Here is a 60,948-nt window from a genome sequence, read left to right as displayed (position 1 = left end):
AACCTCAGTATTTTAAGTTCACTCACTCCCACAGGTTTTCTTTAAAATAGAAAAGAGAGACGCCTGGGTGGCTCAGTCAGTTGAGCATCCCACTCTTGATTTTAGCTCAGGTCATTTTCTCAGAGATCAGCCCCACCTAGGGCTGCACACTGGCCATGGAACCTGCTTAGGATTCTCTTGCTCTGCCCCTCACCTCCTCAAAAAAATGAAACAGAAAAGACCTTTAAAGATATCTTTTAAAAATACATAAAACGTTTTATGAAAGCTCCAAGCAGGGGTACCTGGGTGGCTCAGTCAGTTAAGTCTGCCTTCAGCTCGGGTCATGATCCCAGGGTCCTGGATTCGAGCCCCACATCAGGCTCAGTGGAGAGCCTACTTCTCCCTCTCCCTCTGCCCGCCACCCCATACACTTGCAAGCTCTCTCTCAAATAAATAAATAAATAAATCTTAAAAAAAAAAAGGCAGCTCCAAGCATTATACCGCATCTGATTTTACACTCAGTCTAACTGATGGAACTAAACAGACTCATTCCTGTCTCCCTACCTTATTTTCTAAGTAATTTAGAAAATAACAAAAACAGGATCTAAATGGTAGACTTCATCTTTAAAATTGCAATTTATCACATTTTTTTAACTAAGAGGAAAAAAGCTACCATGTATCTTTTTTTTTTTTTTTTTAAGATTTATGGGGCACCTGGGTGGCGCAGTCGTTAAGCATCCAACTCTTGGGTTTTGGCTCAGGTCGTGATCTCAGGGTCCTGAGATGGAGTCCTGCAAAAGGTTATGCGTTCAGGGCAGAGTCGGCTTGGTACTCTAAAATAAATAGGTTTAGAGAGAGAGCACAAGTGGGAGGGACAGAAGGGCAGAGGGCAGGGAGAGAGAATCTCAAGCTGACTCAGCACTGAGCTCAGAGCCTGATGGGGGGCTGGATCTAAGGACCCTGAGATCACAACCTGAGCCAAAACCAAGAGTTCGACGCTTAATAGACTGCGCCACCCAGGCTCCTTTACCATGTATTTTATCTTAAGCAACAGCTGATTTACTGAGGCTTCTATGTAGTAACTAAAACAGAATGGAAAATCACTTGTCCGCATCATATTTTTTTTGAGACTAAAATACTACATATCAAAGCTGGGTTTGCATTTAAGTTGCCAGCTTAACTGCGGCAAATCGTTTACAATTATGGCATAAGGCTGTTTAAAGGTTAGTACTCTTTTTGCTAAAAATACTAGCCCGCAAAAACATTTACATAATACATACATAAAGAGAATGTATGAATTAAAGTCAATCCTTGAATTTAGCACATTTTAATCAGAGATTAAACTAATGCCCCATTTTAAATTTCAGGTCAAAGAAAAAGATTCACACATGTTATACACACGGACAATTTTAATCCTCCATTATCCTGCAGTAACATCCACTGCTGGCTTTATATGGATTAAAACTGCATTTGCCAAGAACTGTGAACACTGAGAGTCTTTACATGAAGTCACATAGTTGATAGAGGCACAGACATCTTCCAGCACCAACAGGATACATACACAACACATACCAAATGATCTTGATGGGTAAATTTGCTTCATCAGATACTCCTATTCAGTAAAATCCAGTTAATGCAGAATTCTGTTTTCTTAATTTGCATCTTTATTACACATTTTTTCTAAGATTTTAATTATTTAAAAAACCACACATTCATCAAGGTTGTAATTTGCATGGCAATAAACAATGGGTTCTAAATTTCTTAAAGGTGTCTATAGCAATTTAAAATACCCGGAGTCTTCTTTTCAATTTGTAGAGCCTGACTTAAGACCTTTATAAAAACAAAGTTTAAATTCGTTCAGTGCATTCGTTAAAATTCATTGTCACTGTTTCTGAGAAAGACTCATTTCAATTGCTATTTCCCAGACCATATTTATATTGAGTATCGGTATATATTCTTTTCAATTGGCTAGCAGAATGCTAGAACAAGAACTCAGCAGCATCTCTGAATGGCCTTCCACTCAAAACAACGGTGGTGATAACGTATAAAATGAATTTGGGGTCTGCTCCCCACTTAAAATCACCAAACAGGTTTCCAAAGTACTTTTGGAAAATATTTAAAAATATATGCATAATATTCTACCATATGGTGCACCATCATTCTTTAACCATTTCCCAATTGTTCATTTGTATCAGTTGTAATTTTTTTTGCATTTATGAGTAACATTGTGATGAACACCCTCACCCACAGTTTTAAGCAAGAATGATTCTATCTTTAGGATAATGTCAACTAAGTGGCTTACTGGGTCAGACTGCAGATGGTTTTAAGGCTTTAATATACTTTACCAAATAATCTCCAGAACAGTGTGAACAACTCCTACCAACATTAAGTTAATGTGACCTCGAAGTGGACTTGGTTGGTAACAGTGAAGCAAATTCAACCACAAATCTATTAGATGCCCAAGCATCTCAAAAGTATCACACCAAAGAAGCAAGGAGACAGTTATTAATGGTGATGAAGCCAAAATTCAAATTCTTTAAAATATTACTCAGCTTTAAATCATGATTTCATTAAATCATGATTTTAAGATAATAAACAAAAAAGCTCTGCACAAAAAATCTAATGTTTTCCCAAAAATAAAAAGTTAATAAGAGAAAGAGAAAAGTCAGTACCAAATGACCAAAAATTTTTATTTGACTAAATTCTATTTCATGCATAAGCATGACAGTCTCCCCTGTTTATTAGACTTTGGCAATAAAAAAAACAAGCAGCCTTATATAGAACAGTGAAAATGCCAAGGGTGAGGGTAATCTACAGTTTTACTGTAGGATAAATATATATATTTTTAAAAGGCCTCTCTCCCTTTGGCCATATCAACTCTCAGTTCAGATCATTAAATAGAGACAAGTTTTCAAAATCACTTCTTCACTTCTCCAAGATCTTCGATGCTATCATCATCCACCTATAAAACACAAATAATTACATCTCATGAATTGTGGTATCAGGTAACATGGAAGCAACTTGCTTTAAAAACTTATATCCACAGGTACACATGTTCTACCTACTCACCTCTGGCCATTTTTCCTGAATGACATCAATTATGTCATCTGTAAAGTCTCCCTGAATGATGATTTCATCCTCTCCTGTTACTGAGGCACCACAGGAGAATTTTTGAGCAAAAAATCTTTGTGCTTCTTTAAGATCAATTTCTGTTATTTAAAAAAGAGAAAGAGCAAGACTATAATTGGAACTGTTTATCAAAGATATTTTTCCATTTTGAAATTTAATCTGTATCTTAATTTCATAAAACAGATTACCTTAATGGGTTTTATATTTCTTTCGTGATAATTACAAACTACCACAGGCAGTGGTCTTAACCATTCAACTTATATTTTCAAGGTCAAATAAAGCTTCAGTACATAAAAATGGCATTATTCGGGGGGATGGGGTACCAGTAATGGGCATTAAGGAGGGTACATTATGTAATGAGCACTGGGTGTTATATGCAACTGACTAATCACTGAACTCTACCTCTGAAACTAACAATACACTATATGTTGATTAATTGAATTTAAGTAAAAATTTAAATAAATTTTTAAAAGATGCATCCTATCACACACACACACAAAGCATTATTCATACTATTCCTAACTCATATGGTAAGACCAAAATAAATCCAGGAACACATTAATTCCAAGCATGACATATACATTTCCAAGTACAATGAAGTTCTTTCATTTATCCTTTTTTACAAGAGAAATAGTTACAGCAGGGAAACAAACCTACTAATGATTATTTTTCAACTATCTTGTCACAGGAAGAGACCTTGGTTTACAATTTCACTGTTCATTCAAGGCCTCCAGAAGGAGCTCTGAAGCAGGACATTCTGCTGATACCCACATTCCCTCACCCTCTACTACTGTTCCCAGAGGGCAGAAGCCATTTTGCAGCCTTTTGCCATCTAGCCTGCAGGGACAGAGGAGCAGTACTGATAGGCTTCAAAGGGAATCCTACCTAGCCCTCCTCATTCCACATAAAATGTGCCCACGCAGGTATTGTGTAAAGGAAAAAGTTAAACTAGTTCCCTATGCAAAAGATTTTTAAATTTCTTCAAAATCTGATTTTGAAGCTATAGTTAGACACGCAAAATCTCATTTTGTATCTTCTTAGCAAAAAATAGACCTGTGAAATTTTCATGATGCCAGATTAAAAAAGAGACAGAAAGAGCAAGACACAGACAGAAAGAGGGAGGTAGAGGGGCAGAGAGCAACAGAGAGAATACAGTTCACACATTTTAAACATACTTAAACTTGAACTCACCGAAAGTTGCAAGGCCACATACTCTTGTTACGTATTTCTTCTTTGCTCTAGGAATTTTGGCTATTGTAACTTTTTGTGGTACAGTCTTCTTTTTTTGCTTTATCTGACCCCTTCCACCTTTATTTATTAAAAAAAAAAAAAAAAAGCTCCACATCAACTGTTTTGTGTTTAACATAAATACCGTCTTTAAGCTTAATTTTCAAAAGGTACCAAATATTAATTTCTAAAGTTCCCTCTTCTAACACGAAACTAATAAACACATGCATGAGTATTCATTCAATAAATATTTATTAAGTACTATGTCCCAAGCACTGCACTAAGGGCTGAGGACACAAAGATGAACAGAAAAAACATAGTCCCTGCCCTCCAGGGACTCTCAGTCAAGTGAAGGAGACAAAAAAAAAAAAGTTTAATAATTACTGCAACTGATATATACTGTAACAGGAACCATGAATACTGCACTACCATAGCTCTGCAGAGGAATGGCTTACTCAGCTTCTGGAGGACAGAAAATGTTTCCCAGAAGAAACAGCATCTAAGTTCTTTTAGAAGGAACTGTCCAGATGAAAGCAGAAGAGCTGGAGAGATATGGTAAGAAAAGATATCCCAGAAAAAGGGAACAAGTACAAAGATAAGAGAAGGCATTATATTTGAGAACTACAATTGTCTCGATGAAGGATGCTTATGGATATGTAGGAGATAAAGCCAGAAAAGCAAACGATTACCTACCAGTCATTAAAGGACCAGCACATCAAGCTCTGTTATTTGATTTTATATTGAGGCCGAAGAAAAGCCACCGAATGAATACAGGAGTGAAAAAAACAGATTTAGGTTTTAGGAGATCACTCTATAGCATGGAGGGTGAGCCTTTGAGGAATAAGGCCGACAGAGAGCTACTGGAGGCTCCTACATTAGTTCAGGTGGAAATTAATCAAAATCTAACAAAGCAGTGGTAACAGTAATGGCAATTAGGCACAGGGTAGAGTAAGGAGGAGAAATAAAAGAATTTAGAACTGATTAAATAGAATTAAAAATAATTAGTACTAAATAAATTAAGGAAGATGACTATTTAAAAAAACTGATTAAAACGAGCAAAGAAGGGACGCCTAGGTGGCTCAATCACTTAAGCAGCTACCTTCCACTCAGGTCATGATCCCAGGGTCTGGGATCGAGCCCTGCCATCAGGCTCCTTGCTCAGCAGGGAGCCTGCTTCTCCCTCTGCCTGCCACTTCCTCTGCTTGTGATCTCTCTCTCCTCTTTCTCTGACAAATAAATAAATAAAATCTTAAAAAAAAAGGGGGGGGGGAGCAAAGAAAGAGAACCCAAGATGAGTGTCAGGTTCTGGCTCAGATGAATGGATACAGTATGCTGTCATTAACAAAAGATATAGATTTGGGACTTAGTAAGTTTGGTTTTCTTGGAAATACTGCATTTGAGGTGCCTGTGGGACCATGCACATTGCCAGTCTAGAGACACAGGCCAGGACCAGAGGTACAGATTCAGGAATTTCAAGTGTAGAGTGGTGTTAGAAGTTAGGGATGTGAAAGAATCATTCAGGGAGAAAACTGCAGAATGAGGAGGTAAGAGGGCCAAGCATAGGATCCTGGGAAATAAAACTTTTTAGGGACAGAAGGGAGAAGAGAAGTCTGCACAGAAGACCGAAGAGGATCGACAGGGAGGATGAAGAAAGAAGTCTGTCGCAAAAACCAAGGAAGTATGGCATTTCAAAGAAGGGTGTGCTCAAATGCTCTTATTGCTTAGCAATTACTGAGCCACTGATGACCCCTATTAGAGGAATTTCAGTGGTGTGAGTCAGCTTAGGATGGAATGAAGCATGAGCAATGAAGGACAGAAGAGCAAGAACAGTGAGTTTAATCTTACTACAAAAGTCTGGCTAAGAAGGGCAGGGCAAGGGATAAGGCAAAGACATGGGCTCTTGGGGGAATTTTTCTTGAAAGATGCAGAGTCCTTATTTATAAGCTAATTTTAGTCATAGGGGAGAATAATTAAGGCAGAAGAAACAGGCAGGGACAGGATCCAGAGTACAGGAATCCATAGAAGGAGGTAGACAGTTATACACAACAGCTATTTAAAAAAAAAAAAAAAAAATTCAACTGAGCTGACAACATAATGAGAATAAAATCTTTTATCAATGTCCTCAACTCTATAACTATTTTAATAAGGTAAAGTTTTCAAGTCATAAACAAGTTGGTTGGTTGCTTTTTGCATATGCATACAGCAAATAAAGCATGTTTTCTTAGGTCCAATTTACTGTAAAAGCCCAAATCGTATGACATCCAGTCATCCTGAGAATATGATTCTGTATTGCTCTGTAGGATATACATAGGGAACTGCAGCAGCAGGGAGGTATACTGGCTTTGGGACTGTGCTCATTATGTATTTCCTCTGACAGAGGGAAGGTGTCTTTATATAAATCAAGCCATGGATTTAGGCCTTACCTCTCTTCTGCTTTTTCTTCTCTTCCTCTTCCCCTGCTGTGCCTTGACCCTCACTAATTCCAGCTTCTTGTTTTGGTGAATTTTCTAGATGTTAACAATGAAATCCAAAGTATTAACATTACTTCAAAATAACCTTTAAAAAATCACCTTTGAGCAACTTCATACACAAAGAAGCATCTTGCCAACAACAGCATGCCATTTATAATGCAAATGATGATACTGCTAAAGTCCCATCCAGTCTAGTTCTGGTCATTAAGTCCATGGTGACAGAAGACAAAACAAAGCCTTTGATATGTGAAGATTAGGATCTTTTCAGCACATGAAAGGAGCACAAAACACTCAGGCTCTGCAGGCATGTTTACATCTAAACACACTAATCTAGGGAACAGGAAGTCTGGGCCTAAGAAGACTCTTTCCTCAGGTCTTATCACGTCCTAGGCAGGTCATGTCCCATGTTACCATGACCACGCAGACTGTAACACCCGACTTTAGGGTTCTTAACCAACCACGGATGACGACTGTGGTTACTACCCAGAAACGCCTTCTGTAAAGTTTCAGGGGTTGTGCCTCTTGGAAACAATCTGACAAAGCAGCAAATAGTGGAACAGCATCAGGTACATCTGACATGACTGTTTCCAGCTCAGGCTTTCCCTTCTTCCTGCTACTACCTTCATTTCCACCAATCTCGTAAGAGAAGCAAACAGTTTTAACGAAATGAAGAAATCTGTTCCCTTCAGTCTTCCCTTCCACTGGCAACAGCAATTCCATTCTTCTAGTTGCCAAAACCCTAGATGCCTCCTTTTCTCACATCCCACATGCAGCACATCAGAAAGCCCTGTCAGCTCTACCTTCAAAACACATCGAGAACCTGCCTACTTTCCCCGCCTCCACTGCTACCATTCTGCTCAGGTCACCATGGTCTCCTGACGTGATTACAGCCACAGCCTCTCATCTGGTCTCCCTTTACTGCCTGCGCTCCTCTTCAGTCTGTTCTTTAGCACAGTAGCCAAAGAGATGTTGAAACAAAAGTTAGACCTTATTGCTCTTCTGCTCAAATCTCTCCAATAGCGCCACATCTCATTCTGAGTAAAAGCCAAGACTAGGGGCGCCTGGGTGGCTCAGTCGGTTGGGCATCTGCCTTTGGCTCAGGTCATGATCCCAGGATCCTGGGATGGAGTCCAACATCGGGGACATCGGACTCCATCCCTGCTCAGCGGGGAGTCTGCTTCTCCCTCTGACCCCCCCACCCTAGGATCGCTCTCTCTGCAATAAATAAAAATCTTTAAAAAAAAAAAAAAGGGGGGGGGAACGCCTGAGTGGCTCATTCGTTGAGCGTCTGCCTTCAGCTCAGGTCATGATCCTGGAGTCCCTGGATCGAGTCCCGCATCGGGCTCCCTGCTCGGCGGGGAGTCTGCTTCTCCCTCTGACCCTCCCCGCTCTCGTGTGCTCTCTCTCTCAAATAAATAAAATCTTTAAAAAAAAAAAAAAAAAGCCAAGACTAGGCCTTTAAGGTATGGTCCTCCATTACTTCTCTGACTTCATCTCTGACCCTTCTCTCCCCCTTCTTCAATAAGCTCCAGACACAAAGGCTTCCTTGATGTTTCCTGAATATGACAGGTAAGCTTTTACCTCAGGGCCTTTGCACTTGCCCCACACCTGGAATATTCTCCCAGATATCCAAATGACTCACTCCCTCACTTCCTTTAGGTCTTGTTCAAATGCAGTTTTTTCAGCAAAATCTTTCCTGCCACTACCTAAAACTTCAAATTCTCTCCCCAACAATTCTTATCTCCTTATTCCCTGCTCACCACTATTTAACATACTTATTTCTTATTTTCCTTAGTCTCCCATTCTAGAATTTTCAAATAGATCTTTTGTTCACTGCCTTATCCTCAACATCTAAAACAAAGTGAAGCATATAGTATACTCACAAGAAATAATTGTTAAATGAATGAGTGAAAATACATTTGCTCCTAAACCATTACTCTTCTTATAAGAAGTTACCCTAAACTATCTCAGAGAGATAAGACACATGAAGCAGTGTGTGATTCTATATAAGGAATTTTAACCCAAGAATGTAAAATAGTTTTGAAACTAATAGATATAAATACAATTCTGTAATATCCTACTAAAGGAGCACTTTCTTATCTTTAAAATAATGCCTTATGGGCATTTGTTTCAGATATACGAGCTTTCAGATGAAAGAAAAAAATGTTCATACCTACAGTAAGTTTTGCAAACTCATTTGGAAAATTCTTCTCTAACCACTGTCGACATTTAGCAACATCAGGCATATATTCACAGTACTGGGGGAGTGGGGGGGGGGGGGAGGAGAACAAATTGCGTCACAACAGAACATTTTCAGTCAACCAATACATTTTAATTAAGTCCTTCCCTATATTTGCTATATTAAGAATGATGAAACCAACTACTCCCACCCAATATCTTATTCACAGGAATTCTGTGTTCGACCAGGAAATGCCCCATAAGAAATTAGAATTTAAAAAGGATTAAGCACCTCCTCACTGTAGTAACGTATTTTTTTTCCATCAAAGAGAAGGGCCATTAGAAAAAGGAGCAAACAAAAAAAAAACGAGCATGTTCATTTCTTGCTTTGGGCACACAGGTGTCTATTTTTGTGACTTGCCCACAGATTCTGACTCAGAAGCTTATTAACAGAAAATCTTATACATAATTTTAATTTATGCTTTCCTCTGCTTATACATTAGATTTTTTACTTTAAGGCTACTCGTTTTATTAGGTAACTATTCATAAGTTCCAAGCAGAAGTCCAAACTGGATAGCCAAGTACAAAAGATGTACACATATGATACAAAGTCTAAAGAAAACAATTTGTAAGACCATAAAATTATTCCAATCCAAAGTTTCTATAAAAGTTGAAACTCTACTATCAAATGACAGAACATGAAAAATAAAAAAGTTCTCAGGCTAGCTCTAAAGTCAATGACCTCAAATGCAGAAGTTAAAAAAAGAATTTTAAAAGGACTTACCTCTGTTGGTAATGAACAGACTGGGGAAATGGAGAGAAAAAAGATTAGAAAATTTAAATATATAAACACACATGGTTCATCCTTTTATTTTAAATTGGACAAAATGCTTCATTTCTACTTTTTCCTATAATTCTGTATCACTTTTCAAATACCACCCATCATGCTTTTTTTTTTTTTTTTTTGAGGTAAAAGGCACATGGTTCATAGAGATATTCTCTTTAATTTTTTTGTTTTTAATCTAAAGAACACCATAACCTCAGTGGATTGAACATCAAACTATACTATCCCGCATATCTTAAAGTTTTACCGTAACTATCTCAATGGGTCTGAAGTTAAGCTGAGAACAATTCCCAATACAACAAAGCTTGAAAAGAACTGGTTATTTCCTTTGATAGTTTTATCAAAACAGCCACCAGTTTTTATTCATACTAACATACTTATAGACTTCAGTAGCACTTTTGCTACCATTTCTTTGCAATATACGTTTCCTTTTCTTTTTCATAGTGTGCTTTCAGATTATGCCAACTGTAAAGCTAGAGGGAACGCAGGTTCAATTTTGTCCTCGTGTAGGCTCCATGGGCTAAAGAACCAAAAGAACTCAGGTTTCCAGATTGTAAACAGAATTCTGTTACTGGGTCAACTATTTTGTTTTTACTTTTAAGGGAAAGAATTGAGTAGTTCAGTGTGCCCAATATCTTGAGATTTGTGAGGGAGAAGGGGGTGGTGCACCATTACTCATCACAGCAATTATCGTTACATGATTATGTGTCATCATCACCACCCTGTAAGTAAGAATCACCATGTCTGCATTACCGATAGCTAAATAACCTGCTGCATCTGGTTAGTAGAACAGGATGGTCAGTTTCTGAAGCTCTTAACCACGAAATCAGATCACATGACACGCAGATAGCGTAGCTCTGTGCCAGCCACATGACAGTGGTTGGCCTCTTCCTCATCCCACCATCACTTTTTTATAGATGAAGCTCTAAAAAAGGTTCAATAGCTCAGCCAAGGACAAAGGTGATAGGTATGTGGCAGAAGAAAACTGGAATTTAGCCTCTTTATTTCAAGTGTGGAGATCTTTCCACCAAAGTTCTCCCTGGTTAACCAGAGCTCTACAATCCTCGGTAGCTCAAGTTCAAATACCAGTAGGTACAGATATTCAGCCACACTTTCAGGATAGAATTATAGGTTAAATACCATTACAGCAAATACTAAAGCTATAAAAACTTTGTACACCATTTCAAAGAATATTCAGTTCAACAAAATTCTAATGCAATGGAAACATTTGGACAGTTCACTGTTACTTGCTAGTAAAGTCAATTTCCTGGGGCGCCTGGGTGGCTGGCTCAGTCGGTTAAGCGTCTGCCTTCGGCTCAGGTCACGATCCCAGGGTCCTGGGATGGAGCCCCACGTCGGGCTCCCTGCTCAGCGGGGAGCCTGCTTCTCCCTCTGCCTCCACCTGCTGTTCCCCCCTGCTTATGCTTGCTCTCTCTCTCAAATAAATAAAATCTTAAATAAATAAATAAATAATAAAATAAAATAGTCAATTTCCCTTTCTGCAAACTATAGCTTTTCGACACACAGATCTAACTACCATCAAACTTCACATCACTAATAGTGCAATAACCTGACATTATGTACTTGCTGATGTGATGCTGTAACATGAAGAAGGCATCATCAGCCATGAAACCTTCTGCTACGGTCTGAATGTTTGTGTCCCCTCAAAATTACTATGTTGAAATCCTATTATCCAATGTGATGATGTTAGGAGGTGGAGCCTTTGGGAGTATTATTCATTCTTCTCGACAGCCTTCTGAAGTAGGCTCTTTAATAAATGAGGGAACTAGCCGAGGTCACACAAGTAAGTAAATGGCTGAGCCAGGATTCAAACTCAGATTGAGTCTGAAGTCACAATCATGAAGATAAAATCTCTTCAGAAAGGACCCCATTCTACCTACCCATTTCTCACTCTACTCCAACCAGCACTCTGTTCCAATCAGCCCTTTCTTTTCCCTCTCTCCTTAAGACACCATATTAAATCTTACCACCATACTGTTCTTACGAATTCCTTCACCTTTCCTTACAAATTCTACCCTTTATCTAAGGCTTCTCATTTCCTTGGAAATTTCCCTACTTCCTCTGAGCAAAGATCCCTCCTTTTCCTCAACTCCTAATTCATAGTTATAATCAGTACTATTTAATTTAGCATTTAATATTCCCTAAGTGCTTCTCCTACAACTAGACCATAAACTCCTTGAGGAAGTAACCCTGTCCCCAGCTTAGTGCCTGGAATATCAATACAAACTAAGAAGGGAAATGAAAATAAACCTTTCTCAAAAAGGTTAGGGACTGCTGGTCAACACAAATTATCACCGGGGTGGTTTGCATATTTAGCGCAGTTGTTCAAAAGTCACCTTAGCAGTCACATAAGCAATTTAATAAGATGGTTTTCATATACCGTATTTCATCAATCCTAAATTTTCTACATTTTAATAGGGATACATCTTATAATTATGGCACGTCAATGTGACAGTTTTTTTTTCTTAGTGGAAAATAATGGCGAATCTTATAAAATAGGAGTCTTAGATTAGATAAAATAGGGCACAAAGAACAGCAGCTCTTAACTGCATCTGACAAAGATAAATAAACCATACTAAACTAGTATACTTCTCTAATAATAAAACTTACTGTATTATGTTCTTAGTGTTAGTTCCTATACCAGAAGCTTCATACAAATCACCTAACTTAGGATATAATCATTATTTTCATTGAACAGACCTTAAGAAACAGACCTTTAATCCTTAATTGAATTAGGTAACTTGCCCAAGGTCACATAACTGGTAATGCTGGAATCAGGATGCAGACCCTGGTCTGCGACTCCAAAGGCAAACAAGATGACCAAATAAGACCAATATCGTAACAAAAATCAATCAACCCTACAAAAAGTTCCCCTGCCTTATTCTTACTGAGGTATTTTATAATTTTTACTCTCAAAGATATCCGATAAATGGCAACTTGACAAAATTTAACTCAGTGACATCCCACTCCTTCTGTAGTACTTGAACTGCAGATGATGTCTCTATTACACTCACAAAATGTACAATCTCCAAACACAAGGACCTTTCCTGACTTATTCACTCACTACTCAGTCCCTAGCACCTAAAACACTGCGAGGCAGAGTAAGTGGTCAAAAATATTTCCTGAAAAAAATCAGTACTTACTTGCCCCTTTGCTATCCTGTACCTTCAAATTTTTCTAGAACTTTCCAAAATGCTAATAAATTAAAGCATTTCCAACTCACAAATATTTCTGCATTGAAAATGAGGAAAAACACTCCAAGAAAAAAAAAGAATCCAGATTCAATCTGTGTATTATTAATCAAACCAAGAAGACTTCCCCAAGACTGTCCTACGACCCATCGCTCCAACCTCATCATCTTCCACTCCTTACTGACACCCTCCCTATGCTATATCCACACTCTACTAATCCAAAGCTGCTCATTTCTCCACAGACGTGCATCAAGTCTTTTCTTGCATAGCCATTCACTTCATCTGGGATGCCCTTCCCCACTTCCTCATCCAGTCCTTGTCATCTCTTCAGACTCAGTATCTTCCAAGAAGTGCTCCTTTATTTATTTTTTTAAAGATTTTGTTTATTTGACAGAGAGAGACACAGCGAGAGAGGGAACACAAGCAGGGAGGGTGGGAGGGGGAGAGGCAGGCCTCCCGCGGACCCCGATGTGGGGCTCAATCCCAGGACCCTGGGATCATGACCTGAGCTGAAGGCAGACGCTTAACGTCTGAGCTACCCAGGCGCCCCAGAAGTCCTCCTTTAGTAGCCAGACTAGCAAATAACATTAGATTGAAATAATCTATTTGCATTTCTCTATTCTTACTGGATTGTAAGCTTCTCCAGGCCAAGTAGCAAGACACAAGTCATACGGGTCCAGAAAATCTGTTAACCCATGCCTCCTCTTACCAACGCCTCCCCTCCCCCAATTAAGGATTTCCCAAAGACAGATGAGAAAAGGATTAATAGAATCAAATGTGATACTACTATTACAATGCATAAAAATAAAGTGAGCAAAAGCCATTTTCCGCTTTGTAACACTTGCCTCCACAGTAAAGGACTCGAAGTGGGTAGTCTGCATCTAACTTGGTATTGCCCCTCGGGTCTCCTTTGCAATCATGCCCACCGGATTCAGAAATATCAGCAGCCATCTCACAAACCTGTAAGCAAGGAAAATAACACATTTTCACTATTGTGGACCAAGACCCCAAAAAGGCAGTGTTCAGATGTAGCCTCACCTCCTCCCACTAGAAATACCTCAACCCTAAATCTGTTCCAATTCTGTTTTTAAGTGAAGGATACAAGCTGCATTAGGATTCATAAAATATGAGCAATTCCGGGCGCACCATTACCAGCTCCACAGGTCTACAGGGAAGCAAGTGCCAGTAGCAAAAGGACCGTGAAGAATGGGGGCGGAGGAGGGGGGGCGGGGAAGACTAGTGGAAAGAGGAAGCAATGGGGTAACAGGAGGGGGAGGATGATCCGCAGTGACGGGACAAAAGGTCTGGGGGTGATCTGGAAGGGATGCAAACTGCAGCAATAAAGGCCACAAAGCAGCTGGACGAAAAGAGGCTGGAAAAGCCTACGAAGAAGGGGTGGGTGACTGGAGGTGCCCAGAGTACAGGGTGTGCGGGCAGCTCAACGCCAAGAGAGGGCCACAGGAATCAGGGAAGGGGATGGGAGTGGGAGGGGGCGGGGAGACCAGAATCTGAAAAGAGAAAATGGGGACAGAAGAACCAGCAAGGGGCAGAATGTAAGAGCACTGGAGCGACAAAGGCGGCCAAGAGTTAGGGGAAGATCTGAGGCGAAGGGGCAATCCCGGGGACACCAGAGGGGCCCATGTGGGCGGGGGTGTGGAGACGCCCGGCCCGGCCCCCTTCCGCCGGGCAGCACCTCGGCTTCCCCCACGCTCTCTACGAGCTTCTCGGAAGAGGGAGAGGCACGAGGGGTCGTTACCCGGGCGGTCGCACAACCCCCGCCGCCTCCGCTCCCGCCACTACCGCCAGCTGAAGCGACACATGCAACTCCTCTTCCACGGCCAGAGCCGCCTGAAAGCCCGTCTACCAGCCGCGGTCCCGCGAGACAATAAGCCTTTATCGCGAGATTCAGGCCGCCGCCGGGCGGCTGTCGCGAGAAGCCTGGAGGCGGGGGCGAAGGGGAATTGAGGAGCATGCGCGTTTTGCTCGGGGGCGGGGCCAAACCGCCGAGCGGCTGACTTCCAGTAGGCGGTGCTCGTTACCCGCGGGAGAGAACGGCGTGCGGAGCGTGGAAGCGGGCGCGGATAGCCAAGTGGGGACGTGCGCTGAAGTCATCAATGACTTCCTATTAATGAGCTGGGGAATGTTGCCCCGCGTCTGGGGTGCATCCTGGAGTCCTGACTAACCTCCAGCCTGTTGGATAAGTCACTCCTTCGCGGGTGGATGGCAGCTGGAAAAGGCGTTGGGTTTCAACACCTTTCCGTACATTGGCTGAATTATTCTTGAAAAGATAATGTCAACGCTACTTAGATTGTTCTCATCGCTCATAATCTCACCACCCTAACAGCTATTTTCATCACCTTCCTCGTATTTACCTATCCTTACATGTGTTGCAAATTGAAATTAATCTCTCCGGTCTCAGGCTGTCTCTCAGCAGCCGGAAGCCAGGTAGACATAACCACACGCGGGGCGTCTTAGCTTTGCTTCCATCTGGTTGTTTTCATTCGGGAAAATCCCTTCCTAACCGTGCTCCCCCTGAGTCCCATTTGTGAAATGGGAACAACACTACAGTGCTTGCAGACCTGTGAGGGTTAGGAAAATGATGACCAAAACGTGCTTTGTAGCTGGTGGAGGTTGTTCTTCTATATTTTGTCTCCCACCTCATTCCCCTCCTTCCCTGCCAACTTCTTTTGCCACCACTACCACCACCCTTAAATTTTCTGCTCACGATTTACTTTGTGTGCACAAAGCCATCTGGCATAATCTTTTCCACCAGAGACTGTGGCCTCCACTCTGACATCTTTCTTAAATAAAAGAGGAGTCCCCCCACTCCCCCACAGAAGAGTCAATTCTAAGTAACTAGTCAAAGAAGATCTTGTTCCCAAACATGGTTGATTCCAATAATAATAGTTTTCTGTTCCAATAATAACTTCCATTTATTGACACCCACCTGTCACTATGTGCCAATAACCCGATCATTTGGGAATACAGAGTCCATGTGGATTCATTCCACAAAACTTTCTTGAGTTCCTATCATGCGCCAAGCACTGTGCTAGGCACAGGGGATACAATGAACAAGAGACAAAGTGCCTACTCTTCCTAAACTTAACAGTCTTAAAAGTGTTAGCTGATTTAATCCTTACAATAACCCTATGAGGTAGGTATTGTCTTCAATTTCAGATGGTAAAATCGTAGCTCAAAGGTGGAAATGAATTAAGTTGACATGTGCTTAAGATCACACAGCTAGGGCGCCTGGGTGGCTCAATCGTTAAGCGTCTGCCTCCGGCTCAGGTCATGATCCCAGGGTCCTGGGATCGAGTCCCACATCGGGCTCCCTGCTCGGCCGGAGGCCTGCTTCTCCCTCTCCCACTCCCCCTGCTTGTGTTCCTGCTCTCGCTGTCTCTCTCTCTGTCAAATAAATAAAATCTCTAAAAAAAAAAAAAAGATCACACAGCTAATAGCATATTTTATTGATCTTAAGATGCATATTTTTTCACATTTTAATAACTCATACCAAGACACATTGCAATGGATGAAGTTTTAGCATTGTATCATAGTTTAATTGGCAGCTTTTTTCTTCCTTAGTGGTGCATAAAATAATGGCATCCCATAATCAATGGCATCTTAGATGTGATGAAATATGGCTTAGTGGCCAGTCCTGTGTAGTGGACCCAATGGCTTCAGTTCCATTCCTCACCCTTTTCCTGTTCTGCTTCTTAAAAAGGGGGGTGCTGGACCCCCAGAGACTACATTCCCGGGCCTTCTTACTCCTGAGCTTCCAGCTAGGTTCAGCCAGCAGGAGGCAGCAATAGGAACAGCCACCTTCCTAGCCATCCCACCCCGCCCCTGTGAGCAGCATCTTTGATGTAACTGGTTCTCCCTCTGTATTGTTAGGGGATCCCAGACCCTGGGTACCTGTAACATAATGTCCTCCTAGATCTAATCTGTAGCCTGGCAGTGGTGATTGGTGGCTTCTTGCTGCTGTTAATCTCTGAATTGCCTCAACCCCGTCTGGTTAGCTTTTCAACACTTTATTCCCCAGGTAACTAATCCCCTGAATGAACCCACCCACCCCCGCCCCTGCCCTGCTTTAAATACTTAGATGGGGTTACTTTCTGGGCAGACTGTGCCTGACACCACTGGCATTCAAACCCAGACTTGAACTTTCTAGCACACACTACAGCCTATAAGCTCTCAAATTCTAAAAGCAGGAGCAACATACTAAATAAAGAAACTTCCCGGAGGTTTCTCACCAGGAAGCCACAGACTCTTTGAGGAGCAGTGGGATTATTGCAAAGAACATAGGAATCCACTTGTGCACCAAGCATTGTCAGGAAATTGACTAAACACCTTAGGCTTAAATATTACTATTTTCTAACCTAAATCACACTTTCATTCCAATGAAATTTCAAAGATTGAATCTAATTGGCCTGGCTCCAGCTGCATCCAGTCCTAAATCAATCACTGTAACTAAACAAGCCCAGAGTCAAGCGTCTACCTTTAGAGCTGGGTTTAGAGAGTGGAGACAGGGTACAGCCTAAAGGAAATATGAGGTACTGTGATCAGAAGGGGGAATGACATTAAAGTATCAAAACAACAGATGTCCACTGTAGTCATCCTCATACTCATGTATGCTAAAAATTATTAAATAATCTAGTGCAGTTACATCAAGTGGGTATATAGATGAGGCAGACTTCCTTACTAACAGAATCCTACTTCGCTTGAGAGAGCAGTGTGTTCAGCTAGAGGCTTGATTTCCAGCCTCCTTTGCAGCGAAGGTAACTATATGACGCAGCTCTGGTCAATGAGATATAGGTAGATTGGGGGGGGGGAGGCATCCCTTCTATCAGGAAACATAGTGAAAGATTTTTAAATGGACAAATATATGGTGTCCTAGCACTCTTTGGTGTCATCTCCAACTTTCACTATCTTTGAGCTATTTTACAATTTTGTAAATTGTGGAAAACTGATAGGAATGCAATTGGCTCTTGTCCATAGAAATGCAAATGAATTGTGTCTGGTGGAGCTGCAGTCGATTATTTCTCTGTTGACTAACTTTCCATTTGTCTGTAAATTCACTGTAGCATTCCAGATTGCCTGTGTATGTGTATATCATTGCCTATGTGCGAATGTTTTCAAGAATTCTCCTTTGAACTGGTTTCAACATCTTACTGATTTCCTTATTAATTAATCAGTGAAATAAAATATTTGACACTTGTTTATTTTATGATAAGAGTCATGCTTTTATTCTTTTAGAAATTCATCATTTAATACTTCTCCAATAAAAAGACAAGACCTCACATTAAAAAAACAAAACAAAACAAAACAAAAACAGCACACACACACCTTTGACCTTTCTCTCTTCTTTCTGACTGCAACATGAACATAAACCATCTTGCAACCATGAGGATCTAGCCTGAGCATGAGGGTACCTATGCTAAGGATTTGGGATTGGAAATGTATAAAAAGCCTGTGTTCTTGATAGCATTATTGAGTTACTGGATCAGTTCTTGTGCCTCCCTTCCACGGCTCCCTATTATGAAAATTTCCTACTCTTCCCCCCCTCCCCCAATCAGTTTAAACCAGTGCAGTAGTGTTTTCTATTATACTACAGAATGCACTCCTAAATTATACTATCAAAGAGCCAGAAAAAGAAAGAAAGCTAGACATTTCCTTTCTTTTTTGAATAGGCTCCACATGGAGCCTAATGTGGAGTTTGAACTCAAAACCCTGAGATCAAGACCTGAGCTGAGATTAAAACCTGAGCTGAGATCAAGAGTCAGACACTTAACCGACTGAGCCACCCAGGTGCCCCTAGATGTTTCCTTTAGCACAAGGGGGAAACCTGTGGTCAAGCAAAGCATGACTGAAAAAGGAACAAATGGGTGAGCCCTTGCTAAAGGATGATGGGGAAATAATGTTGCAAGACCAGTCATTCAGACGAAGCATGGACAAAGGGGCATTCTGACACTCACTTTCTGAGAAGTCCCCTAGCAAAGAGAATGAAAGAGTTCTCCTAGGGCTTCTTGGATTAGAAGTGACTTCTTACCACAGGTGACACCTTATCATAAGATCATCTATTTTTTCAAGAAGTCATGGGTTTTATTTTTCCACTGTTGGGGCTAGACGGGCCCTTAGCCAGACATTTTCTACTACCTGGTTCCTTCTGGGCATTTTCAAGATGGTTACTTGGGGTCAATTGGGTATTTGTTGATTGCCTTTCTAGCATCCACTCTCCGTAACAGGCCCATTTTAGTTTGGAAGGGTTTTCTCTCTCCTCCCTACTATACCCACGTGGTTCAATTGGACCTTCACAACCCCCGTCCAGAGGCGGAGCATGTGACCCAGGTCTAAGACAATCAGCCCACGGTACCCTGTTACTAGCAGTGATTAAATAATTCAAGGGTAGATCAATCACAGTGAATTCCAGCACGTTTTTGAGGGAGCTTCTAGAAAAGACGTTCTCTCCTGCTCATGGGACTGAGTCTCAGAAGATGAGCGAGAGTTGCTGGCAGTCATCTTGCCACCATGTGGCCTGAGAATAAAGTCAATATGAAGGAGAGCAGAGCTGAGAGACTGAGAATATTGACCCCTGATTCCAGCCACATTTCGAAATCAGCTCTAACCCTGGACCTTTAGGTTATAAAAGTCAACAAATTCCCTTTTTTGCTTAAGCCAGTTTGCATCGGAGTGTCACTTTCAAATTAGTTCTGATGAACACGTAGGTTTAGGGGTTTATGAAGACCTCTTCTAGCCTAATGTTTCCCAACATTTTCCCCCCACTGTAACACATACTATGGACATTATGCCCTTGCGGAACACAATCGCATTAAAAAAAAAAAATCTACATTTTGAAGAAACCCCCAAACGACTGCTAAGATGTAAAACATTTAAAAATTTGGGCGCCTGGGTGGCTCAGTTGGTTAAGCGACTGCCTTTGGCTCAGGTCATGATCCCAGGGTCCTGGGATCGAGTCCCACATCAGGCTCCCGGCTCAGCAGGAAGCCTGCTTCTCCCTCTCCCACTCCCCCTGCTTGTGTTCCTGCTCTCGCTGTCTCTGTCTCTGTCAAATAAATAAATAAAATCTTAAAAAAAAAAAAACATTTAAAAATTTATAATTTTTAGGGTGCCTAGATGGCTCAGTTGGAAAAGCATGCAACTCTTGATCTTGGGGTGGTGAGTTCCAGCCCCATGTTGGGTGTAGAGATTATTTAAATAAATAAAACTTTTTAAAAAAGTAATAATTCATAAATTCCACAATTACTTACAATTCATGTGTAAGATACGTTGCTATGAACTATGGCAGATTCAATGGATTATCACTTGTTTTGTTTTGTTTTTTTTTTCTCTCCTACTCAAGAAGGCATTTTAGAGTTCTTAGAACAAGGGCTGGCCCAAGGATGCTTGGCTGGCTCAGTCGGTTAAGCATCTGCCATTGGCTCAGGTCATGATCTCAGGGTCCTGGGATTGAGCCCTGCATTGGGCTCCCTGCTTACTGGAGAGTCTGCTTCTCCCTCTGCCTCCCACCCTGCTTGTGCACTCTCTCTCGCTCTCTCTCTCTCTCTCGCTGTCAAATAAATAAGTAAAATCTTAAAAAAAAAAAAAAAAAGAACAAGGACTGGCCCAAAGAGAAACATCATAGGTTTAACCTTCAATCTGTCTCATTTGTTAAATAAAATTTCAAATTCTAATACTTTCATACCTATTAGCAATAAATTACCAGACATATACCATACACACCACTGAATTCAACATACCAGTGGATCGAGATGCCCATGGAAGAGAACTGCTTAGTGAATTGGGCTCAGTTTATTCCCAAGCCATATGAGCTACCTTTAAAACTAATAAATTCTTCATCTGTTAGCCTTGGTCTAAATTGAAAAAAAAAATCATTTTTTTTTTCTGAAAAGAGAGTTTTTACTTATCATCTTTCTTTCTTGAAGGAGGGATATCCTTCAACAATTGTTCTCTCGAGAGCAATTGGATCTTTGATGTGCAAACTGGTTTAGAATCGAGGAGCAGATTCCAGTTTCAGGCATGGCTAGATCCTAGAAATAAAACAACATATTCAAGAATCTATCTCAGGGCGCCTGGGTGGCTCAATCAATTAAGCATCCGACTTTTTGTTTCAGCTCAGGTCATGATCTCAGAGTCTTGAGATCAAGCCCCATGTCAGGCTCCCCACTCAGCGAGGAGTCTGCTTAAGACTCTCTCTCCCTCTGCCCCTCCCCCTACTCCTCTCTCTCTAAAATAAATAAATAAATCTAAAAAAAAAAAGAATCTATCTCTCTCAGAGAACAAAAGCAAATGTGAAAAGTGTTTATGTTTGGTAGTTCTGGGTAAATGTATGGGACTTACTTTGTACTGGACTTGCAGCTTTTATGTAAGCGTGAAATTATTTCAAATTTAAATGTTTTTTTATTTTTATTTATTTTTTTAAAAGATTTTATATATTTATTTGACACAGAGAAAGAGTGAGCACAAGCAGGGGGAGAGGGAGAAGCAGACTCACTGCTGAGCAGAGAGCCGGACACGGGCCTCAATCCCAGGACCCTGGGATCATGACTGGAGCCGAAGGCAGATGCTTAACAACTGAGCCACCCAGGTGTCCCTCTTAAATGTTGGTTTTTTTTTAAAGGAAACCATCTCTTTTCTTTTCTTTTTTCTTTTTTAATAGGACAATTTATACTTCTTTTTTTTTTTAAAGATTTTATTTATTTATTTGAGAGAGAGAATGAGAGACAGAGAGCACGAGAGGGGAGAGGGTCAGAGGGAGAAGCAGACCCCTCGCCGAGCAGGGAGCCCGATGTGGGACATGATCCCGGGACTCCAGGATCATGACCTGAGCCGAAGGCAGTCGCCTAACCAACTGAGCCACCCAGGCGCCCAGAAACCATCTCTTTTCATCTCTTGGCTCCTTCCCTATGCTTTCTTCACATTCCCTAAATACTTAGGTTAGTTTCTGCTAGTTTAGCGATCCCCGAAGAAAGAGAGATTATCTTTTCCAATAGTTACAGCAACTCAAGTTATTATCTGCCAGGATGCCTGAATGTTTGTGTCCTCAAAAAATTTCTATGTTGAAATCCTAACATATGATGGTAACAGGAGGCAGGGCCTTTGGAAGGTGATTAGGTCATGATGGTGAAGCCCTTACGATGAGATTAGTGCTCTTATAAAAGAGACCCCAGAGAGTTCCCGTCCTCCTTCTGTCATGCGATGACATAGAGTGAAGATAGCCAGCAATGAACCAGGAAGCAAACCCTCACCAGACAGTGAACCTGATGGCACCTTGACCTTGGACTTCCCAGCCTCCATAACTGTGAGAAATAAATTTCTATTGTTCGTAAGCCACCCAGTCTATGGTATTTTGCTACAGTAGCCCAAATGGACTAAGACACTGAATCATTAGCCTTTCAAGTCCTGTGCCCACCCCTGAGCCAATCACCTGTGGGGTGGGGATGAAATTATCTGATTTGCCAGGCCAGGGCACAAGCCCATTCCTCAAGCCAAAGGATGGAACCAAATCCTCCCAAACCTCAGAGATGGTCAAACCCCAGGGATGGAGGGATCACTAAAGGAAATCAGGGTGTTAATGGCAAAGGAGGGCACATGGATGCTGGGAAGGCAAAAACAGCATCTAAGAACCCCATCATATGAGCTCTTGGTCCCAGAAGCCCTGCTCAAAGGGAGAAAGGGCAGGGGACTGAGATAATAGGCAAGGAGCAGGCATGACAGAGGCTAATGGAGACCAACCTGTTCTGCTTCTCCAAAAAGCAGATGTTTAATAAGGTCATTTGCTCTTCTTGCAATGCAGGACTGACAAGGGACACAAGGGCCTGCCACAGGAGGCCCATAAATATTCAACATAGAGGAAGACTAATTTACAAAGATGATACAATGTTATCATGATGGGCAGCGCTTTAAGTTTGCAGTGAAACCTGTCTTTGCTTAGTCTAACCAAAGACCCTCCCACTCCCTCATGTAAAGGGCCTAAAGCTCCTTGATAGTCTGAGTCATGTTGCAGTACATTTACCTATATCTCTCTTTTATTATGAAAATATTACTGGGGCTCCTGGGTGGCTCAGTCACCTAAGCACCTGACTCTTGATTTCAGCTCAGGTCATGATCTCAGGGTTGTGAGGATCAAGCCCAACGACGGGCTCTGAGCTGGGCGTGGAGCCTGCTCGAGATTCTCCCTCCCTCTCCCTCTGCCCCTCTCCACCCCCACTCCCTCCTCACATATGCACACTCGCTCTCTCTGTCTCTCAATTAAAAAAAAAAATTAAAACAGAAGTCTGTATAGTAAAAAATGAAAGTTTCCCCCTCTCCAGAGTGCTACTAACAGTTCAGTAGGGGGGGGCGCCTGGCTGACTCAGTGGGTAGAGCATGTGACTCTTGATCTTGGAGTTGTAAGTTTGAGTCCCACACTGGGTATAGAGATTATTTAAAAATAAAATCTTAAAAAAAAAAAAAACAGTTTGGTGCATATAATGATAATAATAGAGATATCAGTTAAACCATAGATAGCATCCACACTGTGTTATGCCCTATTCTAAGCACTTTACCTAGATTAACTCATTTTGCCTTCATATTAGAGTGATGTGGGTAGCATTGTTTCCATTTCACATGAACAAATTGAGCCTTAGAGAAATGAAGTAGCTTGTAAGATATCACAACCAAAAAGTGAGAGAATTAACTTTAAACCCAAGCAGTCTAACTTGAGAATATGTATTATTCCAGGTTTTTAAATTGTATATACATATTTTTTGAGTTGTGATTCACATAAAATTAACCATTTAAAGTGTACAATTCAGGGGCGCCTGGGTGGCTCAGTCGTTAAGTGTCTGCCTTCGGCTCAGGTCATGATCCCAGGGTCCTGGGATGGAGCCCCGCATTGGGCTCCCTGTTCCGCAGGAAGCCTTCTTCTCCCTCTCCCACTCCCCCTGCTTGTGTTCCCACCCTCCCTGTGTCTCTCTCTGTCAAATACATAAATAAATAAATCTTTAAATAAAATAAAGTGTACAATTCAGTGGCATTTAGTTAATTGTTGTGTAAACATCACCTCTATCTCGTTCCAAAACATTTACATCACCCCCTCTGTAGCCATTAAGCAGTCACTCCCCATTTTACCCATATTCAGTCCCTGAGAAACACTAATCTACTTTTTGTCTCCATGATTTATCTAATCTGGATGCTTCATATGAACGGAATCATACAATATGCTACTTTTTGTGTCTGACTTGCTCCACTTAAAATGTTTTCAAGGCACACATACTTTGTAGTATGAATCAGTACTTCATCCCTCTATGGTGGAATGATTTTCCTTTGTATGCATATACCACGATTTGTTTATGCACCCATCTGTTGATGAACATTTGGGTTGTTTCCACCTGCATGAGTCACAGTTCTTCAGAGAAACAGAACAAAGAGGATATGTATATATTTGGAGAGAGATATATTTTAAGGAATTGGCTTATGCAATTGTGGAGACTGGCAAGTTCAAAACCTTCAGGAGAGCCTGGCGGGCTGGAGTCCCAGGGAAGAGCTGACGTTGCAGTCAAGTCTGAAGGCCATCTGCTGGCAGAATTCCTTCTTGCCTGGGGGGAGGTCAGACTTCATTCTAGTAAAGCTTTCAGCTGATTGGATGAGGCCTATCCACATCATAGAGGACAGTCTGCTTTAAAAGTTCACCAATTTGGGCGCCTGGGTGGCTCAGTTGGTTAAGTGACTGCCTTCGGCTCAGGTCATGATCCTGGAGTCCTGGGATCGAGTCCCATATGGGGCTCCTTGCTCAGCAGGGGGTCTGCTTCTCCCTCTGACCCTCCCCCCTCTCATGTGCTCTCTCTCTCTCATTCTCTCTCTCAAATAAATAAATAAAATCTTTAAAAAATAAAAAAATAAAAATTAAAAAATAGAAGTTCACCAATTTAAATGTTAATCTCATCCAAGATTCACCTTCACAGAACATCTTAAATATATGACCAAATATGTGGGTATAGCCAAGTTGACATATGAAAGAAATCATCACACCACTTTTTAGCTATTGTGATTAGTGCTGCTGTGAGCATTCATGAACAAATATTTGTCTGAGTCCTGTTTTCAGTTCTTTGGAGTATATAGCTAAGAGTGGAATTGCTGGGTCATATGGTAGTCCTATGTTTAACTTTTTGAGGAAGCCCTAAATTGTTTTTCACAACAGCTAAATTATTATACATTCCTTTCAGCCATATACGAGGGCCTATCTATGATTTTTTAACTTCCAAAAATGGGATTATGCTACACAAATTGAGATGCATTTTTGGTGTTTTGTTTTTGTTTTACACTTAACAACCTATCTCGGACATCTTTCTGGGTCAGTACTCATAACTCAGTCTCATTCTCTATGGATAGCAGAGATGCTTAGAACAGGGCCTGGCCCAAGGGATTGTTATACAAATGAATGCTACTTTTTTGTTGCTGTTGTTGTTTTTTCAAGTAAGTTCACAGTATGGGGCGCCTGGTGGGTCAGTGGGTTAAGCATCTGCCTTCAGCTCAGGTCTTGATCCCAGGGTCTTGGGGTCAAGCCCCGAATTTGGCTCCCTGCTCAGCAGGGTGTCTACTTCTCCCTCAGCCTTACCAACCCCCCCCCCCCCCCTACCCCCATGCAGCTTGTGCTCTCTCTCTCTAGCTCACTCTCTCAAATAAATAAAATCTTAAAAAAAAAAAGTAAGTACACTGTACTTTATTGAATGAAGTCACCATAATTTATCTTATTCCCCACTGATAAAGATTTAAGTTGCTTTTAATTTTTTTTTTTTTTTACCTTTTATTATGGGAAATACATACGAGTAGGGAGAACAGGCAATGAATGTCCCCGCAATCCAGCTACGACAATCAAAAACTCAACTCATAACCTCTCCTTTCTTATTTCTGCCCCCCTCCTACTGGACTCCTTTGAATCATATCCCAAATATCAAATCATTTTGTCTACACGTCTTTCAGTATTTCAAAAAGATTAGGAGCTATTTGTTTAAACGTAACCGAAATACCATTATCATATTGACAATAATTTGGCAATCATTCCTTAATTAGCCAATCAGTGCTCAGATCTCCCCAAATGCCTCATACTTTTTAAGCATTGCAATTGAGCCAGATTACAAACAGTTGGTTAATATGTCTCTTAAAGCTCTTTGACTCTATAATTTCTCCCTCTCTCTTCAATTTCCCTTACACTTTATATGTACACAAAAATCATTGTCTGCAATTTTTTTTTAATTTTTTAAAGATTTTTATTTATTTATTTGAGAGAGAGAATGAGAGAGAGCAGATGAGAGGGGGAAGGGTCAGAGGGAGAAGCAGACTCCCCGCCGAGCAGGGAGCCCGATGCAGGACTCGATCCAGGGACTCCAGGATCATGACCTGAGCCGAAGGCAGTCGCTTAACCATCTGAGCCACCCAGGCGCCCCCATTGTCTGCAATTTTTAAGACTCATTTTGAAATGGCCAGGAAGTTCCTGTTAGAGCTTGTTTCAGATCAGGGTAACCCCTCCCCACCCACCACACAGTGAAGCAATCCATGTCCCTCTGCTTAACTGTAGGGCCCCCAGCTCTCTCCTGGGCTGGAGCCTCACAGAGCAACACAAACAAAACATAGGGTAAATCATTCAGTCCTTAAATCTGGTCAGTAATTCCTCCTCCCTTCCAGAGAGGACATTTTGAAATAGTTGGGTAGAGAAAGGAATTCAAGGATGCAGTCATTGACACTGGAAAGGTCAATGGGTTGCCATGGGCTGGGCAGTGGGCTGTGGTTGTGGGTTGAATGGTCGCCGTCCCCACAACAGATATGTCTACATCCTCGCCCCTGAAAACTGAGAATATGAATATGACTTTATTTGGGAAAAGGGTTTTGCACATGTAATTAAGTTAATGATCCTGAGATGAGATCATTTTGGATTATCTGGGCCCTAAATCCAATGACAAGTGTCTTTATAAGAGGCACGAAGAGAAGGCCATGGGACCCTGGAGGCCGAGATTGGGGTGTTGTGGTCACAGGCCGAGGAGTGCGGACAGCCACCAGAAGCTGGAAGAAACAAGATACAAGCTCTTTCCTAGAATCCTTGGTGGGAGCATAACCCTGCTGACACCTTCATTTCAGACTTCTAGTCTCCCAAACTGTGAGACAATACATCTCTGCTGCTTTAAGCTCCCCCAGCTTCTGATAATTTGTTAGAGCGGCCCCAGGAAGCTAATACAGTCACATACTAAGGGCCCTCACCAGGAAAGGCATTTTGGGGAAGCAGGGCCCCTGGATTTCTACCTGTGAAATAATAGGAAATATGTATATTGCTCTCTGCCCTTGGTTCCTGATACAAAGCTCCTAAATCTCTTGGAATTTCCTGAGTAATGGGAGCATCTGACACTGAGCTCCTAAATCCCTTGGAATTTCCTGGAGTGTCTTTTGTTCGAATGAAGCGATTCTTGGGGAGCTCCTAGAGGGAGGCTGGTGCCCAGAAAGACCCAGCTATGATTAAAAGCTTGCAATTTTCAACCCCTCCCCACCCCCATCCTCCAGAGACGGGAGAGGGCCTGGAAATGGAGTTAATAATCTATCCTGTCTATATGATGAGGCCTCCATAAAAATCCCAGTAGAATGGGGTTGGGGGCTTCTGGGCTGGTGAGCCTCCATGAACCAGGAGGGTGACACACCCCAACTCCATGAAGACAGAAGCTCCTCCAGACCTCGCCCTATGTACCTCTTCATCCAGCTGTTCATCTGTATCCTTTATCACATCCTTTATTATATCATAAACTGGTAAACAAGTGTTTCCCTGAGTTCTATTAGCTGCTTTAGCATATGATTGAATCCAAAGAGGGGTCATGGGAACCTCAAGTTGTAGCCAAGTCAGACAGAAACTGTGGGCAACCCAGGAACCTACAACTTGCAATTGTCATCTGAAGTGGGGGGTGGCAGTCCCATGAGACGGAGCCTGTAAATTGTAGGGTCTGCACTAACTCTAATCAGTGTCCGAACTGAGTTGAATTGTGGGACCCCCAGCTGGGGGCACAGAGCCTTGCTTGACGTGGAAACAAAATCGCCCACATCCCGCGTCAGACGTGGGACACACAGGGGGAGGATGTCTTTCCAGCACCCCACTCCACGGACTGTTCCTCCTCCTGACACGAGCCAGGCGGCCCCCACGGGATTGTCCACTTCCTACCCCTGTCACATATAGAGTGCGATGTCATTTCAGAAAACACTGGAGAAGGAGGCATGCAGGGCCCAGGAGCCCCAGGCTCACGCCCCCTCAGTCTGGCAGGTGTGTTCTGAAGTTTTTTCAACCTGCCTTTCCTGTTCAGTGGTGTCTCCTCACAGCTGGGAGAATAAGTAAACTGCAGAGGTCTACACTCATTTGTTCATTAGGTCATTCATTTATTCAAGGTGTACTTACTGAGTGTCCCCTTGGGGTCAGGCACTGGGCTGCATCCTGGGCATGCAAAGCTGAATCCAGTTCATGTCTTTAGAGAGACAGAGGCAGAGGGAAACACAAAGGTAAATAATGTGTGATAAGGAGCGCCTGGGTGGCTCAGGTGGTTGGGCAGGCTATCTTGATTTCAGCTCAGGTCGTGATCTTGGGGTCCTGGGATCAAGCCCCACTTTGGGCTCCACAGGCGGGGAGTCTGCTTGGAGTTTCTCTCTCTCCCTCTGCCCCTCCCCACACTCGAGGGCACGCTCTCTCTCCAAAATGAATAAATAAATCTTTAAATAATAATAATAATAATGTGTAGTAGGGGCGCCTGGGTGGCTCAGTTGTTAAGCATCTGCCTTCGGCTCAGGTCATGATCCCGGGGTCCTGGGATCGAGCCCCACATCGGGCTCCCTGCTCTGCGGGAAGCCTGCTTCTCCCTCTCCCACTCCCCCTGCTTGGGTTCCTTCTCTCGCTGTGTTTCTCTCTGTCAAAAAAGAAATAAAATCTTTAAAAAAAAATAATAATAATAATAATGTGTGGTAAGCACATGGGTACCAGAAGTGGGGCTAAGAGGGCCTAACCCAGACTGGAGAGGGAGATTCACAGAAGGCTTGGCACTTGTAGGAAGTGGGTTAGTCACAAACCACATATGGCTTTTAAACTTTAAATTAATTAAATAATATTGAAAATTCAGGTTCCACTAGCCCCATTTCAAGGGCTCAATAGCTACATGTATATTACAGAGCATTTCCATCATTGTAGAAAGTTTTATTGGAAGATGCTGGTCTAGGCTGAGGCTGACAAAAGAGGAGTTATCCAGGATTGGGGGAAGGAAGGATGTCCCCAGAAGTTTCTATAAGACAGCCTTTGGATACTAAACACAGTACCGCTGCTGTGGGAGGTGTCCAGACCAGTTCCTGCCGTGCCTTGTCGGTCATCTTGAATTCCCTGCTAAGGACAACAGGAGAGCCGCTGGAGCATTCAGCCAAGTGAGTAGCCTCATCAGATTTGAATTTTGGACAATGGACTGGAGGAGGAGCAAGGCAGGAGGCAGGAGGACCCATCAGGAGACGGTCCCATTCCTCCAGAATCTCGGACCAGCCGAAGTGGTAGCAACGTGGGTGGAGAGAGATTTAGGGCATATGCTGACAGACTGGGGACTGTGGTTCGTGAGGAAGAAGAGGGAACCAAGCTTAGGGCTTGTGCTACGTGGGTGGTGCTAAGTGTTCCCTTTGTCTGGTGTGGAATCTGAGGAAGAGGATGAGAAACCTTTTTCTTCAGTGTTGGTACTTAAGGGAGTGGGCTTCAGTGATCTGGAGGCCCGCGTTCCTCAGTAATACCGGCTCTGTGGCTCACCACAGACCACGCTAGAGGGAACACATGGGTTTGAGCCTAAAGAATTCCTGGGGGCAACTGTGGCAGCTCTGTAGCTCCAGAGCAGGCAGGAGAAGGGGGACGACAAAAGCCTGTTGCTCCCCTCTTTTTCAGCCATTCCCCTGATCTTTCACGATGCCGCTCACCCCAAAATGGCTCCCCACTCCCACTGAGTTCAAAATGTCCCGGAAAACAGCTGCACTCAACGCGCACCGTTTTATTCCTCATGGTTGTGTGACGTGGACTCCAGATTGCAAACTCCTCAAATGCCTCTCTTCTTAATTCTTCCACACTCTTCATTTGGTCTGGAATGTCTGTTCCTTTCGTTTCTGCCCCTACAGATTTTAACAGCTCTCCCTTATTCCCCTTATTCATAAAACTCTGGTGGACCAGTTGGATTTTTTTGAAACAGATTTTTAAAGTAAAGTTGTAGCTACAAAGTCAAAATATATATGTATTTTACACCAGATCATCCACAATAACCTCACATATCATTTGTGGTGTGTCTACTACATTTTGAAAAATACTACCTCAATCTGCTTATTCAGTGTGCTTCTTAAAATTGTTACTTACATAGTTGTCTTATTTTCCCTACTAAACACTCAGCTCCAGACAGCGAATAGTATCTTCCTCATTTGGGGGATCCTAAAGCATCTAGCAAAACACCTTATAGGTTCATTGACTATGCATTCTTAAATCAATAAAGCCTCAATTTGCATTAGGCTTTGTGATCAGTAGCTAGGAGTAAAAAAAGATCAGTAATAAAATTTGGCCTGAAATTTTTAAGACTATTTCTTTATTTTATTTTTTTCAAAGATTTTATTTATTTATTTGACAGAGAGAGAGAGAGCACAAACAGGGGGGAGCGCCAGAGGGAGAAGCAGGCTTCCCACTGAGCAGGGAGCCTGATGTGAGACTCAATCCCAGGACCCTGGGATCATGACCTGAACCAAAGACAGATGCTTAACCCACCGAGCCACCCAGACACCCCAGACTACTTCTTTTTTTAGAGAGGTTTTAGCTTCATAGCAAAATTGAGAGGAAGGTACAGAGAGTTCCCATATGCCCCTGCCCCACACACGCACAGCCTCCCCTATCATCAATAGCAGATTTTCAGGGAAATGGAAACCTTTCTTCCTTAATCCTCTGCCTTCCAGAGAATTCTGTAGTCAAAGATAAAGAGAAGGTGATTTGGCAAGAACGTGGAAAGAGGAGGCACGTGTTAGTCATTTGAGAAAAGGGAAACACTCATGTTTACAAGAATCTCGACAGTGTCTGCTCCCACAGAACGAAGAATATTTTCCACTTGTTGAAAAATCCAGCCTGACCATATTAAGGTATTCACCAAGAACATGGACTTTATCTCCCAAGACCTCTTGGATTAGTGGGGGAGCTAAGTGAACATGTTCGATGGACACACCTATTTATTAGAAGTTATGAGACTAACAAAGTGTGAGGAGAAAAAGTAGGAGGATGACATTGGAAAGGTAGTTGGGGAACCATCTGTGAAGGGCTTTGTATACCAATCTGAGGAATGTGACCTTTAGCCTAGAGCAGAGGTGGCAAACTTAAAATCCCACAGAGACCAGGCACGTAAATGAGTGAAGCTGACCAGGTAATAGGGAGTGGTGGGGACTGGGGCAAAATGGAGAATGCTTACCCTGTCTCAGGGGAGCAGCTACTCTCAGCTCCAGCTGATTGTTACTATGTGTGATTGTTGGCCCACAGCAGCCAGATCTTCCAGTTTTCCAAGAGAGTCTGGAAATCCAGGTTTTTATAGGACGGTCCTAAGTTTTTAAAACGTGTGGCCCAAATCCAACTGGCTTTAGAACCCAGTCTGGCTCACAGGCCATATAGCAATCGCCGTGGCAGCTTGGAGGGAGTGAATGAAGTTTTTTTTTAAAAAGGGTATGATCCCATCTGTGCTTTAGAAAAATCACATGGTGGTGTGGGAAGAAATTACAGGGAATATATTAGAGGAAAGGAAACCAGTCAGGGAACTCTCTCAATAGTTTCCACAGGTGGGAGGTGGCAACAGTCATGATGAGGTAGGGGGAGTGTGGTTGGGCTGATCTAGAGTCCGGGATTCATTGGGAAGACCTTTGCCTTAATCAGCGTCTGAAAAGGGGCGCCTGGGTGGCTCTGTCAGCTAAGTGTCTGCCTTCAGCTCAGGTCATGATCTCGGGGTCCTGGGATCGAGTCCCGCATCAGGCTTCTTGTTCAGCTGGGAGCCTGCTTCTCCCTTTCCCTCTGCTGCTTCCCCTACTTGTGCTCTCTCTCTCTGTCAAATAAATAAATAAATAAACTCTTAAAAAAAAAATCAGCTTCTGGAAGAAGGAGTATATGCATTCTCTCAACGCATTTCCCGCCCCTGTACCCCTTTCCTGAGCTGGGAGCTGAAAGGCACAGGGCAGATAGATCACCTCTAAAGCCAAAGGATAGGAAATTTTAGCAAAGACTCTGCTCTTGGGTGCAGTCTAATTTTACCCGTGATTATTTTAGAGATAGACTCCTTGACCAACTGCCCGACCCTCGCTTGCCCCACCAATGGGCTCTGCACGTAGTGAAAATTAAAAACATAGCTATCATTTGGTATTTGGCTTTTTTGAACAGCCAGTGAGAAACTCAGAGCCAAAGCCTCTTTTGCAAACAGCAGAGAGAGGAACTGGCTCCCCAAGAGGCAGTTGTATGGAGACAGACACATGAGAGGTGACCTCAGATCCACTGCATGGTCTTGCTAGTTATGCAACCGGTCACTTGGGCCCAGGGAAGGATGCAAAGGGCAGGAGGTATGAATGGAGGGAAGGAAAGAAGACGTGCCTCACAGAATTTTTCTAACAGCCATCAAGTGCTGTTTTTAGAGCTTTTTTTCCTCCACAGACCCTTCTGAGTTTTGAGTGTTGTCTTTTGGGGTGTGGGCAGAGGAAATGGCTCTGAGGAGCTCTGGAGCAAAGCCTCCCCCTCTGGCACCGTCTGGGAGAGCCCCATGGGATGGGGAGAGAACGGGGCAGTCAGGCAAAAGGTTAGGGGAGGAAAGCAAAGGCAGAGGCCCAGAACGGCTCCAGGAAATGTTTGTATTTCTCCACCGGGAGGGAGGACAAACAAGCTTTTTTCGTGCCTTCTGGGCAGCTTTGCACGCTCCCCAGCACAGGAGTCTGAAGAGCAAGAGTGAGGCTGGAAAGAAAAACCAATCCAGGGCTGGACCCAGCGACACCTCTAGGGCATGAATCTCACCGGACCCGCCTGCCGCACCCCAGAAATGACCACCTGCGTGTCACAGCCCGGCCGTGCTCCGTGCTTCACCTGCTGGGGAGACAGGTAGCGTGGGACAGCCAGCCGAGAAAGGACCTCCCGGAGTCTCTCATCTCCTGGCTGAAGTCCCTGCTCGCCTAGCGGTGGCTGTGTCCACCCACACGTGCAGTCGGGACCTGCATCCCGGGGTGAAGAAGTCAGAAAACCAGCGGCCGGGTGAGTGGGTAGCATTCAGGGGAGCATCTGTGACTTTGCGGGGACTCCCGGGGCCACCCGGCACGCAGAACGCCCCCCCATCCTCTGTCCACCATGGACAACGGGTCGTGCTGCCTCATCGAGGGGGACCCCATCTCCCAGGTGATGCCGCCGCTGCTGATCCTGGCCTTTGTGCTTGGCGCGCTGGGCAATGGTGTCGCCCTGTGTGGTTTCTGCTTTCACATGAAGACCTGGAAGCCGAGCACTATTTACCTTTTTAACCTAGCTGTGGCCGACTTCCTTCTCATGATCTGCCTGCCCTTCCGGACAGACTACTACTGGAGACATAGGCAATGGGCCTTCGAGGACATTCCCTGTCGGGTGGCCCTCTTCATGCTGGCCATGAACAGGGCGGGGAGCATCATCTTCCTCACAGTGGTGGCCGTGGACAGGTACTTCAAAGTGGTCCACCCCCACCACATGGTGAACACCATCTCCAACCGGACTGCGGCTGGCATCGTCTGTGCCCTTTGGACCATGGTCATCCTGGGGACTCTCTATCTTTTGATGGAGAACCATCTTTGTGTGCATGAGAAGACCATATCTTGCGAGAGTTTCATCATGGAGTCGGCCAACGGCTGGCACGACATCATGTTCCAGCTCGAGTTCTTCCTGCCCCTCGGCATCATCCTGTTTTGCTCCTTCAAGATCGTTTGGAGCCTGAAGCAGAGGCGGCAGCTGGCCAGGCAGACTCGGATGAAGAAGGCTACCCGGTTCATCATGGTGGTGGCCGTTGTGTTCGTCACGTGCTACCTGCCCAGCGTGTCGGCCAGACTCTATTTCCTCTGGACGGTGCCCTCGAGCGCCTGTGACCCCTCGGTCCATGTAGCCCTCCATGTCACCCTCAGCTTCACTTACATGAACAGCATGCTGGACCCCCTGGTGTATTATTTTTCGAGTCCCTCGTTCCCCAGATTCTACACCAAGCTCAAAATCTGCAGTTTGAGACCTAAGAGTCCAGGACGCCCCAAGACCCAGAGGCCGGAAGAGATGGCAATTCCAAACCTCTGTCACAAGAGTTGTGTCAGCATGGCAAATGGCTTCCAGAGCCAGCCCGACATGCAGTAGGATCTCCAACTGTGCCGAATGGTGCTGAAACAGGCAGACAAAACCAAGGAGGACAGACTGATGACCTAGAAATAGTTCGTGCTAAGGCGGGGAGAGGCTTTGAAAATGCTGCCCTTCCTTAGCTGTATCCTCCTCACTCTGTCTGGAAACGGAATCCAGGTTACTATGCCTTTTTGGAAGGTTCCAGCTGAGAAGTGAGTCTGTTGCCTTTCTATGACCCGATTACAATGACGGGACAAGACGTGCATGAAATGGGGCTTGTGTGTATTGGATGGGGCCATGGGAAGAGCCCGGCTCCTGTGTAGTTTTAAACGGCTGAGGAAACAGGCATCAATGTGTAAACCAGTCATGTTCTTTCTCTGGGGGAGTCGGTGAACTTAATGACTTAGCAGTATTTCCCATCCTCTGACCTTAAGTCGTTACTTGTTTTGGAAAGCAGACACCGGAGTAAGTCAATAGCTTTATTTCAGGCTGAGTGAGGCTCTTTAGAGGGGGATGTCTTGATCCTGATGATTGCCATCTTCACAGGGCCCTTCGGTACGATTCTGATTTCTCAGTAGCCTAAGAAGAACGGCAGCAAAACAATCTGCTCTTCTCGGAGCTCCACATTTTTCTGCAAGTCTTTGCATTTCAGAGGAGGTGCTGGGGGCTGTGCTTACCTGCCCTGATTTTTCCAGTGGGAGCTGAGTGCTTGGAAAAAATCCTGTTGGCCTTTGGGAAGTGCTGAGTCCAGTATGATTCCTTCTGACCGCTTGTTATGTGACTATGAGTTGAGATTATTTAGTCATTCATTCTCCAAGTATCTACTGCATGCATATTCTGTGCTGGGCAATGTGGTAGTATCCCTTTTACCTGGAGGGTCCTTAGTCAATTCCTGTGTGACAGCAAAGTATTTCAGGGGAGGGCAAACAGAGAGGTTAACACTCTCACCCCCTCAGTGAATATAGTTTCTAGACCTGTTCATGGCAAACATCAGTATATTCCTCTTGTTTCAGGCTTCTGTACAAACACCAAAGGGTGGAAAGGGTAATGTCCCTTACGCACATGAATTTCCCACACATGTACCTGGGGCCCTCAAAACTAGATGATTCTATGGAATGATAGGCTGCCTCTGCCCTGTACTGGGGGGAAGGAGTCCAAGCCAACCTTAGCTCTGTTCTCAAGCCACAAGAGTGCTGAGAATCGTTCTTGGCCCTTTTTTTACACTTTCTCAAATTTCCAGGGTACTCTCTGCACCAGATGACCTTCCCAGCTTTTAGTTCTTTGGGCCTTGAAACACCCCTATCGGCTGTCTTTTCTATTCCCTTTTGCAGAGACACCGCACAGCCCAGTGATGAAAAGTATTGGCTCTGGAAAGTCCGACGAACCTAAATTTGAATCCCAACTCGACCACTTACTAGCTGTGTGATCTGGGGGCAGATTTTATTTCAACACTCAGCTTCCATTTCCTCATATGTCAAGCAGGAGGAACAATAATGTGGATTTCAAGAGGTTGGTGGGGAGATTCCACGAACGTAAGCTCCCGAAGCATAGGGATTCTGTTCACTGTTACGTCCTCCCCAGGGCCTAGAAGAATGCCGACACATACTAGGTGCTCAATAAATATTTGAATGAATAAACAAGTGTAGGCAAAGCATGAGGTGCTGTGTCTGGCAGGAAGGACTGAATATTATGACTTCTGACATTAATGCAGTTTGCACACAAAGATGCTGAGGCAAAGAAGTCATTTCCCTCAGGGTTCAGAGTCCCTGAGTAGCTGCTCTTTTATCACTACCCGAATTTCCCCGCTCCCCAGCTGCCTGGGAAGGAGTGGAAGCAGGATTCTTATCCGCATCAAAGAACCATATATCCTCCTGAAAGAAATCTGTGGAAGCTCACACTTCTGCTTTGGATTCTATCCCTGCTCATAATTCTTTCCCGGACTGCTCCTCCTTTGTTGCTTCATGTTAATAAAAATGGTTTCCTAAAGCAAGGCCACACCCTGTGTGTGATTCGTGAAGACTTTACCCTCCAAGGAAAAAGAGTGTAAAAAGTCCAGAAGCTCAGGGTAAGCAGAGGTTCTCACAAAAAAAACAAAAACAAAAACAAAAACAAAACAGCAAGAACAAACAAAAAAGAGGGAAAAATGAAAAACCCAAACATAGTTTAGGCTCCGATTTCTCTTCCCTTTTTAAATTCACAGAATGTGATGGAAAAGAAATCTTATCAAGTGTTCTTCAGAAACTTAAGGACGAGGATTACAGCTTTGTTTGAGTCAACACAGGACCCTTTTGAGCTCATCCATGAAGCTAGGGCCCTAAATTTTATATATGTATTTATACACACACACACACACACACACACACATGGGTTGAGATGGAGTAGAACAAACAGATGGGTTCACATATGGATCTAACCATATTCACCTTCCAGTGATGATACAATAGGATTGGGAAGGGGTTAATATTTTATCCCTTGAAAAGATTCATTCATTCATTCATGCATTCATTCCATCTTTCAAGGAACATTTATTAGGCACCAGCTCTGTACCAGGCACAGTAGAAACACAAATGGAAAACACAGCCCCTGATCCTGTGGGTTCTATTGTAGAAACCAAGGGAAAAAATCAAATTACCATTCAGAGTAACTGTGTGAATGTGGTAAGCATAGGGGTCTGCAGGAGAGCCCAAGGGCTTCATCCTGACCTCGGGGGTTAGGGAGGGCTTCTCAGAGGAAGTGACTCCTGAACTTAGCCCTGAAGATTGCAAAGGAGGCAACCAGATGACTCAGTGGGGAAAGGTATCCCAGTGAGAGAGAGTGTGGTGAGAAAGGTCCCTTGGAAGCTGCGGGAAGGTCAATGGGAAAAGAATGAAAGGTCCTGGGCGGTCTGAGGCAATCGGGGAAGAGGTGAAGCCATGAGATCCACTGCGGAGAGAAGGTCTATTCACAATTCCTTTTTTTTTAGAGAAGGAGCGAGGGAGGGGCAGAGGGAGAGAGACAAACTCAAGGAGACTCCCTGCTGAGTGTGGAGCCCCACATGGGACTCAATCTCACAACCCTGAGATCACAACCTAAGCTGAAACCAAGAGTCGAATGCTTAACCAACTGAGCCACCCAGGCGCCCCTCACAACTCTTCTTGCTGGAAGATTCATGACTAACCTTTCAGATTCTTTGCTTTTTAAAAAAAGAACTAAATTTCTTTAATTATCAAAGGCAGATATATTTTTGATCAGAATTAAAAGAACATGCAAATATATAAAGAAGTTGAAGTCTTCCTTCCATTCCCCTTAATCTCATTACTTAGAAGTGATAACACGTGCACACAGATGATGAAATCTCGTTTTGTGTTGCTGAAGCGGGATACACAGAAAGATAGTTTTGCAAGGTATTTTTGTCATGAATAGCTTCTTACATCAGAACAGAGATCAAACTCATGGTCTTTAACTCTATTTCATTGTATAAACAAACCACATATGGTTTATCTAACCAATGCCTATTTATTTATTTATTTATTTGAGAGAGAGAGGGAGAGAGAGTGCAGGGGGAGGGGCAGAAGGAGAGGGAGAGAGAGAATCCTAAGCAGACTCCCCGCTGAGCGTGGAGCCCGACTCAGGGCTCGATCCGTGACCCTGACATCGCGACCTGAGTGGAAACCAAGAGTCAGATGCTCAACTGACTGAGCCACCCAGGCGTCCCAACCAATGGCCTTTTAATGGACATTTAAGTGATTTCCAATTTTCCCTTTTGCCACCATGCTATGGTGAATAATCTGAATGATGTATCTTTGGGCACATGTGCTAGAGTTTTCGAAAGAAGATTCGGAGACGTGGAAGTGCTGGGTCAAAGGACAGGTGTACTGGGTGAGGCGGTGCGTGCGCTGGCTGAGAGTGTAGACCCTGGAGCCCGACCATCTGGGTTCAAATCATATCTCCTTTACTTACTCTCTGTGTGGCCTCAGGCAAGTTACTTAATCTCTCAGTGCTTTACTTTCCTTCTCTGTAAAATGGGGACAAGAATAGTACCTGCCCACAGGGTTGTTGTGAGTACTAAATGAATTTAGATGAATAAAGCACCTAGAATAGTACCTGACGTAGAGTAAACACTAAAAAAACAAAAACAAAAAACAAAAAACCAACGTCCTACTCTTTTAAAACGATGAAGTCCAATAATTAATTTTGTTATCGTTGTTTGTGTGTTTGGAGTTATGCAAAGGAAGGTTTGCCTAAGACAAGGTTGTGAAGGCTCACTCTTACGGTTTTTGTCTAAGAGTTTTGTCTTACATTTAGGTCTGTAATCCATTTTGAGTTAACTTTTTTGTTTGGGGCAAAGAAGGGATCTGACTTCATTCTTTTGCGTGTGGCTATTCAGTTGTCCCAGCAGCACTGATTAAAAAGACTATTTGTTTCCCCACTGATTTATTTTAGAACGCTTGTTGAAAATCAGCTGACCACAAAGGCAAAAGTTTATTTTGGGACTGTCAATCGTTCCCTATTGATTTACATGTCTTTTCTTATGCCAGAAGCCCACTGTCTTGATGACTGTAAAGTGTCTGAATCGGGAAGTGTGAGTTCATCTTTCTTCTTCTTTTTCAAGATTATTTGATTATTCTGGTTTGTCCTTAGGTTTTTTTACATGAAATTCAACACTATATTTCAAAACCCTGAAATATGGTTCTCTCTCTCTTTTTTTTAAAGATTTTATTTATTGGGGCACCTGGGTGGCTCAGTCGGTTAAGGGTCTGCCTTCGGCTCAGGTCATGATCTCAGGATCCTGGGTTCGAGCCCAGAGTCGTCGTGTCCCCCCCGCCCCCGCCCCCCTGCGTCAGCCGGGAGCCTGTTTCTCCCTCTCCCCACCCCGCTCACTCTCGCTCAAATAAATTTTATTTGAGAGATAGAAAGAAAGAGAGAATGCTCCTGGCATGCACATGACTTGAGGGGAAGGGCAGAGGGAAAGGAAGCAGCAGGCTCCCCGCTGAGCAGGGGGAAGACTCCGAACTCTATCTCAGGACCCTGGGATCATGACCTGAGCTGAAGGCAGACGCTTAACCGATTGAGCCCCCCAGGCACACCCTCTTCTTTTTTCTTTTCAAAGTTCTCTGCCAGCTGGTAAGGCCAGCTTCCTCTCTATTTCTTTACTACTTCTCAGTTTCTCCTTCATCTTCCGTAGTGGTCCAGAGGTTTATTTCCCACCAGCCAAGTGTCCCAACTCAGAGTTACTTACGGCCTGCAGGGGCAAATCTCCCACAATGCCCCCGATGAACGACACTTCCCATACTCCCACCCTCATGTGACCCCTCCTGGTGGAATATGGACCAGCTCTATGACTCTTTTTAACCCACAGAAGGTGCTGAAAGTGCGGTTTCCAAGCCCAGGCCGTAAGAAGTTCTGTTTGTCTGTGTTTTGAAAGCCTTGAGAAGCTTCATAAGAAGCCCAGCCTACCCTGTGGAAAGAACACTCAAAGAGGCCACATAGGCAGATACAAGCCATATGGAGAGGGAGGCAAGGCCAGGGGTCCCAGGGTCCTGCTTGAGCCTAGCTGCCCCCAGACAAGAAATGGCCAGCTGAGCCAGTCAACTCATAGGATCAGGAAAGATAATACAACTGTGGTTGTTTCAAGCCACTGAACTTTGTGGTGGTTTGCTACATGGCAACAGATAACTAAAACACAAATCCCAGCTAAGTCCAAGACAAACAGGGAAAACTTAACCTAAGTCTTGGTTTTCTAATCTGTAATGAAAATGATGGTGAGGATAATCATAGAACACCACCCACAGGGTTTTTGTGAGGATTAAATGAGATCACGTACGCAAATCTCTTAGCACAATACCTGGCACAAAGCAGACAGATGATAAATAATAGCATTTTTTTTTTTTAAGATTTTATTTTTAAGTCATCTCTATACCCAACTCGGGGCTCGAACTCACAACCCGGAGATCAAGAGTCGCGTGCTCCACCCACTGACCCAGCCAGGGGCGCCTCGTTGTTATCATTTTTAATTTAAAAAAATTATTCAGTCCAGGGCGCCTGGGTGGCTCAGTTGGTTAAGCGACTGCCTTCGGCTCAGGTCATGATCCTGGAGTCCCGGGATCGAGTCCCGCCTCGGGCTCCCTGCTCGGCAGGGAGTCTGCTTCTCCCTCTGACCCTCCTCCCTCTCATGCTCTCTGTCTCTCATTCTCTCTCTCTCAAATAAATAAATAAATAAATAAATAAAAAATAAAAAAAATAAAAAAATTATTCAGTCCAGTTCAGTGGCTGTGATAAGATAACTAGGCATAAAGATTCAAGTTAATTGTGAAAGTCACAGATTCCAAGTGGACTTTCCACAAAAGCCGGTGGGATCACTCACTTCCTTAGCTGTTGAAATGATTCATCACAAGTTTCTATACAATCATGCGCCAGTAAGAAAAAACATAAATACATACAAGAGGGACACAAACAAGACAAAACCTGCCCTCGGCACAGCGGGAAGACTGGAAATTCCACAGCAGGCACCAGAATCCAGGGAGGCCGGAATTTATATTCAGTCTGAGTGGTGGTGAACTTTCGGTTATCATCATAGAATGAGCTGGAAGATTATCTAACCCCCCAATTTATTTATTTTTTTTCAAATATTCTATTTTATTTATTTGAGAGAGAGAGAGAACGCGAGTTGGGGGAAGGGCAGAGGGAGAGACAGAAGCAGGCTCCCGGATGAGCAGGGAGCCCAATGCGGGGCTCGAACCCAGGACCCCGGGATCATGACTTGAGCCGAAGGCAGATGCTTAACGACTGAGCCACCCAGGCACCCCTAATCCCTCAATTTATACACGAAGAAGCTCGGGGGCTGAGAGGGTTCACGGTAGTTGATGACAGCTCCAGACCAAGCATCCAGGCCTCCAGCTTTTCTTTTTTTCAAACTTAACAATATTTGTTGTTCTTTCCTAATTTTACCCATGACTGTTGTTTTTATTTTTATTTTATTATTTTTTTTTAAGTAGGCTCCATGCCCAACATGGGGCTTGAACTCATGACCCTGAGATCAAAGAAGCAGATACTCTACCAACTGAGCCAGCCAGGTGTCCCAACAACTGTTTTAAATACACACACACACACACACACAAATATTATAAAACTGTAAAACTTAGGGGCGCCTGGGTGGCTCAGACAGTTAAGCGTCTGCCTTCGGCTCAGGTCATGATCCCAGGGTCCTGGGATCGAGTCCCGCATCGGGCTCCCCACTAGGCAGCGAGCCTGCTTCTCTCCCTCTGCCTCTGCCTCTCTCTCTGACTTTCATGAATAAATAAATAAATAAAATTAAAAAAAAAAACTGTAAAACTTAGAAGGGGAGGGTACCTCGCAAATTCCAGCTCCCGGAAATAAATACTGTCAATAGTCAGTTTTTCTGACTCTTACTTAATAAAGTTAATAAAGATCCTTAGGTTTGAATATCACCAACAAATCTACATTCGTCCAAGAAGGAAGCAGGATATTCACAGGCAGCAAGGACAGGAAACAAATACCAACCATTTCACTAGCACTTTAATACACCCACAGGAGATGATCTCAATCCAGTGCAGCCTTACAAATGAGGCAATAGTGTAATAAGAGTCCATGTAGTTTCATGGTTAGGGACACAGGCTTTGAAGCCAGTGCTAGATTCAAACCCAGGGTTCTGCTCTCATTGGCTGGGGTAGCCCTGAATCTTACCTACCTCGCTGCGCTTCACTTCCCTCATTTTGAAATCAGAATCAGTAATGAGCCCTACTTTGTGGACTGCAGTCAGGGGAAAACACGATCATGGATTTAAAACATTTGCACCTGGGTGGCTCAGTCGGTTAAGCATCTGCCTTCAGCTCAGGTCGTGATCCCAGGGTCCTGGAATCGAGTCCCGTGTCGGGCTCCTTGCTCAGCGGGGAGCCTGCTTCTCCCTCTGCCTGACGCTCCCCCTGCTCATGCTCTCTCGCTCTCTTTCTCTCTCTGATAAATAAATAAATAAAATCTTTAAAAAAAAATAAAATAAAGCATTTATGCATGGGGTCTGCAATATTGGAAGCTCTCTGTAATGTACGAGCCAACATCACCTTAACTTCTTTTTTTTAATTGAGGAATAATTGACATAAAACATTACACTGGTTTCAGGTACAACATAAAGATTTGATATTTGTGTATATTGAGAAATGATCACCACAATGAGTCTAGTTAACTCTGTCATTGTACATAGTTACAGAATTTTTTCTTGTGCTGAGGACTTTTAAGATTTACTCTCTTCGCAACTTTCAAATATGCAATACAGTATTATTAGCTAAAGTCACCATGGTGTACATTACATGCCCAGAACTTATTTATTTTATAACTGGAGGTTTGTACCTTTGGACTCCCTTCGCCCATTTTGCCCACCCTCCACCCCCTGCCTCTAGCAACCACCAATCTGTTCTCTGTATCTATGAGCTTTTTTTTATGACTCCATATGTAAGAGAGATCATAGGGTATTTACCTTTTTCCATCTGACTTATTTCCCTTAGCATAATACCCTCACAGTCCATCTATGTTGTCACAAATGGTAAGATTGCATTCTTTTTTATGGTTCAATAATATTCCATGCATATATATATATATATATATATATATATATACACTTTTTTTTAACCCATTCATCTGCCTATGGACACTTAGGTGTTTTCCATATCTTGGCTATTGTGAATAATGCTACAAGGAACATGGGCGTGCAGATACCTTTTCAAGTTAATGTTTTCGTTTTCTTCGGGATTGCTGGATGGTATGGTATTTCTTTTTTTAATTTTTTGAGAAAACTCCATACTGTTTCCCCCAGTGGCTGCACCAATATCCATTCCCACCAACAGCGCAACAGGGTTCCCCTTCCTCCACAGCCTTGCCAACACCTGTTATTTCTTGCCTTCTTGATAATAGCCATTCTAACAGGTGTGAGGTGATATTACATCGTGGTATAGATTTACATTTCCCTGATGATTAGTGATGTTGAGCATTTTTCATGTACCTATTTGTCATCCATATGTTTTCTTTAGAAAAAATGCCTATTCAGATTCTCTGTCCTTTTTTTAATAAAACTGTTTTGCTATTAAGTTGTATGAATTATTTGTATATTTTGGATGTTAATCCCTTACCAGATATATAATTTGCAAATATTTTCTCCCATTCAGTATCTTGCCTTTTCATTTTGTTAATGGTTTCCTTTGCTGTGCAGAAGCTTTTTAGTTTGATACAGTCCCCCTTGTTCATTTGTGCTTTTTTGTCTTTGCCTTTGGTGTCAAATCCAAAGAAATCATTACGAAGACCAAGGTCAAGGAGTTTAGTGCCTATGTAGGGAGTTTTATGGTTTCAGGTCACATGTTACAGTCTTTAATCTATTTTAAGTTAAATGTTTTTTAAGATTTATTTATTTTAGGGGCGCCTGGGTGGCTCAGTTGGTTAAGCGTCTGCCTTCAGCTCAGGTCATGATCCCAGGGTCCTGGGATCGAGCCCCGCATCGGGCTCTCTGCTCCGCGGGAAGCCTGCTTCTCCCTCTCCCACTCCCCCTGCTTGTGTTCCCTCTCTCGCTGTATCTCTCTCTGTCAAATAAATAAATCTTAAAAAAAAAAAAAGATTTATTTATTTTAAATAGAGTGAGAGAGCGCTTGTGCGCATGCGCACGTGAGCGCAGGGAGCAGAAGAGGGAGAGAATCTTCAAGCAGACTGCCTGCTGAACAGGGAGCCTGAGGCAGGGCTGAATCCCACAACCCGTAGGATCATAACCTGCGCGGAAACCAAGAGTTGGACACCTAACAACTGAGCCACCCAGGCGCCCCTTTTTAAAGTTAATTTTTGTGTATGGAGGGAAGGAGGGAGGGAAAAAATAAGTTAATTTTCATGTATAATGTAATTTGCATGTGGCTGTCCAGTTTTCCCAGTATCATCTATTGAAGAGGTTGTCCTTTCCCCAGTATCTTGGCTCCTTTGTTGTAAATTAATTGACCATATTTGCATGGGTTTATTCTGGGCTCTCTGTTCCATTCCATTCTGATCTATGTGTCTGTTTTTATGCCAACACCATACTGTTTTGATTACTATAGCTTTGGTATATAGCTTGAAATCAGGAGTGTAATGACTCTAGCTTTGTTCTTCTTTCCCAAGATTGCTTTGGCTACTTGGGGTCTTTTGTGATTCTGTACACAAAATTGTTATTTTTTTCTATTGAATTATTTGTTCTATTCTACAAAAAAGTGCTACTGGAATTTTTGTTCTATTTCTACAAAAAAATAAATTATTGTTCTATTTCTACAGAAAATGCTATTGGAATTTTGATAGAGAGTGCATTGAATCTGTAGATTTCTTTGGGTAGTATAGACATTTTAACAATATTTGTTCTTCCAATCCATCAGCATGGAATTTGTCTTTCCATTTCTTTGTGTCTTCTTCAATGTCTTTCATCAATGTCTTATAGTTTTCAGGGTACAGGTATTTCACCTCCTTGGCTAAATGTATTCCTGTGTATATTATTCTTTTTTAAAAAAGATTTTATTTATCTATTTGATAGAGCGAGAGAGAGCATAAGCAGGGGGAGCGGCAAAAGGAGAGGGAGAAGCAAGCTTCCTGCTGAGCAGGGAGCTCGACGCAGGGCTCGATCCCAGGACCCCGGGATCACAACTTGAGCTGAAGGCAGATGCTTAACCTGCTAAGCCAGGCAGGCGCCCCCAGTTTCCTATTTTTTTTTTTAAGATTTTATTTATTTATTTATTAGAGAGCGAGCGAGAGAGAAACAGCATGAGAGAGGAGAGGGTCAGAGGGAGAAGCAGGCTCCCCGCTGAGCCGGGAGCCCGATGTGGGACTCGATCCCGGGACCCTGGGACCATGACCTGAGCCGAAGGCAGCCGCTTAACCAACTGAGCCACCCAGGCGCCCCCCAGTTTCCTATTTTTAACTCAAAGTAGAAGCAACACATTTTAGAACCTCTTGCTCAGCAAGGATCATAGCCAAAATATTAAAGGATAGAAATGTTCCATAGGGTTACACCCAATCATACTAAAAAGCAAAGAAATGATGTGTGAAATGGTGATCTGCTGTGAGGCAGAGTTCAAAGTCCTCAAAGGTCCCATCCCTTTAAGTTTAATTTCCTGAAAATAGAGGCTTTTAAAATATCATGCACATGCACTTAGTGGGGCGAGGCTGTGGGTGGGGGGACAGGAGGATACAGGAACTCTCTGTACTTTCTGCTCAATTTTGCTGTGAATCTAAAACTCTAAAAAAAAATAATGCTTATTGATTTTTAAGAATCACATACTTTTTTTTTTTTTTTTTTTTTCTAAGATTTTATTTATTTATTTGAGAGAGAGAGAATGAGAGACAGAGAGCATGAGAAGGAGGAAGGTCAGAGGGAGAAGCAGACTCCCTGCCGAGCAGGGAGCCCGATGCGGGACTCGATCCCGGGACTCCAGGATCATGACCTGAGCCGAAGGCAGTCGCTTAACCAACTGAGCCACCCAGGCGCCCCAAGAATCACATACTTTAAGGGCGCCTGTGTGGTGCTGCCGGTTGAGCATCTGACTCTCGGTTTCAGCTCAGGTTGAGATCTCAGGGTCATGACATCAAGCCCCACTTCAGGCTCCACGCTCAGCACAGAGTCCGCTTGAGAGTCTCTCTCCCTCTGCCCCTCCCACTCGTGCTCTCTCTCTCTCTGAAATAAATAAATAAATCTTTAAAAAAATAAAAAGAGGGGCGCCTGGGTGGCTCAGTTGTTAAGCGTCTGCCTTCGGCTCAGGTAATGGTCCCAGGGTCCTGGGATCGAGCCCCACATCGGGCTCCCTGCTCCATGGGAAGCCTGCTTCTCCCTCTCCCGCTCCCCATGCTTGTGTTCCCTCTCTCACTGTCTCTCTCTCTCTAAGTAAGTAATAAAATATTTTTAAAAATTAATAAAAATCATATACTTCAAAATAAATTGCTTACTTGAGCACAGAAGCCTATCAAAGTCTAACACAAACAAACAGAAACTCAGTTTATTGTAACATACCACTGGCAATCCAAACTGGGTTCAAGTTTTCAAACATCTTATGAAATTGTATGCTGTTCTCAAGTATCTTTTCTCCTTTTTCCTAACTAGAGCTAAATTGCAAAGTTCTGGTGTGGAAAAGCAATCCGTGTTTGTACAGAGAATATAGCAGGGAAGCATCAAATGCAACACGTCTGTCCTCATAAAATAGACAGTCACTGTCTCCTTGGTGTTTCCAAAGAAATCATATACATGTTACTGTTTCTTAAGTCATATGCATGCTAATAATACTACATAGTCGTTCTTAACGTTTCTGGAAAACCATGCTGTTTAGCACAGGAAATTATTATTGCCGTTGTCGTTTTGTTCATTATGTAAGTCAACCACCCAACAGTGAATCAATTCTCTAAAGCTAAGAGCTCAGGATGTCGGCACACAGCCTTCCAAAGGGAAGCCCTCCACATTGCCGTAATTCACAAAGGACCAGTCGGCTTGCCTAAACTTATCCTTTACATTTAGGAAACTTTGTGGGTTCCTGTCTTCCCCGGGGGGATTTTTATTACTTGTTTATGCAAACAGCAGATTGCATAAGAGCCTTGCTGGCTTTTTTTTTTTTTTTTTTTAAGGGATTTCGTAGTTTCCTGGTAAGCACTCAGTCACCAGTTTCATCACCCTGACATGACATAAAGGCGGGAGCTGAACCTCGCGTTCGCCACTCAGACACACACCTCTTTCCTTGAGCACTCGCTAGGACCGACTCGTTCCACTCATGAGCCTGCACCAGCAGCAGAATTATTTTCTGGAAATAGACAAGAAGAACTGCTGTGTGTTCCGGGATGACTTCATAGCCAATGTGCTGCCGACGGTGTTGGGGCTGGAGTTTGTGTTTGGGCTCCTGGGCAATGGCCTTGCCCTGTGGATTTTCTGCTTTCACCTCAAGTCCTGGAAATCCAGCCGGATTTTCCTGTTCAACTTGGCTGTGGCTGACTTTCTCCTGATCATCTGCCTGCCGTTCTTGACGGACAACTACGTGAGGAAGTGGGACTGGAGGTTCGGGGACATCCCTTGCCGGGTGATGCTGTTCATGCTGGCCATGAACCGCCAGGGCAGCATCATCTTCCTCACGGTGGTGGCTGTGGACAGGTACTTCCGGGTGGTCCATCCTCACCATGCTCTGAACAAGATCTCGAATCGGACAGCGGCCATTATATCCTGCCTCTTGTGGGGTGTCACCATCGGCCTGACGGGTCACCTCCTGTACAAACAAATGTTGATCAAGAACCAAGATGCGAATTTATGCAGCAGCTTTAGCATCTGCCATACCTTCAGGTGGCATGATGCCATGTTCCTCCTGGAGTTCATCCTGCCCCTGGGCATCATCCTGTTCTGCTCGGCCAGAATCATCTGCAGTCTGCGCCAGCGACAAATGGACAGACATGCCAAGATCAAGAGGGCCATCAACTTCATCATGGTGGTGGCCATCGTCTTCATCATCTGTTTCCTGCCCAGCGTGGCTGTGCGCATACGCATTTTCTGGCTCTTACGCACCGTGGGCACGAGGAGCTGTGACATCTATCGCTCGGTTGATCTGGCGTTTTTCATCACCCTTAGCTTCACCTACATGAACAGCATGCTGGACCCTTTGGTGTACTACTTCTCCAGCCCATCTTTTCCCAACTTCTTCTCCACCCTGATCAACCGCTACCTGTGGAAGAAGACGCCACAACAGCCAGATAATAACCAGAGCACAAGCATGGAGCTCACAGGGGATCTGAGTGCTACCAGGAGTGTGCCAGACAACTTGGTGGCCCGTGCCGGTGAGCCGTGGAACCCGTCTTATCCGACCCCAGCTTCTCGCTAAATACCCGAGCCAAGAAGTGAGATCGTCACCAAGAACCAAGGTCTCCGGGGAAAGAGTGTGGCTGGGTGCACAGAGTACCATCATGAGACGTGGCCTGTGGTTTCCTGGAATTTCCAGATTCGGAGAATCGGATTTAGAGAAGGAGTGTGGCAGAGTGGGCTGCCCGGTTGTCGAGCGTCACCAGAGGACTCTTGGGGGGAACAGAGAGTAAAGCTTCTGAAACTTCTGCTCAGTCTCTGGCACTCACAGAACCGAAGACGGCCAAACTGTCCACACTTCTGCCGAGCAGAGCTGGAGCCAGGAGACGCCCGTGAGCACCTGTGATTCACTGGCCTCTTTCCCTACCTGCCTGAGGCGGGGGTGGCTCTCAGCTCCTCAGGGCGATACCCAGTCCATCGAGCTTTAGCCGGGAAGAGGAAAGCTAAGTGGTTGGAGGGGAGTTATGGCCCCTGGGCAGAGGCCAGGAATCATTAAAGAAGCCAGTAGGTCACCCACATTCCAAGGGACCGATTCATCTTTCAGCCAAGCTTTAGCAGAAAAGCACCGGGCAGAGAGACTCACCGGTAGGGGTGAGAGAGGGATTAGCCGGGGCGGGACTGAGCAAAACAGTCTTACTGAGAGAAAGAAAAGGCATTTGTGCGGGGACCTGTGCCTAATCCATTCCTCTCCTGTTGACACTAACTGGAAGGCTGAGGGTTAGAGGCTTCAGAGAAGACAGCTGCTTCCCACCTCTGTTTGGTTTTGTCATTAAAAGGGAAATGCTGCCCTGTGGTTAGAGGGAGAAGGTTCCTCCTGGTTTGTTTGCTTGTGTTCCTGTCCTTATAAGAAATCTACCACTTCAATAAATTTTGATGTGAGACACACAGTCTGGTGTTGCATGTGTCTGGGTGATGGTTCACAGAAAGGGACTTCTTACTTAAGCGGAGACCTTTATGGGTTGTTAACTGTGTCCCGACGGAAAATACCAAATACTGTCAAGTAAGGAAAGGAGGCAGACGCTGAGCTTCATCAAGAGTGAGTTAAGTAAAAATTACACCTGCATTAGGACGAGGATGAGGAAGGGCTGGGAATAAGTAAAAATCATTTAATTTGGAAGGGTGGTGCAAATAGGGTTGCAGGGGCCCTGTACATTTAGGGTTAGGTGAATATTGCTATGACTATTTGTGTATTAAAGAAGGAATCGGGACAGACCGGGGTGTTTGCAGAGGAGGGAGGGAGAAGAAAGAATTTCCTATGGAACAGTTTCTGTTCCCAGTTCTGGGATGGAAAGGAAATGTACTGGTTTGAGTCTGTGATCAGTCCAAGTTTCTGTTATGCTTTCATCCCCAGCCTGTCCCTCCTTGATTCTTTAGCAAGATGCGGCTTGCCTTGCCATCCTGACTCAGATACAGATAAGAAAGGGAGAGACTCAGACTCCAAGCCAGAGCTTAAATGGCAATAAATGAAGAACAGACAGACGTTCTCATATTGAAGTGCTTTCGGAGCGCTTTGCTTGCCCGGTTCTCCCGTTGATTCCTAGAAGTAGAAAGTTAAAGCAGAGATCACCTCAAAGAGGAAGAAGTGGCAGAGATGAGCTGAGAGGAAAGGAGTACGTTCCCGCAGTCTCCCATGCATGAGTCAGCAGCGAGCCTGGCTGGGAAACTCAGACCAGTTCAGCACTAACTCACATTCGTCCGTTTGCTCAGGAGTTCCATCAGCTTTCATTTATTTATTTTTAAAGCAGGCTCTACGTCCAAGGTGGGGCTTGCATTCACGACCCTGAGATCAAGAGTTGCATGTTCTACTGACTGAAACAGCCAGGGGCCCTTCCATCAGCTTTTAGGTATTAAGTGCCAATGATGTGTCAGATGCTGCTCTGGGTGGTTGGTGGAGATAGAACAAGGAACAAGGGGGGACGCCTGGGTGGCTCAGTCGGTTAAGCATCTGCCTTTGGCTCAGGGCATGATCTCGGGGTCCTGGGATCGAGCCCGGCGTCAGGCTCCCTGCTCAGTGGGGAGTCTGCTTCTCCCTTTCCCTCTGCCCCTCCCTACCACTCATCTTCGCTCTGTCTCTCACACACTCTCAAGTAAATATTTAAAAAAAAAAGAAATAAAAATCTTTAAAAAGAATTAAATCACAATTTGTCATGTCTATAAAATAAGAACATCATCATCATCATCCTTGATCATCAATAATATTTATTTTTTTTTTTTTTTTTAAGATTTTATTTATTTGACAGAGAGAGACACAGCGAGAGAGGGAACACAAGCAGGGGGAGTGGGAGAGGGAGAAGCAGGCCTCCCTGCTGAGCAGGGAGCCCGATGTGGGACTCGATCCCAGGACCCTGGGATCATGACCCGAGCCGAAGGCAGACGCTCAACCGACTGAGCCACCCAGGCACCCCCATCAATAATATTTATTAAGAGAGGAGTCTCCTACTAAATATTTCTGTTTCCCTGTCCAGAGGAATGCCAATATTAATGTAACCTGGCTGGCTCTGTCAGAAGAGCACGCGGCTCTTGATCTCAGGGTCATGAGTTCAAGCCCCACGTTAGGCATAGAACTTACATAATTAATTAATTAATTAATTAATTAATTAATTTTTAAAAATGGGAGCAAGTAATGTTATTCTGAACTAAACCAATGATGTGTTCCATCCAGTCTCACACTGTGGTATAGCATATGTGTCCTGTCTCTATGCTGGAAGGGGCAGTTATTTGTTTTTAAGATTTAATTTTTTTAAGTGATCTCAACACCCAACATGGGGTTTGAACTCACAACCCCAAGATCAACAGTCACATGCTCTACTGACTGAACCAGCCAGGCGCCCCTGGATGGGGCAGTTATAATCATATATGCATTGATTTTCCATTACTTCCTCTTTATTTTAGAGGGTACCAGTTTGGGGGCTATGAGTTCTTTGAGTTTATTATATAAAAAGTAGGACCTCAGGGCGCCTGGGTGGCTCAGTCGTTAAGCGTCTGCCTTCGGCTCAGATCATGGTCCCGGGGTCCTGGGATCAAGCCCCGCATCAGGCTCCCTGCTCTGCGGGAGGCCTGCTTCTTTCTCTCCCACTCCCCCTGCTTGTGTTCCTGCTCTCGCTGTCAAATAAATAAATAAATAAATAAATAAATAAATCTTTAAAAAAAAAAGTAGGACCTCATTTTAACTGCTCCCAAACAATCTCTTCCAAACTTGAAGAGATTACCCCTAAGTCTAGAACCATAAAATTGGGGCTTTAAACTCATGTTTGTTTCTGATTTGATGAACTCCCTTACCTTTCCAAATTTATTAGTCTACCTGACCCACAGTGCCTTGCCTGAAGAGGGATCTAACTCACACCTAGGATTCTGGTCCTTAATACACCTTGTAGTTTCATTTTCAACATATTTCCTGATTACGATCTGTCGCTCTGTTGGCTGTCCCACTTACAACAACCAGCTGTCTTCCCAAATGGTCCTGACTCCTTTCTTCCCCCACTTGGCTTCTGTAATCAGAATTTTGCTGAGGAATTGGTTATCCGTGGTACCCTGGCCTGTGGTGGCATTTGGTTGGGTCACTAAGTATCAGAAATGGATCATTTAACAACCAAATTGGGCCATGGATCATCTCCTACTCCCCCTATCTTTTGGTTTGAATTGGGAACTTCTTCAAAGCAGAACTGGAATTTTGATGAAATTCTTTGACAATTGACGCTGGGCTGTTCGTGTTACCAACCAAGTTCCTGAGAAGGAAATTCCTTTTTTTTTTTCCTCATTGTAGTAAGAAGATGCCTTATTATAATTGTTCAACTCAAGGTCCTCATAAATGCAAGTATCTGAAACACACTTCAAATTAGCTTAAGCAAAAAATGAAAAATCAAAAGTGAGGAAAGATACTGGAGTATCTCACAGAAACTGAGAGAGAGTTAAAGCAGGGTCAGTCAGCGCCAGGGGACAAGCTCACAAGCCCTCATCCTGCTCTTAGCCGTGAACCTGACCTAACCTCTCCATACCTGTGTCTCTCCAGTCAGACTCTCACATGAGAGAATCTGACTGGTCCCAAACCACTCTCTATAAAAGAGTGATGAAGTCATGAAGATTCACACAACAGCGGTGCAAAGGGTATTTTAAAATTACTGTTTGGGGGATATCTGGGTGGCTCAGTCGTTAAACGTCTGCCTTCGGCTCAGGTCATGATCCCAGGGTCCTGGGATCGAGCCCCGCATCAGGCTCCCTGCTCAGCGGGAAGCCTGTTTCTCCCTCTCCCTCTCCCCCTGCTTGTGATCCTGCTCTCACTGTGTCTCTCTCTGTCAAATAAATAAATAAAATCTTAAAAAAAATAAAATAAAATTACTGTTTGGGTAAAGACATGCTCTCTGCCAGGTGTTCCTCAGATAACATTCCAGATCACTTTCCATGCCACTCATACACAGCATGTTTGGACTTTTTTTCAGTGGATCTCAGTTCTCTTGCTGCCATGTTATAAGACAGTCGTCCCAAAAGAATGGAAAAGTAATCAGTTGACCTTTGGAAGCCACACAGTTCACGTGCCCCAAACCCATTTGGATGTGGACCTCCAGATGTGAGTTCTAGAGCCCTTCAGAAGGTCTTCCTGGAGAATTAAAGTCTTTGTAATTTTATATATTGCTTCATAAATTTGGGGCAAAGAAATACTCTTCAGCAGGCTTAGCTGCAGAAATACCTAGCCATGACATTCTGTTCACTAAGTTTTGTGTCTTCTACGACAAATGAAACATGACTATTTTGCAACTGGTGTTGTTGCTATTTTCTTGGAGCTCAAATTTAAGATTTGGCCACCTTGTCTCTTTAGGGCATTACAAATGTCAGGCTTGACCTATAGTCCACAATCCCACGGCCCTGGCAAATGAAAGGCAAGCACTTCTATGCTCTTAACAAATATTGATATACTCAGTGTTCTGGCCACACCCACAGAGGGATTTACAACCATCAACAGGTATTGGGAAAGGTACATGACGTTCCCTATACAATCGAAAAGAAGAAAAAGTGAGTTGACCTACTGATGTCATGAGGTTGAAAAACTGGGTTCCTTTTCAACATGTTTACAAAATATCCCTCCTCTTGATTATGATACTTGAATAAGAAAATGGTACTGATGATCTGCTTTTTTTTTTAATTAAAAACATTTTTTTAAGTAATCTCTATACTCAACATGGGGCTCAAACTCACAACCCTGAGCTCAAGAGTCCCATGCTCTAGGGACTGAGCCTGCCAGGCTCCCCTGCTTTTGGTTCTCATAAAGCAACATGAGGCAAAGACAGACCCACAATAAGAGAAACATTGCTTTCATCAGCATCATCATTTGATTGCCACCAGTATATCTAAGATTTACTCACCTGTCAGACACTGAGTGAAGTATTTTATGTGGGTAATCTCACTTCATCCTCCCAATAACTTCATAGGGGAGGTGCTATTTCCATTTCGCAGGTAAGGAACTGAGGCTCAGAGAGTTTGAATAGTTTGCCTGAAGTCAACAGTCTATGAGTGAGGGACCAAGAGAACAGAGGCCAGAGGTCTGAGTCCAGAGTCTTTACCTTTAAAGTTCTGAAAAAATGCAAAATAAGAGATAAGCAATGTGAACTGAAGAAGGTAGGGTGAATACCTTGACACATTTGGGGTCAATATTCCCAGAACTTTCCAGGCTGCCCACCAACTTAGGCACCCAGGCACCTCCCAGGTCCAAGCTGAGATCATGTACTTAAGCTGCCCGGCACAGTACCTTGTGCATGGAAGGTGCTCTAGACATCAGTTTCTGTTCTCAAAGCTAATTAGTGATTGGCCCCTTCCTTCCTTTTTGAAGGCCCTTCTTGTCTTTCTAAAGAAGCTACCATTTCATAAGGAGGCAGATCAAGGATATTCACTGTAACATCATTTGTAATAGTGAAAGAAAAAACAAAAAAAGGAAAAAAGAGGAAACAACCTAGGTGTCCATTAGTAAGGGAAGAGATACATAGGGATACAGGCTCCCAGCGGAATACTAAGTAGCAGTGAAAAAAAAAGAACCAGAGGGGGGCGCCTGGGTGGCTCAGTTGGTTAAGTGACTGCCTTCGGCTCAGGTCATGATCCTGGAGTCCCGGGATCGAGTCCCGCATCGGGCTCCCTGCTCGGCAGGGAGTCTGCTTCTCCCTCTGACCGTCCCCCCTCTCATGCTCTATCTCATTCTCAATCTCAAATAAATAAATAAAATCTTTAAAAAAAAAAGAACCAGAGGTAGTTATATCAGCAGGACTGAATCTTGAGCATAATATCTAAAGCAAAAACCAAGTTGTCAAAAGATACATTCAGGGGTGCCTGGGTGTATCGACTCAGGTCATGATCCCAGAGTCCTGGGATCGAGCCCCTCATCAGGCTCCCTACTCAGCGGGGAGTCTGCTTCTCCCTCTCCCTCTGCCCCTCCCCCTGCACCTGCTTTCTCAAATAAATAAAATCTTTAAAAAAAGATACATTCAATATGATAACATGTAAATGTTTAAGACATGCTAAACAAAATAACATGGTTTTTGGAAGCATCAATATGTAAGAAAACAAAAATCTCAGATGAGAAGAATGCACAGTAACTACAGGATATAGATTACTTCTGTGGCTGGAGGGACACGGATGGAAGGTGGTCTCAACTCTATCTGCAATGCTTTTACTTCATTTTAAAGATTTTATTTATTTATTTGAGAGAAGGAGAGAGTGTGTATGCATGAGCCGGGGGAGGAACAGAGAGAGAGAGAGAGAATCTTAAGCAGACTATGCACTGACGGTCAAGTCCAACACGGCTCAATCTCACCACCCTGAGATCATGACCTGAGCCAAAATCAATAGCCAGATGCTTAACCAACTGAGCCACTCAGGCACCCTGCTTTTACTTCTTTTTTTTTGTTGTTGTTATTTAATTTTTTTTATCACGTTATGTTAATCACCATACATTACATCATTAGTTTTTGATGTAGCGTTCCATGATTCATTGTTTTCGTTTAATACCCAGTGCTTCATGCAGTATGTGCCCTCCTTAATACCCATCACCAGGCTAACCCATCCCCCCACTCCCCTCCCCTCTAGAACCCTCAGTTTGTTTCTCAGAGTCCATAGTCTCTCATGGTTTCTCTCCCCCTACTTCATTTTATTTTATTTTATTTTTTTTGTAAAGATTTTATTTATTTATTTGAGAGAGAGAATGAGATAGAGAGAGCATGAGAGTGGGGAGGGTCAGAGGGAGAAGCAGACTTCTGCTGAGCAGGGAGCCCGATGCGGGACTCGATCCCAGGACTCCAGGATCATGACCTGAGCCGAAGGCAGTCGCTTAACCAACTGAGCCACCCAGGCGCCCCCCCCTACATTTTAAACGAAGGATCTGAGGGGCTCCTGGGTGGCTCTGTCAGTTAAGCGTCTGCCTAGGGCTTGCAAGAGTCATGATCCTGGGGTCCTGGGATCGAGCCCCACATCGGGCTCCTGGCTCGGTGGGGAGTCTGCTTCTCCCTCTCCCTCTGCCTCTCCCCCTGCTCACGGTCTCTCTCTCTCTGTATCTCTGTGTCTCAAATGAATAAATAAAATCTTAAAAAAAAATTACATACTGTACAATCCCATTTACGTAACATTCTTAAAATGATGAAATTATAAAGAAGAACAGATCAGTGGTTGCTAGAAGTTAGGGAAAGGGCGATAGGCCTGGTAGAGCGTGAGGATGTTTCTTTAGGGTGAGAGCCATTTGTATTCTGAACATGGTGGTGGTTATACAAAATCTATGTATGTCTGGGGCACCTGGGTGGCTCAGTCTGTTAAGTGTCTGACTCTTGATCTCAGCTTGGGTCTGAGAGAGCAAGAGAGCACAAGCAAGGGGAGCAGCAGAGGGAGAAGGAGAAGCAGGCTCCCCGCTGAGCAGGGAGCCCAATGTGGGGCTGGATCCCAGGATCCCGAGATCATGACCTGAGCCAAAGGCAGACGCTTAACCAACTGAGCCACCCACCCAGGCGCCCCTGAATTTTTATTCTTTATGAGCATTAGGGTATATGTACACACACGTGCGCATGCTTAGGTCAACTGACGACTTCAGCTACCACCCATTCTGTTGATGAGGCCTCCATCTGACCAGATTCAGCTTATCCTCCACCTTCTTTTTTTTTTTTTTTTAAAGATTTATTTATTTATTTGAGAGAGCGAGAATGAGAGAGAGTACATGAGAGGGAGGAGGGTCAGAGGGAGAAGCAGACTCCCCGCCGAGCAGGGAGCCCGATGCGGGACCCGATCCCGGGACTCCAGGATCATGACCTGAGCCGAAGGCAGTTGCTCAACCAACTGAGCCACCCAGGCGCCCTCCTCCACCTTCTTTTGCATCCCTGCCCCCAGATGCCCTTTATGTTTTAAAGATTTTATGGCTAGCCACTTGGGAAACAGATAAAAGGTAACCAAAAATAAGCTTGTTTATAAAAAAAGTAATAAGATTAAAAACTCTCACAAAACGACCATGGAAAACTTTATGCTGACTGGAAGAAGCCGGACAAAAAAGGCCCACATAGTGTATGATTCCATTTATATGAAATGTCCAGAACAGGTAAATCCACAGAAACAGAAGGTAGAATGGTGTGGTGGCTGCCAGGGGCTGGGGGAGGGGAGAATGGGGAGCGACTGCTAACCGGTGTGGGGTCTCCTTTTGGGGTGATGAAAATGTTTGGGAACAAGACAGAGGGGGTGCTGCACAGCATTGAATGTACTAAATGCCACCGCATGGTTACGTTATGTGAATTTCACCTGACTGAAACTAACAAAAAATGGGTGGGAGCAGAATCTGTAGAGTAACTGTCCCTGCTTCTAGTTCATCCTCGCTCCTATCCCTCACTTCTCCATCTGTCCCTGGTTCTCTCCTGTGTCAGGCAAGACCTCTGCCCCAGAGACACTGAAGGGGAAGTTAGGGCAGGATATTAAGTATGAGCCAGAATCTACTGTGATTGCTGGTAACCTCTAGATTGGGTGATTCTCATGTAACCGTTTTCCTTACTCTTGCAAACCCTTGGGAGTGCGACATGGAGCCAGAGCATCTGACTAAACTGCTTTGTTGAAATCCTAACCCCCAGCACCTTCGAATGTGACAGTATTTGGAGATAGGTTCTTTATTTTTATTTTCTTAAGATTTTATTTTTTTATTTGACAGAGAGAGACACAGCCAGAGAGCGAACACAAGCAGGGGGAGTGGGAGAGGGAAAAGCAGGCTTCCCGCGGAGCAGAGAGCCAGATGCGGGGCTCGATCCCAGGACCCTGGGACCGAAGGCAGACGCTTAACAACTGAGCCACCCAGGCGCCCCTGGAGATAGGTTCTTTAAAGAGGTAATTAATTTAAAATGAGGTCATTAGGATGGCCCGAAGCCCACAGGGCTGGTGTCCTTATAAGAAGAGGAGGTTAGGACAAGACACACACACAGAGGGAATTCCGTGTGAGGATGCAGGGAGGACACAGCCGTCTATAAACCAAGGAGAGAGTCCTCAGAGGAAACACCACCATCACCGTGTTGACCTTGGACTTGTGGCCTCCAGGACTGTGAGAACTAAATTCTTGTTTAAGCCCCCAGTCTGTGGACCTTTTGTCATGGTGGCCCTCGCAGACTCACAGGGTCTGATCACCCTTCTTATATGCCTCAGGCAGCCAGTGGTTCCAGAGCTCAGCTGGAACGCCCTATGTGTTTATTTAAAACTACTTATCTCCTATAAATCTGAAGAGAATTTGACATAAGGCCTGCCGTGCTACACAGCAGAGAAATTCAACTTTAGAGAGAGTAGACCAACACTAAGGACAGGTTGACTTTTCATAGGCAAACAGTGCCCAACTGCTTCTCTCTCTTCCTCTACCTTTTGTTTGATGATGGAAACCGATCTCAGAATTTATTAAAACACATTTTTTTTTAAAGATTTTATGTATTTGTTTGACAGAGAGAGACACAGCGAGAGAGGGAACACAAACAGGGCGAGTGGGAGAGGGAGAAGCAGGCTTCCCATAAGCAGGGAGCCCGATGCTGGGCTCCATCCCAGGACCCTGGGACCATGACCTGAGCCGAAGGCAGACGCTTAACGACTGAGCCCCTCAGTCATGCTTTTAAAAATATGTATCTTGGGGCGCCTGGCTGGCTCAGTCGGTAGAGCATGGGACTCTTGATCTCGGGGTCGTGAGTTCAAGTGCCATGTTGGGGGTAGAGCTTACATTAAGATATATATATATATAGTAACAAAATTACTAAAATTATTATAGTCAATCCAAAAAAAAAAAGCCTTCCTCAATATTCTTATCCACTGTTATTTCTAACAAAAAATATTCACATAAAGCTCCTAATGATTATTTTCCTAAAACAAAAAATTGAATTGTATCTCTTTTCCTGCTTCAGAAACCTTCAATTATCAGTAGAATAAAATTCAAACTCAGCATGGCCTTTCCCTGCCAGGCTGCGTGGTTACCCGCACAGTATGGCGGACGTGAGGGAGAATGGCCTTTGGAATCAGGATGAAATTTCAGTTTTACCACCCACCGGCCAGGTGCCCGGGACAAAGAGAATGAAAGAGGCCGAGGACCTTTCCAGCTTTTGCAGCTCCCGATTTATTTTCTTACTGAGATATAGTTCACATACTATAAAATTCACTTTTTTTTTTTTTAAGGCTACTTATTTTTATCTTGTGCTGGACACTTTCTGACATTCAGACACATGCCTAGAAGGGCTGAGAGGGTCCGGACAAGCAGGGCACACAAATCTGAATTGACATCAATGCCTTTGTGTCTTTCCCACTGAGGGCTCAGCCAGCATGTTCCTGCACTTCTCGACTGCCCAGGGGTCGGTCCTTTATTACTGAGAATGAAATGAAGACAGGATTGAGGAGAACCAACCGACTGAGGGAAGCCAGAGAAACCCCTGAGAGAGATGGCCCTGTGATTCTGGCAGCTGCAAGCAAGTCCCCCGTGGGTGGCCAGGTGTCCTTGGCAGGGCTGGCTTCCAGACGCACCACCTGGATTCCCAGCCACCCGAGCCATTTTTCAAGAAACCAGTATACCGTGCGACTCCCAATGACCCTGGCATCAAGCTCTCAACCTTGACCCAGCCCAGGACACCTACCCAAACCGTACTTACACTTGATCTTGGCCAAAAGGCCTAGAAATGATAAATCCACCCTAGTATATTCACAGTGTTGTGCAGCCATCCCCTCTATCTGATTCCGGAACTTCTTCATCATCCACCAAAAAGAAACCCTATACCCTTTAGCAGTCCGGTAGAGTTCCTGAAGCCCCTGACAAACACTAATCTACCATCTCTCTTTATGGGCATGATATATTTTTAAAAATGAAGAAATGCGGGGCGCCTGGGTGGCTCAGTCAGTTGGGCGTCCAACCCTTGATTTTGGCTCAGGTCGTGGTCTTGGCATCATAAGATCAAGCCCCACGTCTGGTTTGTTGTGGAGTCTGCTTGGGGTTCTTTCCTTCTCCTTCTGCCCCTCTCCCTGCTCTCTCGTAAATAAATAAATAAAATCTTGAAATTCTTAATACTTTTTTGTTTTTGAAATCTTAATACTTTTGAGAACAGTTTATTGATGTAATTCATATAATAGAAAAGTCACCCATTTAAAGTGTGCGGCCCAGGGGCGTCTGTCTGAATTCATGGCTCGTGGAAACCGTCAGAGATAATAAGTAATTACTGTTGCTTTAAGCCGCTATGTTTTGGGGTAATTTGTTAGGTAGCAATAGATAGGTAAAGCAGGCAGAAAATAGTGGATTCTGGGAAGAGCCTCCAGGTCTGTGGGTTCTCCAAGAGGAAGTTTCCCTTGGCTTCCGATGAGCCTTCTGGGTCTTCTTGGCTTCCCAGAGCTGAAGTTGAATGAGCTAATCACCCGCAAGACGCTTGAGATTGGTACCAATATTTGCTGGCAGTACCACTGCCATTTTCCTCTCTCCGGGAGACCTAGTGGAGAGTCCAAACCCAGTGCGGCTTCAACTAGTGGGGTGATGACCTCATACAAACCCAGTGTTTCCATAGGCTTCACTATCTAGGTGTTTCAGTGTAAACAAACTCAATGACATTGGAAAGCGACTTGGTGGTCTGTAAGTTCAAGAAAGCATTATCTCTTTTTTAAGATTTTATTTATGTATTTGACAGAGAGCAGGAGAGAGAGTGAGAGAGAGCACAAGCAGGGGGAGCAGCAGAGGGAGAGGGAGAAGCAGAGTCCCTGCTGAGCAGGGATCCCCATATGGGGCTTGATCCCAGGATCTGGGGATCATGACTTGAGCTGAAGGCAGACACTTAACAGACTGAGCCACCTAGGCGCCACAAGAAATCATTATCTTTAAGGAACAATCTCTCATGAAGCTGCTTGGGTATAATACATGTATTAATATATCTGTATGATACATTATTTTTTGAAAATTCAAATGACGTATTTGGACTACACTCATATGGTTTATGTACTTTAACATCCGTAATCTTACAGATGATTTTTTGTATTAAAAATATAATTTATAGGGGCGCCTGGGTAGCTCAGTCGTTAGGCGTCTGCCTTCGGCTCAGGTCATGATCTCAGGGTCCTGGGATCGAGCCCTGCATCGGGCTCCCTGCTCAGCGGGAAGCCCGCTTCTCCCTCTCCCACTCCCCCTGCTTGTGTTCCCTCTTGCTGTCTCTCTCTCTGTCAAATAAATAAAAATCTTAAAAAAAATATATATATATAATTTATAATCCGATCCCTTTCTT

At 43.8% G+C, this 60,948-nt stretch overlaps 3 protein-coding genes across 4 annotated transcripts; 2 read left to right on the top strand and 1 right to left on the bottom strand.

Moving 5' to 3' along the window:
* Nucleotides 1–1,373: 1,373 nt before the first annotated feature.
* On the bottom strand, nt 1,374–14,926 carry DENR (density regulated re-initiation and release factor). Of its 2 annotated transcripts, none has more exons than XM_021698509.1 (8): nt 14,797–14,926; nt 13,886–14,000; nt 9,769–9,788; nt 8,980–9,064; nt 6,759–6,842; nt 4,300–4,416; nt 3,049–3,188; nt 1,374–2,941 (listed from the first exon to the last, which is right to left on the bottom strand). In XM_021698509.1, exons 2-8 carry the CDS (start codon nt 13,989–13,991, stop codon nt 2,897–2,899), a joined length of 597 nt encoding a protein of 198 aa, XP_021554184.1. In that variant the 5' UTR covers nt 13,992–14,000; nt 14,797–14,926; the 3' UTR covers nt 1,374–2,896. The 2 variants fall into 2 exon arrangements, with proteins under 2 accessions (XP_021554184.1, XP_021554185.1); XM_021698510.1 differs by having other exon boundaries at nt 14,841–14,883.
* An 18,491-nt stretch (nt 14,927–33,417) lies between these two features.
* Nucleotides 33,418–34,488, top strand: HCAR1 (hydroxycarboxylic acid receptor 1). Its single transcript, XM_021698669.1, has one exon. It carries the CDS (start codon nt 33,418–33,420, stop codon nt 34,429–34,431), a length of 1,014 nt encoding a protein of 337 aa, XP_021554344.1. The 3' UTR covers nt 34,432–34,488.
* A 12,605-nt stretch (nt 34,489–47,093) lies between these two features.
* LOC110588302 (hydroxycarboxylic acid receptor 2-like) lies at nt 47,094–49,114 on the top strand. The gene has a single exon (XM_021698619.2). It carries the CDS (start codon nt 47,160–47,162, stop codon nt 48,249–48,251), a length of 1,092 nt encoding a protein of 363 aa, XP_021554294.1. The 5' UTR covers nt 47,094–47,159; the 3' UTR covers nt 48,252–49,114.
* Nucleotides 49,115–60,948: the final 11,834 nt, after the last annotated feature.

The sequence above is a fragment of the Neomonachus schauinslandi genome, chromosome 14, assembly GCF_002201575.2.
Source record: "Neomonachus schauinslandi chromosome 14, ASM220157v2, whole genome shotgun sequence".
NCBI classification, from domain to species: Eukaryota; Metazoa; Chordata; class Mammalia; order Carnivora; family Phocidae; genus Neomonachus; species Neomonachus schauinslandi.
The sequence above is the reverse complement of the archived record's forward strand: the minus strand, read 5'-3'. Positions and strand labels throughout refer to the sequence as shown.

What these genes read in the sequence shown, in the direction of transcription:
- LOC110588302 (XM_021698619.2), top strand. Translation starts at nt 47,160, where the DNA reads ATGAGCCTGCACCAGCAGCAGAATTATTTTCTGGAAATAGACAAGAAG.
- HCAR1 (XM_021698669.1), top strand. Translation starts at nt 33,418, where the DNA reads ATGGACAACGGGTCGTGCTGCCTCATCGAGGGGGACCCCATCTCCCAG.
- DENR (XM_021698509.1), bottom strand. Translation starts at nt 13,991, where the DNA reads ATGGCTGCTGATATTTCTGAATCCGGTGGGCATGATTGCAAAGGAGAC. An exon ending in ATGTGGCCTTGCAACTTTCG is followed by an intron (nt 3,189 to 4,299) that starts GTGAGTTCAAGT and finishes TTTAAATAACAG; the next exon opens with AAATTGATCTTAAAGAAGCA. An exon ending in TTCAGGAAAAATGGCCAGAG is followed by an intron (nt 2,942 to 3,048) that starts GTGAGTAGGTAG and finishes TGTGTTTTATAG; the next exon opens with GTGGATGATGATAGCATCGA.